This window comes from Cibotium barometz, chromosome 65 (genome assembly GCF_041138505.1).
Source record: "Cibotium barometz isolate CiBa-2024 chromosome 65, ASM4113850v1, whole genome shotgun sequence".
Taxonomy (NCBI): domain Eukaryota; kingdom Viridiplantae; phylum Streptophyta; class Polypodiopsida; order Cyatheales; family Cibotiaceae; genus Cibotium; species Cibotium barometz.
Window position 1 is genome coordinate 15114171 of NC_141110.1, and position 72089 is coordinate 15186259.

The 72089-nt window shown below is 44.1% G+C and overlaps 1 protein-coding gene across 3 annotated transcripts; it reads left to right on the forward strand.

Annotated features, from left to right (window-relative positions):
- Positions 1-4499: 4499 nt before the first annotated feature.
- LOC147602957 (DNA ligase-like protein) lies at positions 4500-54751 on the forward strand. Of its 3 annotated transcripts, none has more exons than XM_086797350.1 (7): positions 4500-4796; positions 5007-5110; positions 5218-5313; positions 5828-5925; positions 31516-31556; positions 53921-54004; positions 54102-54463. In XM_086797350.1, exons 2-7 carry the CDS (start codon positions 5040-5042, stop codon positions 54252-54254), a joined length of 543 nt encoding a protein of 180 aa, XP_086653476.1. In that variant the 5' UTR covers positions 4500-4796; positions 5007-5039; the 3' UTR covers positions 54255-54463. The 3 variants fall into 3 exon arrangements, with proteins under 3 accessions (XP_086653476.1, XP_086653474.1, XP_086653475.1); XM_086797348.1 differs by having other exon boundaries at positions 5022-5110; positions 54102-54460; XM_086797349.1 differs by lacking the exons at positions 4500-4796; positions 5007-5110; positions 5218-5313; positions 5828-5925; positions 31516-31556 and adding an exon at positions 51541-52212 and having other exon boundaries at positions 54102-54751.
- The last annotated feature ends 17338 nt before the right edge of the window (positions 54752-72089 follow it).

The following is a 72089-nucleotide window of genomic DNA, read 5'->3' on the forward strand; positions in this document are numbered from 1 at the left end:
ATTCTTCTATTTCCTCGAGGAGAGAATGGTTGGCATGTTGGAATTCCACTCGATGGTAGGAATAGAGAAGGTTCAAATGATGAGACAAAGACCGTAACTCAACAACAACATTATGCATATAGACTACATATAAGGGAAGATACAAATGCCTGCCTTCTACGTAGTGGTCGACTTTTATTACAACAGTACATTGTTGATGCATATAGTAGCATGGAAGAATCCAAATTAGTATGGATACACAATAACTAGAAAGCATTATGTGTTGAAGCATACCAAGGTCTTGCAGATATGGTAAATTTAAGTGATGGGGTCAATAGAGTCTCTAGAGGCATTGTTGGACACAGGGTAGTACTACCATCTACATATACTGGGGGGGCCTAGATATATGCATCAATTGTACTAGGATTCAATGGCAATTGTTAGGAAGATGGGTAAACCTGACTTGTTTATTACCTTTACTTGCAATCCTAAGTGGGATGAAATAACCAATGCTTTACTACCGAGTCAAGTTGCCCAAAATCGACCTGACTTGATTGCACGGGTCTTTTATGAGAAGCATAAGGACATGATGCACTTATCAGTGAAAAAATCAATGTTTGGAAGAGTATCGGGATTTTTTTCTATTTTTGAATTTCAAAAAAGAGGCTTGCCACATGCACATGTATTATTGATATTGGAAAGTGGATGTAAACCGATTGAGATTGCTTATTATGATATGTTAGTATGTTGAACTTCCTGATAAGGTGATGTTTCCTGAGTTGCACAACATAATTAGTCATTGTAATGTCCATGGGCCATGTGGGGAACTAAATATGCGCTCTCCTTGCATGGTTAACGGGAGTTGCAAACATCGATACCCTCGGAAGTTTTTCGAGACTACTAGCGTTGATGACAATGGGTATCCAGCTTGCATGTAGCGAGATGATAGTAGTTTCATCTAGGTAAAGGATCATAGGGTGGATAATCGATGGGTTGTTCCATATAACCCTTTTCTCTCTATGAGGTACAAAGCCCATATTAACATAGAAGTATGCTCTACCATTACAGTTGTAAAGTATTTGTATAAATATGTATACAAAGGACATGATAGAGCTACTATAGAGTTGCAAGACACACATGGGGTTATTGATGAGGTTAGTCAATATCTAGATGCATGGTACGTGTCTACGTGAGAGGCATGCTGATGCATATATCAATATGATTTGCACAATGAAAAACCTACACAGGTTACATGTTCATCTCCCAATGCACAATAATGTGCTATTCAAATGACCAGGATTATTTGCGTGATGTGATTAGTTATGACAGAAACCAAAGAACATCTCTCACCGAATAGTTCAGAGCTAGTCAATTATATGCGGATGCAAATAGTTTGCTATATGTTGATTTCCCTTGCAAGTGGGTGTGAAATTTGGCTCTTCGCTCATGGACTAAAAGGAAAAGGGAAAATATGATCGGACGTATGTATAATGTTAGCCCAAGTGCAGGTGAGCAATATTACTTACGCATGCTACTCACAGTGTGCAAAGGCTATAAATCTTTTAAGGATTTACGAACAGTGAATGGACATTTGTATCCCTATTTTAAGGCTACATGTGAAGCAAGATGAATGCTGGTGAGTGATGAGGAGTGGTATATGTATCTCCAAGAAGCTGCATTAAAAAAAAAGGATTCCAATCACATTAATTGTTTGTCACTCTAATGGTTTTTTGTGAGCCTATATACCCTGGACAACTTTGGAACAAATTCTCCACCGAACTTTCATATGATTTTTTCCATTCCTTGCAGCAGAGAAGGTGTGTTGATGTTGGTGTTTGTCATTCTATAGTAAAGAATCAAGCTCTATTGCACATGCAAGACCTCTTACAACAGTATGGAAAGCAGCTAGTTGATTTTGCAGGGTTGCCTATTCTTGATAGATCAAGTGTTGCCACTGTCAATAATGGTTTGCTGAAGAGATGATGTTTGATTATGTTCAACAGGTTGATTTGTCTGTTTCCATGAAAAGAAGTCTAAATAGTTTTGTCAATCAAGAGCATTTGATACTATCCTTGAAGCTATTTCTTTGAGCTAGGGTAGTGTATTTTTCCTTGATGAACTAGGTGAATCAGGCAAAACATTTCTTTATAATATCTTGCTATCTCAATTACGTGGAGAGAATCAAGTTGCTTTGGCATGTGCATCGTCTCGAATAGCTACATTGTTACTTTCAAATGGTCGTACAGCTCATGTTTCAAAATCCCATTGGTGCTCAATGCTTCTAGCACATGTGGTATTAAAGCTAATAGCTCATTGGCTGAGGTGTTGAAGCTTGCAAGGTTATCATTTGGGACGAGGCTCCAATGATGCATATATAAAGCATTGGATAGGACATTAAAAGACATTATGCAAAGTGAAACAGTGTTTGGTGGAAAAGTTATGCTCTTTGGTGGTGATTCAGGCAAATCTTATCGGTTGTGCCACAGGGATCACGTTATAATATTGTTGATGCAATGTTGTGTCGGTCACATATTTGGAGATATGTGAATGTTTTAAAGCTCACCCAAAACATGCGGGTTAGACAGAGTGTTTATAATTGTACAAAACAAGAATTTATCAAATGGACGCTACAAATTGGAGATGGCTCTATAGGCCATCTAAACAATCAAGGCAGAGTGGTAATTCCACCATGAATATTGATCCATGGTAACTCTGTTTTGAGCTTGGTAGAATGGGTATACATTGATCTTCAGAGAGTGGAGGATTATGCATGCTTCTTCTAAAAAGACCGTGCTATTCTTGCACCACGAAATCTGGAGGTTGATGAGATCAATGAACTAGCCTTGAGTGCATCGCGCGGTCTTCAACAAAAAGTGCAGATTTAGTTGTTTCTTCCAAGAATGACGTAATATTGTAAATTGAGTACTTGAACAGTTTGAACTTAGGTGGTGGTTACCCTTCTCACCGCTTTCTTCTGAAGATTAATGCTCCTATCATGTTGCTCTGCAATTTGGACATTCGAGACGGGGAATTTGTAATGGTACCTCATTGATATGCAAGCAATTTCACTCAAAGGTGATAGAAGTAGAAATCATTACATGTACAAACATTAGAGACATGGTCTTTATTCCCATGATAACATTCATACCTACTATGCTTTAAGAGAAGGAAACAATTTCCTGTAAGGTTAGCTTTTGGTATGTCAATAAATAAGTCCCAAGGACAAACATTGAGTGTATTGGGACTTTATTTGGCCACACAAGTATTCACACATGGACAATTGTACGTTGCTATGTTACGTGCTAAATCATTTAATACAGTGAAAGTGTGTGTAAAGCATACTGTGGAATACAAAAGTAGCATAGAAAGTTCAAATGAAGTCTTCACAACCAATGTTGTCTACAAGAAGGTTTTGCAAATGGCATGTAGAAGAATGTAAATGTAATCTATGCTCAAAAGGTAGAGAACGAGCTATTGATACAACAACTTATAAATGCTAGAGACTACATTTATAGATATCTCTGTATCCAATGAAGCTTATAAATGCTATAAATGCTAGAGACTAAATTTATAGATATCTCTGTATCCAATGAAGTAAACATTTGAAAGGAGAATGTTTGCAAAGATGTGACATGTGCAATCTATGTTGTCTTTCTATGCAATCTTTCACATTGATGCTACTCTTTTTGGTAATATCGAATCTATATGTATAAATCTACTTACATTGAGGTATAGTCACCATGTAGATCCACAAAAGGGAGTACCCCATCATTACTGGAGAGGTGGTTCAAATTGTTGAGATGGCTGAAGGGGCTTGATGAGTTCCTGTTTGTTTTATTTAACATTTGGATAAGCAAATGTTTACTTCTGACTTGCTTTTATATACAATGGCTATAATATATGTATTATTATTTTTCATGATCTATTTAATATTCATGGCTCAATTGTAGACCCTCCATTTTGGGAAGAACAAGCAACATAATCTCTAATTATCGAACTATTAGAGAGCACCGGTGTTTTATTGTATATATAGAAACTTATTTTTTATGTAGCTTTTTGGTACTTTATTTGATACATTTATATTGTTATTGATACATTCTTTTTGCAATAGGGAATATCTTTATTTTTAAGAACCCAAATTATTGCTAGGTTTGTATGGTCGAGACACTTACACAACGAGAGCTTTGGGCTCCTTAGAATTTACAGTCTAAGATTGCGAATCAACTTCATGTACATGTAATGTTTGTAGACTATGAAAAGCCTGATAAGTTAGATTTTCGGTGCATAGGCATTGGACAATACATAAATTTTTGATTTGCTGTCTACAAGTATGTTCAAACGCCATTTGCCTCAAATATTGATTCACCAAATGAGTTTTGTAAGGTTTTATCCTTCTCCTTCTTTTTTTCTTCGAAAATTATATCTTCAATAGCTAATGTTTTTATCTTAAATATATTTTGCTAGATGGAGGTGAGGAGTATAGGCTTCCAAGGAGAGATAATCCATTTGTCCGAACTTCAAGGCCTCCAAATTTTCTTAAGAGTAGCGCGTTGCAAATGTAGCCAAGGTAGTCTCTAGTTGAAGGTTTAGGCGGAGTTTATGTACTAGCGGATGGATTTATGAAAGACGATTCTGGCGTTGGATTTGCGCTGTTAATAACCAGACTGTGTGAAGTGCGAGAGTTTCCATTGAGGGCCATGGCGGGAGTGTGTTTAGGCAATGTACACTGGAAGAATTCCAATCCATCCCTGGCTCAGCTTCTGGAGTCCATGCTGGAGTCTTCTGGATATCGCCTCAAGTTCCTCTCCATCGCTCCGGTAAGGATCACATGGCATGTTCCTTTTCAGCCTTTCTTGTTCCAAAAAAACTCAGGATTAGATTCAGGGTTAGGGCTAGAAATAGAAGCCTTAGTTAAGGCTTATGGTTCCTGGCTAGGGCTAGGGAATGCAATCAAAACTGCTGCATGCACAAAGAATGCTACGACTAGCTTGGCAATAAGAAAGCGCAATGACCTTACACATCTGCAGGTGTGATCTTTCCAGGACTTCATATTCAACAGCATGGGAGTATCTGTCGCCTTTGTTTTGATGACGGAATGGAGCAGTGACACCATAGCCACGACTCTCGACAGGTACACATTTTAACATTTAGTGCATAAACGCACAGCTTAACAGTAAGACATGCGGTACGCTGTTTATGTTATGTCAAGGCTTTCTAAAGACGACTTCTTGGCTCCAGGGCTGGAAAGATTAAAAAAACATTCAGAAACTGCTATATCATCTTCACAGTCACGTCCGATGAAGCCAACCAGTGTTTTCTGGATGCGTACTTCAGGTGCTTGATTAATGCTAACATAATCAAAGCGAGGTTTTCAAATAATGGAGTAAAGTTCCTTTTATTCTTAATGTAGCAGAGTTTATTTGGCGAGGTAGTGGTTATCTCTCAGGCAAAAAATCAGTCATGCTCTCTCTTCCTCTGTCATGGTTTTTTGAAAAGATGATCTTATGTTTAAGACCTTGATGCTGCACAATCTCAGTCCTTCATGTGCAATCTTGATCTTTGAGCATAGTCTCCCCTACTTCATATATGAAGCTTTATTATAAATAGATGCGAAGAACCAGGGGGATCATCCGGCACTGGCAAAAGCCACACTTGTGGCTCACTTTCTCCACAAAAGTAGGCCTAAGCTAATTTGCAAAAAATTCACATTTGCAGAACAGAACGGACTCTCTCACTGACATCTAAAGGTCTTTCTGTTATCTAATCTTACAAACACTTACTGATTGTATACTGTACTAAAAATCTGCCAAAGTCTATGATTTACTGCATCATAGTTACTTCCTTGCAGGACCAATTCAGTTGCCATTGCAAGGCCACCTTTCATCCCTGTTACTGATGGTCCTATGGCTCTGGAAAGAATGCTGAATCTTGCTTATGTACATGCAGGTAGAGAAATCAAATCCTGGAAACCAAAGGACTGGTGTTTTTTGTTAAAGCTTGTTTGCTTTGCAAGGTTTGGATTGCACCTAAGGTGACACCACAAGATTTAGAAAGTTAGATTATGTGAGCTCTGTTTTTGGACACGTGTCAAGGTATTTTATTTTGTTCAAGGAGTGGTGCTTGCAGTATGTTGAAACTGAAACACCGGAGCTGACCCAGGTAAGGTGGCACCCTTGAAAAAGCAGCTTTCAGTAGTTCTTCCATCAAAGACATGGCCTCATGATATAGATTATGACATTATATCATTTTCATGTAGTTCTTCCATCAGAGACATGGCCTCATGATATAGATTATGACAGCATATCATTTTCATGTAGTTCTTCCATCAGAGACATGGCCTCATGATATATATTATGACAGCATATCATTTTCATGTAGTTCTTCCATCAGAGACATGGCCTCATGATATAGATTATGACAGCATATCATTTTCATGTAACCTAGCCAAATCTCAGAGGAAAAAAGCTATGTATGCTGGTTTAATGAAAGAGTTTGGTACAGTTATGTATGACATTATAAGGGGAAGTTCTTGAGGTTGGTGCTCTTGGTTATATGTCAATGTTCATGCGGCTGAGTTCCAAGTCCATTTTATAATGAATTAATTGAAGTATGCAAGGGGAGGTGTAAGCATGCTGTGTCCTATACATCTATCTAGCACCATAAATTATATGGTTGAATTTTGGAACACCACCAACCAACCTCCTGGGAACTTCTTCCATGTCTTGTGTTCCTTTCCTTGGACTGTGCACCTTCATCTGGGACTGAATCAATGTTTAGCCTTGGTGAGCCTTATGCTGAGACAATATTGCCTGGTCCCCACACTGCCAAAAGATCAAGACAAGGGCGATGGTTTCATCCATGCGCAATGCAGTAAGGGTGGGTGGAACATAGGCAGCAACAATATCTCAAAACCAGCTTGATAGAGGTAAGTCATCTATTCCAACCTTAATATCTGGACCATCAAAAATCTATTCCTTGAAAGAAAAAGATTGCTTGATCAAGTAACTAGCTTAAAATTTTCTCTCTGAGCTGTTAACATTGCTCTAAAAATTCATAGATGTATTCTTGTAGGGCTATAGAGACCTCAAGGATTGTGATCCACAATATGTGGCACCAAATCCAACTTATCCTCAATGCAAGACCAGTTCAACCGTTGTGCTAACTAATGAACTAGAGCTCACAATTGCAAGTGACTTCAAAACACCAGTCATTGGAAGTGATCGGCTAGTGTAATGGTATCCACGAAAAACTGCAAACGTAAGTTATCAAGCACTGCACCCAAAATGCCTGGGCCATCAAAAAACATTCCTTGAAAACTCTTGATCAAGCAACCAGCTATTAAGATGACTTCGCTCATGGATGTAGGCACCAGGTGTAATCAAGCCACCCTACCACAAGAAGATCAAGAGAAGACAACCATCGTGTCATGAAACTCCCCCCAAGGGGAATGGCAGTCCTGTGAGTTTGGTGCCACCTGGGACACACCATGAAAGGCTTTCAGGCAGTGGTTCTAGAGGAGGATGATCCTCCGAGGGGTGGAGTGAGAGTACCAGGCTCAATACTCAGGAAAATAAGACTAGAGAAAGTGTTCAGGGACAGGGCATGAAGGGATAGGGGGACAGGATGGAAGAGATGCATAGATCTTCATTAGATTTGGAGATCAGGTAGGATTTTAGTGAAAAAGGTTGCCATGAGGGAAGGATGATAGGTTTGGGATTTCAGGAAGAGACAAAGTGGGATGATGATAGTCATCCAAAAACAGAATTTGGAATCCCATCATCAAGTTTATAGCAAAGGGGGATGTGAGGTGCATGCCATGTAGACATGACTCTCCCAGGGCTATGGCAGCAAATTTAGGGCAAGATCAACACGTAGAGCTAGTCGGCCAGTAGATCTAGAGTATATAGTTCAAGTTGGCAACAATTTATGTTAGCACAACATTTTATGCTAGTTGTGGATATAGTGCTGTGCCTCTATTTCGCTTGGTGCTTTGTGCTCCACGTTCTTTCATGTTTCATGAGTTTCAAAAATATTTTCAAAAATCTTTCAAGAACATTTTCAGAAACATTACAAAAATGTTAAACGTTTCAAAAATATTTTATACCTTAACAAACCGCTTCAAAAACATTCATAATTTTAATTGGATAAAAGTGATTGAAAAATTCTAGAAACATCGTGAAATTCTATGAACGTATAGAACATTCAAAATTTGTTTATCTTTGTGATTTTTTGTTATGAAAATCAAACATCTTGCATCGTGAAACCTAATTCTTGAATTTTGATTCTTGTTGATTGTATTGACTTCCTCAAATCTGTAGAGCACTTAAATGCCCCACAAGCAAATAAGTCATAGAATTCATACACATGCAAATGGTGTAAATAGCAACGCAATGGAAGCACACTACGCACACTAGGGACTAGAACCATTGGACTGATCCTCCAAATCCTTAGAAATTAGGCTATTTTCTAGGTTCATTTTTCAACGTGTGAAATCACCCCTTCAAACACACACACAAGAATAACATGTGGCTAGGTTGTTGACGGCCCAACTTCCAACCATAGCTCTCACGGAGCACCGTTGAGCCATGAGGCTATGCCAACATCAAGACCATGATCTACGCCAAGACTACGGCATCCCATACCATTGCAGCCCACCCTTGAGGTGTTGGCTAGAACCATGGTCTAGGCCTTGCCTAGGTTGTCATCCCCAAACGCCATGGAAGCACACTACGCACACTAGGGACTAGAACCATTGGATTGATCCTCCAGATCCTTAGAAGGTAGGTTATTTTCTAGGTTCATTTTTCAACGTGTGAAATCACCCTCCTGCAAGCAAACACACACAAGAATAATATGTGGCTAGGTTGTCGACGGCTCAGCTTCCGACCATAGCTCTCACTTAGCACTGTTGAGCCATGAGGCTATGCCAACATCGAGACCATGCTCTACGCCAAGACTACGTCATCCCATACCATTGCAGCCCACCCTTGAAGTGTTTGCTAGAACCATGGTCTAGGCCTTGCCTAGGTTGTGATCCCCAAACGAGGGATAATCACTTATGAGACCTTAAGTCACTTATATACGCTTGGGGCCCCCATAATAGAGTAAAAGCTCAATTATTAATAGCTATAGGCTTTCACAAACAAATTTTCACGCTCATGAGTGTCCATAAGTCACTTGTAACCTATGTGTACCCCCACTAGGGCCGTTCTAGGCATAAACCTAGTCTCAAATATACACGCCACTCATTATGAGACCGTGGGCCTTGGAGGCCATAACATTGGCCCACCTCTAAGCTAGACCTCCCTCTGATCTTCAGAAGCTGCCAAACATGAAGTATAGGAATTGTTTCCTAAGAGACTTGACAATCTCCCATGAGTGTTGTCTTTAGTATGATTTTTCCACTTGATCAACATCTAAGGAGTACTCTTATTGTTGAGGGAGCTAGCTCTCATGGTAGTAAAGGATTGATTTTGGTTCATGTGGAAGGCAGCGAGGAAAAGTTTCCAATCGAATGAGCTCTTCACTCGAGACAAGACTATTTCTAGTCCCGAGCATAGAGCATTGCTATCCTGAGCGGAATAGAGACTCTCCTTAGCATAGTTCAATATCTCTTGTTGCCTTTGCAAAAAGTCCAAATTTGTATGCACCTTGACATTTTGTATCCTTTTTTCCATGGGGCTCTAGGTTGATATCCATACATAAACATGAATGGACTCAACTTAGTAGTAGTTTACTTTGCATTGCTATATGATGTAAACTCTGCATGTGAAGGAACTTGGCATGTGCACGCTCGTGCCATGGCTAATCTCCAGCATGAACATCATAAATCCTTGATTTAATCCATCAATTAGGACAATATTTAGGTCATCAACAGTATCAGCAGAACCATTAGCAGTAGCTGTTAGTAGTCATCTCTTGTCCCTACATATTACTCAGTAGGGAGTGAGGGCCATTGTTGTGGGTGTGCTCACTTGTGTGTGTGGGCTTTCTCCATATTTTCCCATTGTCCATATTTTTTCCTAGTTTTGCTAGTCGTGGGGGGGGCTGTATGAGCTGGCCGATTGGTGTATTTGTTGGCTGATTGGTTATTTTCCAGTCGTGTGCTTCTCTTGCTACTGTTGGCCTGTTTTGCAGTGGCCGACTGTAACCACTCCCTATAGGAGGCCTACAAATCGGAAGACAAAATACACATTTTTAGATCACTTAACTAATACCAACAATGGACATTATTAGCAACATCAAAATTGAAAATGACCAAGAACACTTGACACCATCACTGGGGACGGAAAGGGCCGGCCCTCCCCTCAATACAGTTTGTATTTCTTGGAGTATTTATATGTACAAGTGTTCACGGGCCTCATGGCTAGATTACTCCATAACATGGAGGGAGAACAACTGAAATACAATAAGATTTTGTCGATGAAGAATAAGCTGTCGGAGTAGACCAAATCACATGCAGTTTCCCACCTTCACTGGGTGAACACCTGCCCTTGTTGGACTTTCGGGACCGTGCACCACCAAGCACGCTCGTACTAACGCTTGGCAAGGTGAAGCACCGTGGAGGGAGAAATACTTGGTGCTCCCAGATCAGCTTTTCTCCTAGTTTTTCCTCATACCCACATGACCTTCATTGGCTCCTCTAAAAGTGAGGGCATGGTCAGGGCAATCATGGGAAAAATCACTATCCCGGTGGTCTTCCATGGTGAAGGCAACTGGGGGTAATGCTTGCCTACACAAAGCTTGTAAAAACAACATTTGACTTTAATTTCATCTGAATTTGAAAGAAAATATAGAAACAAGTACCTGGCAAAGATTTTAATTCAAATCTCAGCAGAGAAGATCATTCCCTTTTTGTTGTACTCCTAATTGGTGCAAACAGGGCAGCCAACCGGTACAAAGGTGACAATTAACAGGTACAGTTGTGGTAATTGCAGATAATAATAATCATGTATTGTAGGGCTGTAAACAAGTAATCAGCAGGCCGGTACAAGTGCTGGCAGCCGGGTACAGGTTCTGGGAGCCGGGTACAGGTGCTGGCAGGCGGGTTACAGATGTTGCAGCCAGGTACAATGCTGGCAGGCGGGTACATTGCTGGCAGGCAGGTACAATGCTGGCAGGCGGGTACAGATGCTGTAGCCAGGTACAATGCTGGCAGGCGGGTACTGATGTTGGTAGTCGGGTACAGGTACTAGCAGTCGGGCACTGATGTTGGCAGTCGGGTACAGGTGTTGGCAGCTGAGTACTGATGCTGCAGCCAAGTACAAGGACAGCAGGTGGGTGCAAAAACAGCAGCCAAATCAACTTCCCTCTCTCAATACTGTTATCACCTCCCTTTCACACGCCACAACTCCTCGTCAGCAGACAACACACCCATGGTACACTGGGGGCGTCCCCGTCCAGTGTATTGGCATGTCATAGCAGGCAAACACACGAAAACAAGTTTATGCATACAAACATAAATGCATGTCCACATGTAATGGATGAAATCTCCCTTTCATGAAACTTGTACAAGGATTTCTTGTTGGGCATAAAACTGGCGTGACAGAAATGTGAATTCCTGGTTTTCCTAAGGAGTGATAGTCCCATAGGCAAAACACGCAACCTGGCACGGCCCTTCCTATGGAGTGACAATCCCATAGACAAGGTCGGCATATATATCAGTCCTCCCATGAAGTGACAATCCCATGGATAAGACGCAATCCTAGTCATACACGGGTGGCAGCAAACAGGCTCCCGTCCATATGGCACAATACTGGTTACACACGGGTGGCACAAAACTGGTTTCCGTCCATGTGACACAAGATAATTGACCCTTTCACATGGGGCACTGGCCTAGCCACATGTGAACATGGTACAAATCTGGCCGCTCTATGGAGTGACAATCCCATAGAAGTGGCTCCAAAAATGGAGATGGACCAAATGGTGACATCGACCAACAGCCGAGGTGGTATATATACCACACCTTCCCCCCACACTAGTCTTGTCCGGATTCAGGTGTATATAGCAGAGTTTATACAGCCTTATCCACTCTTGCATTTCTGTACTTTCTGCTCTCAGTACTTTGTCTCATTTCCGCTGTCCATTTTGACATGGTATTAGAGTCCTAGGTGGCTTGAAGCTTTGGAGACGGTGAGAGTATTCGGGATTGCTACGTTTGGTGCTGATTGGAGTATTGTTGGGCTGTTCGGGACGTGGAGAAGAAGGTAGAAGACAGCATCACTGTTGGACAACCACCTTGCATTTATATGCAGCCACTTCCTCATATTTTTTTTCCCACCCACCCTCCCTTCTTAAGACCAGGTAAACCCCCGAGATGGCAAGATGGCAGAGAAACATGTGAAGTTTCCCACCCTCCCGACGTTCTTGGTGGACCGACAGTTGGACGGGAACAACTATGTCGTCTGGAAGGTAATGATGGAGTCTTTCTTGGAGTCATATGGTTTGGCTGATTTCATTGTGGTTGGAGTTCCAAGGCTAGAGTTAGAGGAGGAGGAGCTTCAACTATCCACCAAGAAAGAGCGGGAGGCTCAGGCATAGTTGTGGGATCGTGTCAATGCTCGTGTGCGTTCTTTCATCTTTCTTAATTGCACACCCCAAGTGATTAACCACATCAAACACATGACGCTGGCTCTAGGAATTTGGCAGCACTTGGCTTCTTTGTACAATAGGGTATCGCCCATGAAGAGAATTTCCTTGGAAGTGTAGATGCGAGTGATGAATCCTGCAAAGTCTTTGACGATGCGAGAGCACATCAACAAACTCTAGGCTCTTCAATAGGAGGTTCTTCAAGCTGGGAAGGAGATATCATCAGAGGATATGGCCATCACCTTGCTGTCTCATCTATCCCCTCACCTTGCTTGCTAGATGTTGGCAGTAGCCACGGACATTGCACTTCTTGAATTCATGATAAAAGTCAATTAGAGGAGATTTTATAAGTGAACTATGCATTGGCCTACTTGAGTTAAGGAAGCTCTTTTCCAGGAGACTTGGAGGAAAGCCATGCAAGTGGAACTTGAAGCCATAGAGAAGAATACAACTTGGGAGTTGGTTCTGAGGCCGTCAAAACGGTCAGTCATTTGTCAAGTGGGTCCACAAGATCAAGTATACGTCCAATTGGTCCGTGGACAAGCACAAGGCCAGACTTGTGGCTAAGGGCTATGCTCAGTGGCCTGGCATCGACTATAAGGACACTTTTGCACCGACAGCTAGGATGACCACGATTTGGACAGTTCTTATCCTTGCCTCTTCTCAGTAGTGGCCAGTGTATCAGATGGATGTGAAATCTGCGTTCCTGAATGGTGACTTGTAGGAGGAGTTATATGTTGAGCAAGCTCTAGGCTTTGAGGTTCTGGGATCAAAAGGTATGGTTTACAGGCTACAAAAGGCCTTGTATGGTCTTAAATAGGCTCCCAGGGCTTAGAACCAGAAGATTGATTCTTTCTTTCTTAAATAGGGTTTCCAGAGATCAGTTATAGATCCAAACTTGTATCTCTTTCGGGAACGCGGTATAGTCACCTTGATTATCCTCTATGTAAATGATCTTATTCTCACTGGCGGTCATGTGGAGCACATAGCTGTGACGAAGACTGCCTTGTCAGAGGAGTTTGAGATGACAGATTTAGGCTTCTTCATTTCTTTTTGGGGGAGATCTTGCAAACCTAGAGGGGGTTGTTTGTTTCTCAGTAGCGGTATGTTCATGTCACATGAGTTACTAGAGGCTTTTGGGATGGAGAACTGCAAGCCTATTTCATCTCCGATGGACCCGAATACCAAACTTACAGTACATCATCCTCGTGAGCCTCCTTGTATCGGAAGCTTGTTGGTTCATTGATTTGGTTGCTAAACACCAGATTGGACTTGAGATTTCCAGTGGGGTTGTTGAGCTTATTTATGCAGATACCTTTGAAGACTCATTGGGACGTAGGATTGCGGATGTTGCAGTATCTGTAGGGTACAAAGGATCTTGGACTCTTTTATAACATTGGAGGGGGAACGAAGGACCGAGTCAGTCTCCGAGGTTGGAGTGACTCTGATTGGGGAGGAGATCCAGACATTAGGACATGATACAGCTTTACCCTTGGCTCAAGAGCTATTTCTTAGAGCAGCAAGAGGCATCCAACTATTGCCTTGTCTTCTACTGAGGTAGAGTACCGTGTTGCTTGCGAGGTGGTGTGGTTGCGGAGGTTACTTGGCGAGATTGGGTTTCCACATAAGGAACCCACGGTCATCCAGTGCGACAACTAGAGCTGTATAGCTATTGCTCGAAACCTGGTCTTCCATGTCCGGACCAAGCACATAGAGATACATATCACTTTGTTCGTGAAAAGATTTTGGATGGTGATATCTTGCTTATCTTCTGTTCGACGGAGGACAATGCGGTGGATCTCTTCACGAAGCCTCTACCTCAGCAGATGCTCCTTTAGCACTCCAGCTCACTAGGGTCGGTTCCACATCCAGGAGTTGAGAGGGGGTGTTAGCAGTCATCTCCTGTCCCTACATATTACTTAGTAGTAAGTAGGGAGGGAGGGCCATTGTTGTGGGTGTGCTCGCCCGCGTGTGAGCTTTCTCCAATTTTTCCTATTGTCCATATTTTTTCCCAGTTTTGCTAGTCGTGGGGGTTGCCATCCCGAGTGGTGCAGGCTCCAGTGACGAGGGTGCTACGATACCTGAGAGGTGAAGAGGAGAGAGGGCTTGTGTCCCGAGTGGTGTCGAATGAAGATAAGCAGAGAGGGCTGCTGTCCCAACGATGTTGAATGAAGATGAGCAGAGAGGGCTGTTGTCCCCAGTTATGGAGGATCAAGAGCAGATAGTGGGCTGTTGTCCCTAGGTGAGCTGCAAGAAAAAAACGCTGATGTGATGGCTGTGCTGCAGTAGGAAAAACTCAGATATGGTGAATGCAGAGAGGGCTGCTGTCCCAAGATGTGATCTATCATCTGCTGCAGGAGAAAAACACTGGAGCTGATAACGATGATGATATTCTGATGTAGAGCAGGCGCCAGCAGTAGCAGCAGCAGCAGATGGTGTTATTGTTTATGATGTGGTGAAGTGCTGAATGATGAAGCGATGCATATATATATGGGGTTGGGCTGCTGGTCGGCCCAGTACAGGGGCTGTCGGCCAGCAACCAAGACCCGAAATCCTCAAATGAAACCAAAAAAACCTCTTTCAGGGCTGGGAAAAGTGCCATTTTCACACAATATAAGCATAAAGTCCTCATTTCAGTCCCACATCAAGTCGTTCAGCAGTCAAGCAGTTCATTCATCAGCAGAGCATGTAGAAAGGGGGCAAAGGTCACCCTTTGGGACTGACCAAGGGCCTGCATCATGTACATACGTTCAGCAATCTTTTTGTACCATATAAAAATTAAGAAAAACCCTAACACCAATCTCTCTCTTCTTCTCTCTCCTTTGTCTTAATCGTGTTAATTAGCATCTTGTTCTTAATCAGGCTTAGGGCTGTGGATTAGTACAGCAAGGCTTTCGCGTATGCAACAGAACTCCTCCCAATCAGAGTGCCTCTTTGAGATATGCATGAAGCATATCCTCGAGTCTCATTTACCCGCCTTGTTTGATTATTGATCTTAGAATGATCTATTGAACTTATGTTCAACTTCGTATTCAATTTCTTGAATACCTTTTGTGAAAAATGACTTGTGAACTTTGTAACACGATCATTAACAATGCTTTTTGACATTCCATACAAACTAAACAGCTTTTCCATAAACAATCGAGCTAGTTGTGGAGCTGTTATCAATATGCTCTTAGAAATAGGCCTTGCTAATTTGGTTAGAACTTAGGCGATCCACTATCACCCAAATGGCATCATGCCCTCTATTGGTCTTGGGTAATCCCACAATCAAGGATTTCCAAAGGATGCAACAAGCCATCCTGTCTTAGGCGTTCAGCCTTATTGACTTGGCATTGTTGACAACTGCGCACATGTTGCTCTAGAAACGTTCACATCTTTGGCCAATATAAATCTCCCCTAACCAAGTCCAACATACGTTGGACACATGATGTCCAGCATACGTTGGACACTTGATGTCAAACACAAGGGCTATCATGGCATTCAAAGAGTACTTTCTTTGTCATGTCTTGACATAAACCTATCCTCTTTGGAAGAGAAATCTATTTGGAATGAAATACTAGTCTCTCTTTTTCCCAGCCAAAAGTGAGTAATATAACTTATTTAAGGTTGCCCCTTGGATTGGAAGACAAATTTCTTCAAAAGATCAATCATCTTTATAAAGGCCTTGGAGGGAATTAAAGAGTTCAGATTGGATCTTGGCGAAACACATCAAGTTCACAAAGCCTATTTGGCGATAGGCATTAGTCACTATATTAGTAGACCCCTTCCTGTATTGTACCTCAAAGTCAAAGTCTTGCATCAACTCTAAGTTCTAACCAACATGCTTTTTGACCTCTTAAGTCAAACGTGTTATAAAAATTCCTAAGAGAAGTGTTGCCTACAAACATCACAAAATTTGCTCCATAAAGGTTGTCACCACATCTTCAATGCATGACTACAACATAAAGCTGTTAGTAGTCATCTCCTGTCCAGTTTTATACACCAGGGCCTTTGTTGTGGGTGTGCCCGCCCTTATGAGGTGTTTTCCCATTTTTCCCCACTCTCCGCATTTTTCCCCTATTTTTTCCTATTTTTTCGTAGTGTGGATGGATGCCAGATGGTTGGCAGGAGCCCATGTGGCTGGCCGACTACACCCCATGGCTGGCCGACCTGTTTTACACAGTCGTGTAGGTGCTGGTGGCTGGCCGACTTGGTCCTTCAGTCATGGAGGCTACTACTGCTGGCCGACTGCATTATTCAGTCGTGGAGAGTCTCTAGCACAGGCCGACTGCATCTATGGGGCATATAAATATGCCCCATGCTCCCCACTACTTCATGTATCATATTCGGGATCTTCTTGTGTATATCAGAGCAGAGTTACACGCCTACATCTCTCTTTCTCTTGTGCTGTTTTTCTGCCTGCGTTTTTTGCTCTTGTGTTCCCAGATTTGGTCATCATCTCCGCTGCGTATTTTGACATGGTATCAGAGCCCTAGGCTCTAGATAGGTCTTGGGATTTGTGTGAGCAAGAGGGGGACTGTTTTGTGGCTGATTGGTGGACTGTTTTGGGTTGATCGGGAAGAGGAGAAGCAAGAGGAAGGCGGGCTGATTTGCTGGACAGCCACTTGCAAGTTTTAGTTCTTCTTTGTTCCCACCCACCCACCCTTTTCAGAGTACATCCCCGCAATGGCAGATCTGTTTGAGATGGCTGAGAGACATGTGAAGATCCCGACGCTCCCCACGTTCCCAGTGGACCGTCAGTTGGACGGGAGCAACTACGGCATATGGAAGGTTATGATGAAATCTGTTCTGGAGTCTTACGACCTCGCTGATTTCGTCATTGTTGGGGTTCCACGACCGGAAGTTGAGGAAGGGGAGTTACCGTCGATCCGAAAGGACCGGGAGGCCCAGACACACGTGGGATCGTGTCAACGCCAGGGTCCGTTCGTTTATTTTCCTCAACTGCACACCACAAGTAATCAATCATGTAAAGCACATGACGCTGGCCAAAGGTATATGGCAGCATTTGGCCTCACTTTACAACAGGGTATTGCCCATGAAGAGGATTTCCTTGGAAGTACAAATGCGGGTTATGAGCCCTTGCAAAGTCGTCGACGATGCGGGAGCATATTAACAAGCTGCAGGCTCTTCAGCAGGAAGTTCTTCAGGCTGGGAAGGAGATATCGTCAGAGGACATGGCCATCACGTTGCTGTCACACTTGCCCTCTTCGTACTCAGCATTTTACTCCTCTTTGATTACCAGTGGCAGGCTCAGCACCATCACGTGGGAGGAGCTTGTGCCCATGGTCCCGGACCAGGAGGAACGATTTACGAACCCTCCTCAGGGTGGAGGTTCGGAGGCCTTAACTGGCCAACGGTCGAAAGGCCGTAACTCGGGCAAAGGGAAGGCTTCATCGGAGAAGTCTTCTGAGAAGAAGTCCAACGCTGACCGCGAGAAACTGAAGGCAGAGAGGACCTGTAATGATTGTGACGAGAAAGGCCACTATTGGAGGCAGTGTCCCAAGCGGAAGACCGAGAAGGGTGAAGACTCCTCAGCAGCAATCATGAAGACTCCGGCTTTTGTGCACCTGGAGGTGATGGACACCGATGTTTCATTTTCTTCAGGCAGGGAGGAGATTGGAGGACTCTTCGCAACGGATACTCGGGAGTGGATTCTCGATAGTGGTGCTTCAAGGCACATGACTCCTTCCCGTTCCGGTTTACAGGATCTCTGCAGGCTTTCTAGGGGAAGCATTCCTCCCAGGTGTTGTATGTTTCGGCACTTGGTTTTCATCTGTTGTCAGTGCATCAGGTTTGCAAGACTGGCGTACGGGTGGAGTTTGATGAGCATTTTGTTGCTCTCCGGGACAAAGCAACAGGCCAAGTGGTTTGGGAAGGCGGAGTGGAGAATGGAGTTTACAGGCTTTCAGCACTCTCTCCCCCAGGTCCTCAGGTTTGTGATGAGTGGCAGTATGGTAATGGCCACTCAAGTGTGGATACGCTGCAGGTGCGGGCTTTCCGGGACCAGATGGTGGATAGCTTGCCAGTAGATGGCAGCAGTTGGCAGGAACTTTCCAGTACTGATGGTGGTAGTTCTTGTGTTCGTGAGTTAGAGGAAGCTGAACAGGTCACTTATGCTCTGATGTCTCGTAGTGTTCGGGACAAAGAACTTCCAGTAGTTGAGGATGTTCTTTCCACGGGGACCTTTCGGAAAGCCAGGCAGGTGACAGGTGCTTACTTGGAGAAGGAGGTGGTTTCTCCAGGCTTTGTGGTTCCGGATTCAGAGGGGGTGGTTGACAGGTTTCATCAGGTTTCCAGGACTTGTTTGTGCACCGTAACAGGTGTTGATCCTTGTGAGCAGTGTGATGTCTCTATGACTCAGAAGCTGTATGGTTCATTGATCTGGTTGATGGACACCAGATTGGACGGGAGCTTCCTGATGAGGCGGTTGAGCTCATGGTTGCAGATGTCTCTTTGGGAGGCAGGATTGCGTTTCCTGTGGTTTCTGCGGCATGCGAAGGATCATGGACTCTTGTACACAGGAGGGGGATTGTTGGATGGAGTCCGACTCCATGGTTGGAGTGACTCAGTTTGGGGAGGAGATCCGGACACGAGGAGATCTACTTATGGCCCAGGAGCAGTTTTACGGAGCAGCAGGAGGTTACATTGCAGGTTTGGGCTTCCACTGGAGGAACCCATGGTCATCCAGAGGCACTTTGTTTGTGAACAGATCGTTGCTGATGACATCTTGCCAGAGTTCTGTTCGACGTCACGAAGTCGCTCTCTCAGGCCTTGCTCGGGCGGCACCCCAGCTCCCTGTGGTTGGTTTCACAGCCAGGAGCTGCGAGGGGGTGTTAGAAGTCATCTCCTGTCCAGTTTTATACACCAGGGCCTTTGTTGTGGGTGTGCCCGCCCTTATGAGGTGTTTTCCCATTTTTCCCCACTCTCCGCATTTTTCCCCTATTTTTTCCCATTTTTCCGTAGTGTGGATGGATGCCAGATGGTTGGCAGGAGCCCATGGGGCTGGCTGACTGCACCCCATGGCTGGCCGACCTGTTTTACACAGTCGTGTAGGTGCTGGTGGCTGGCCCACTTGGTCCTTCAGTCGTGGAGGCTACTACTGCTGGCCGATTGCATTATTCAGTTGTGGAGAGTCTCTAGCACAGGCCGACTGCATCTATGGGGCATATAAATATGCCCCATGCTCCCCACTACTTCATGTATCATATTCGGGATCTTCTTGTGTATATCAGAGCAGAGTTACACGCCTACATCTCTCTTTCTCTTGTGCTGTTTTTCTGCCTACGTTTTTTGCTCTTGTGTTCCCAGATTTGGTCACATCTCCGCTGTGTATTCTGACAAAAGCTTCTTCTTATATATATTGGATATTAAACTTGTGTACTAGCTAGCTTTTGACTCACAAAAGCTACAGATTGTTGCTCTTGAAACCAGGCCACTCCTATGTCATAGGTTCTAGCATCCGTTTTAGCAACAAATGGTTTACTTGAATCTACCATAGCAACCGTGGTGACATGGTACTTCAAATTATTGAAGCACTTATCCAATTTCTTTGTCCTAATCACATGTTTGTTTTTGATTGACTTATACAAGGTCCCCTTTCATATCCCCTTCATAAGATTGGATAGAGGTAATACCAACACGTAGCCCTGTAGGGGCAGCAGACAAGGTGGCACCTTACTGCACAAAAGGGAATCCTGATTTGTTCTTGAACCTTATGTTGGTGATCCTTATCAAGTTCATAGTCAAATTTGAGCACCATATCCTTTGAGGTATGTCCAAGAAAGTGGGAAACAAATCCCTGGAGTCGTGAAGGAACTCAAGCGTCTTCCCCCAAAAAGGTCTTAGGCATAAAAGGAGGATAAGATCGTTGCATAGCCGCCATGGGATTTTGTTGGAAAGCTAGTTGTTGTTGAAGTAGCTGATTTATTTGCACAACCAAAATCGAGATTTGGTTCATATAGCATACGATATGCTCAAGAGAAGGCAAGGCTTGATTTGCTGTTGCACCCATAACTCCTTGATGTTTTCCCTTAGGTTGTGCAAAACCAGATATAGGATGTGTAGAAGATGCCCCCATACCCACTTGGGTTTGAGATTCCACATGCTCTTGAGCCTCACAACTACTTGTTCTTGCACGTTGTCCTCTTTCGAAGCTTGAGGTCAAAGTAACTTTCCTTAGCTTGCAAGCCACAAAGCTTCCACATATCCCCACAAGCGTTTATGCTCAAGTGACGAAGAGAAAGAGGGAACTTGCTTCAATTTAATGTGAGGAGAAGTGGAGAGGAGTCATGTATTTATGGGGATGAAGAAAAGTGCCTAAAGCCTAAATCCCAAAGCCTAGTTTTTGTTAAGAAAAAACAAGCTTTAGCTTTTCTCCCCCTCTCCAAAAAAGCACCAGAACCCTCTTTTAATTTAATCGCTGTTTTGCTTTGCTTTAAAACAAAGTAAAAAATTGCAAGTCCTCACCTGGGCAAACAATGAACATCAAGTGGGCAATTACTGTGTGGGCGGCATGGACGGTCGTGCTGTTGGTGGACAACATTGCGAAGGTGCAAGTCGGCCATGGTGGCTTCTAGCATGGGAAGCCAAGCCATGGGCACCTCTCCCATGTAGCACCCTACCAAATGACAAGCTCGTAGGGGTGATGTATTGGCATATAGAGCCTAGGTGAGCAGCCCGCCCTTGTGTGGGCAGTAAGGCATCACACGAAGCTCCATAACCTGCCACCCATGACAAGGTCCACAAATTTTTTTTTTTCTGAGAAAAGATCCTTTCATTAGTTATATAAAAATGCCCGTTGGGCTACAAAAGATCCTCTCCTGCTCATAAGGAACAGAGCAGAGATCAAAGCAAGGCAGCCAGGGAGACTCTCCCTAGGTGCTGAGAAATACAAGTATCAGTACAAAGAACTGAGGGGCTATATCATACAATAGGAGGGGGGTAAAGCCAAACAGGTGGCCTGTAGTGCCAGCGGGGGGACCCCGCGTGTAGGGTATAGAAGGGGCCGCTGCGCCAAGTGGTGTGAAAGGCCTGGCGCCGCAAGATCGCCTCATCCGAGTCGCCCCGGATGCGGTCATACTGTCCTCGCAGGGTGTGGATCAACTCCTGCCAAATCCCCCGAACAGTCTCTGCTGGTGGCTCCAATCTCCCCTCAGAACCAGATGGTGAGGCTGCTGAGGAGCTCCCATCGTAGATCCCTCTCCTGTGTCCAGCCGGCGGACGAAAAATCCGGTGAAGGAACAAGGCGAGGCTGGCCCCTAATGAATATGATGGCCTGGCTGTCCTGCTCTGTCTCATAGCCCATAGCAGGCCCTGACGAAGTCGACCAAGCAGCGGCACCCCACGTATACATACCCTCTGGAGAGAGGGGGGCCAGAATGCGTAGCATCCGCAGCCAAATCTGCTGCGCCTGAGGGTAGTCCCATAGGCAATGTCTCTGTGTCTCCCTAGGGTGGCCGCATCGGACGCAGGCCGCCGGAAGACCGCTGTAGACAAGCCAAGTGCCAACTGCAGAGCCCCTGTGGGCGACTAGCCACTGGAAAGTCGAGATCCTGCGTGCCTGTCGACTAGCCCAGAGCCTGGTCCAAAAATCCTCCAGGAACTCCTGTGAGAGTCCCTGTAGCCGCCAGTGCCCCGATGCAGCTGAAGAGACCATCCTCCTCGCCATCAAAATATGTCGCCCCAACCGAACAGTATACTGGAAAAAGGTGACCTCTCTGGCCTTAAGGGATGCATAAGGATCATGCCACTCGTACTCGCCAGGGTCCCACTGGAGCCGGGCCAAGGGCGCGCTGCATATGCCCATATGCGCCAATCACAGTCCACATCTGCAGGGTCTGGGTCAATATGCCACTTCCGAGAAGCGGCGGCCACTACCCGTATCCTCTGGAAGATGCACTCTGCAACCAAAGGGGACTCCACCTCCACTCTTTGAAGTCTGCCCTCATCCTGGATCTCATAGTAGAGGCATCTGCCATCCTCAGTGCAAGCTCTGACAGCAATCAGGATCTCCAACTGTGTAAAGGCTCCCATCCACCGTGGGGCCACTGGCTCGAGAGGCGTGAACCACTCCTCTGTGAGTTCCTTCTGAATGTCATCCCTCATAATCAGCCCCCCTCTAAAGTGACTCAACCTCTCCACCTGGATCTCCTCTGGGAGACTGCAGAAGGCCTACCAGTCTCCAAAACTACGTGCTGGGCCTGCCGCCAATGGTCCCTAGGCTAGACGAGGTCGAGAACCCAGCATATGACCCTGCTCTGTGCGAACTGCTGGGCTCCAGATGAGCGGCTGTCTGGCCCGCTCCTCATCACAAGAAGGAGGTCTCTGAGAGAGTCTCGGTCTCAGCAACTCCCAAGCTCTCAGGATGCTCAAGGCGAATCTGTCCTCCCATCCTCTACTGAGGCCTGTCCTCCTCATCTCTATGAAGATCCATCATATCTCTGGTGCCCAAGTGCCCCCTGCTGGGGGAGCACGAGCCTGCAGCCGCTGAAAAAGAAGCACTTTCCAAGGCTCAGCGCCTAGAAGCAGCCCCCGAACAATAAGCTTCCCCAATAGGGCTCTACTCTGATCAACTAGATCTATAATGCCCAAGCCTCCCTGGGCCAACGGAAGTGTAATAACTGCCCAAGCAACCTTAGCCCGGGCTGGCTGACCATCCCGCCCAGACCAAAGAAAGTTCCTGATCAGCCTCTGTTCCTGGCTGATGCAAGAGCTCGAAAAGATCCAGCAAGACGTGATGTACCACATGGTCGCTAAAAGCACCTGATTTGCCACCACCACCCTCCCAGCCAAGGATAGCCGAGCTGTACTCCAATACAAAAGCTTCTTCCGAATGCTCAGAAGAAGCAGGGCAATCTGCTGCTCAGGTGACAAATCTAGTCCAATCTGGCATCCCAAATACCGCACTGCTGTGCCAGGAGGAATCCATCTAAAACCCGGGTCTGGGCTCCATGCCGGAGTGGGAGCGCTACTGATCCAAAAGGCCACTGTCTTGCGCCAATTGATCAATGCTCCCGAAGCTGCACTAAAAACCTGGAGCGACTGCTCTGCCCCTGCTGAAGATTGGCCTCCTGGCCATGCAAAAATAAACCCGTGTCATCAGCAAACTCAGCATCGAGCAGGTCCTCCCCCCCGGACTGGGAGCTAGAGTCCTCTCAAACCAACCTCCTCTGCCGTCAGATACATGCTCATAGCCTTAGCAAAGAAGAGAAAAAGAAACGGGGCGAGAGGACACCCCTGACGGACTGATCTGGTCAACTCAAAACTCGGCCCCCGTCCTCCTGCAATCAGCACCTGGCTTCGAGCTGTGGAATATAGAACCGCCACTCCTCGAATCCAAACTGGCTCAAAGCCCAGGCGAAGCATAGTGCCCTCTAAGAAACCCCAATCGACTCTATCGTATGCCTTCTCAAAATCGAGAAGCATCACGACCAAGTCCTCACCGAGAAATCTAGCTCGGGCTGTTGCCTCCCAGAAGGTGAAAATGTTGTCAAGGATACTACGCTCCTTGACGAATCCTGTCTGGGTAGCATGAATCAACTCCCCAGAAAGGGCTGGATCCTCAAACTCAAGGCCTTTGCTAAGACCTTGTAGACAGTATTGAGGATCGTAATAGGTCTCCAATGCCGAGTATCATCTGATACTCCCTCCCCCTTGGGGATAAGAAAGATCAAGCCCTCTGAAAAGCTATGTGGCATCACCCCAGTGTCCAAAACATACTGAAAGCCCCTGCGGAGGCCTGGCCCCAAAAGGTCCCAATAGCGCATAAAAAAGGCAGGCGTCAATCCGTCCTCTCCCCAGGGCAAATATGGCGCGGAAGGGCCCTCGAGGCCTCAGCAAGCTCAATCTCTGAAAGAGGCTCACCCAGAACTGTACGCATATGATCTGTGACCCTCCTCTGCACATGGGCCCACACAATCTGTCTGCAAGCATCCTGAGCCTCAGTGTCTGGCTCCGCTGAAAGCAGGTCTCTATAGAACTCAGTGGCAATGGCTCTGATCTCCCCGGGCTCAGTGGCTACCGATCCGTCCAGCCTCCCAAGCTGGCGGACTCCTGCGCGAGCATGGCGGGGTCCAGTAATCTCAAAAAACTCCCCAGTCACTCTATCACCAAGCTGCGTCCACTGAGAGGCCTGGCGGCGATAGTAAAACTCATGTCTCTGCTCCTCTGCCTCTCTTACCTCCTGGCGTGCCTGGCTCAGCTGGGACGCCACCCGATCACATGTAGGTTGCTGCTCCTGAAGGCGCTGAAGCGAAGCAAGGCTACGTCTCAACCGACGCTCCCGCTCGTGAGTCTCTCCCAGTCGTGTCAAGGCTGCAGCGTGCAAAAAAGAGCTGAGCTCGATGAGTCCCTGGGCACACTGGCCTGCTGCATCCTGGTCAGAGCTCTGACTATCATGCCATATCCTCTCAATGTCCTCAGCGAGACTAGGATCTGCAAGTACCCTCTCTGGGATCCTCAACTGCGAGCTGGTCTCCCGTGTCCTCTCCTCAAGTGTCAAAATAACTGGCGCATGGTCTGAAAAAGAGGTGCCAGCGAGAATGCCAACGGAGCCCCCTCGCTCCCCTAACCAGTCGCCCACATAGAAGCGATCAATCCGTGATAGATTAGTCCCTCCCTGCCGGCGATCCGACCGAGGGAAACTAAGACTGTCCTGAGAGCGGGAGAAGGCCCCATGCTGTCATGCATTAGTGATCCTCAATGTCATGCAAAATCGCTCCCAAGCTGCAAGCTCCGTGCCGTGCACTGTAACATGATTGCCTCCCCCCCCGACACACCAATGTGCGGCCTCTGGCAATGCATCCGTAACCTGGGTCCAGAACTCTGCTCTGGCACTAGCATGGTTGGGCGCATAGACATTGAGCACGCCAAAGAGCTCATCATGCGTCCTCAGAATGACATACTGTGCTCTACCAGGCACAATGATCCCGCGATCCACAATGGCCTGTCGCCATACATCCGCAATGACCATACATACTCCTCCCTGCCCACCCAAGGGGCCAAACCCTGCAGACCAAAAGGTGTCCCATCTACCAGGCATCACCGAACTGTATCTCCGGATCCTGCTCTCACCCAAATGGTGCTCCTGCATCATCAAAATGTCAATACTGCCCCCAACCAGGCATCTCTGCAGCTCCTGCCTCAAGCAGCCACGATAACGTATATAATGTGCGCTGCCAAGGCCCTGTACATTCCATGAGATGATCCTCATGGATGACCTGCTGAGGTGGATGCTGTCTCAGCCGTACGGCGGGCCTTCGCAAGCGGCTTGGATGGAGAATAGTCCCCATCCGAGCGGCTACGAATCTGCCCACCCGGTGTGCTGCAAAAATCACGGATCAGGCGCCAGTGGGGCTGTGTCCCATGGCGACTACCTCCCGCTCAGACAAAGCAACCTCGTGAATGCATACATATCTAGGGTCGCGTGCTAAGTCTGCCACTATGCGCACGACCAAATGTCGAATCCCTGAGGCATCCACACTCCCGGGATCAAAGAAAAAATGAGCCAACTCCCATAGTCGGCCTATCACATCTGTCACCTCCAGATCGCTCACATGGTGAGAAAACTCAACTGCTTGAGTCTTCAAAGTGCTAAGAGCGAGATCCAGGGTCCACTCCCGATCGCGAGGGCCACAGAGAGGGAATGAGAAGGCCACCGCTGAATCAAGTGCCTCCTCCCCGCGGGCCGGAGGTATCACTACATGAACTCTGATGGGTGCTGGCTCATGGGGGCCCTCTGCTCCAAAAAGCCGTGTGAAGGAGTAGTCAAAAGCCTTCGAGCGCTGTCGAGTGTCGAGACGACTCAGCAAATCTCTCACTCTGAGTAAGCTGCATAAAAGTATCCATAACACTAGCCAAGCGATCTTTGAACCGAGCATCATCATCCTCTTTACCATGCACATCTTCTGGCTGTGTTACATCCTCATAAGGCTCAACATCTGTAGCCTGTTCTCCTGCAAAAATATCCTCAGATACATCTCTTTCAGGAGAAGTCTCTTGCTCTTCTTCTTCATGATAGAAGTACTCTTCCTCTGTATCAGACATGGTTGCTGAATTTTCAGCGATGGCTTTCTCCAAAGCAACCACGAGCTCACCCCCTTCAGAAAGTTGATGATTGGTCCCGGGGACGGAACCTTGAAACCGGCCTCTGATAGAAAACCAGAGTGCGGTAGGAGCAATCACCCGTCCACTTGTAGTCTAGATGAAAAACAAAACACAGATTGGAGCTAGAGTGCCCAAATCTGAAAACACAGCGACACCTGTTGGCCCCAAAGCTTGGCGCCCCTTGCGGTATTTCTTTATTCCATTAAAATAATATGTATGGCTGAGTACAACACAAAAACCAGCCAAGAGTTTACACCTGTAAGTCCAATCTGACTGCCCACAAATCCTTCTCAGCACAGAGGATCTATGCACACAGATCTGTGTCCTCAAGCAACACACTGTGTCTCCCTCTGATCAGCCAAGATCACAAAGCAGGCCAGCCATGGGCATACATCTGGCATAACTCAAGAGCTTGATACATTTTCTTAGCTCAACATACATGTGCTGTTCAATCTCTGTCTTAATCCCTTGTCAATCTGCTATACTCCTCCTCTCACAAGGAGCCAGATAACACATACCTGTAGCAGACATCAAGCAATAGAAAGAGAGATAGATGAACAGAGTCAAGGCTTACCAAGTTCAGCTCGTGAAACAACACTGGAGGAAGCAACAGCACTAATCTGTGCCTGCAGGCACTTGAATCCACAATCCTGCTTCACACGTGTGCTTGCACTTGCCTGTATCTTCCTCCTGATGCTCACTCTTATGCTGTCCTTGAAAAATACAGATCTGAAAATCAGCACAGTACCCGTCTGTACCGCCTCGGAATACGTGCCAGGCGTTGTACTAGCATAAACAGCCTGCTGTCCACTTCTGTACCTGCCTGAATCAGCATACACAGGTCTGTCCAGCACCCAGAAAAGCGCCGCATGCACCTGTATTTGCTGTACCTGACTGCCCGTACACTGTACGGCAGTCGTACAGTAGGGTTTGGGCTGGAAAACAGGCTGTACAGCCTGTTCAGAGCTTCTGCGCAGCCACCAGCAGCTGTCCTGTGCGCCGCCAGCAACAGAGGAGAAAGAGAGAGAGAGAGAGAGAGTGCCCTGTTCTGGCCGTACAGTGCTGTACGGCTGGTTCCTCTCAGAAAAACAGCTACAGCCACAGCAAAACAGCCGCCTTCTCCTTTCTCTTGAGCTTTTCCACGATTGTTCACAAGCGCATGAAGGGAGCTCCACTTTTGCTACACGACTCCCCAAAAAGGGAAGAGAGAGAGTGAAGAGAGAGAAAACTCCTTTCCAATTTAATCCCTAGGGCCCCAACTTAATAAGTTCCTAGGGCCACTAAGGCCTAGGGGCAAACTTCAATAAACATTCAAACTTAATGTTTTAATGTTCCCCCTTCACACCTAGGGATGTCCACACATCTTAAACACTGTCCGGGCACCCCCCATGTGAATCATAAAATATTCTGACTCTGCAACCACCATGCCCACACTTGTCCTGCTCCATTTTCACAGGGCCATGACACAGCCGACTACGGATAGGGGATATCCGTGAAGCCCGAATCGGCATGGTAAGTCTCCTCTGTGGTGCTCGAGCAAGGTCGGTGTTCAGTGTCCGTTGGACTGCAGGTGAGCGCCAGGGGACTGCCAGGGCCTCCCGGGGAGCTGAGGCGAGCGGGGGAGGAGGAGGGGGTGTAGAAGGAGCCGCTGCCGAAAACGGAGCGGGGGCGGGAGGAGGCGAAGGTGGAAGCGAGGCGGGAGGGGGGGACGAGGGAGGGGGGGGTGGGGGCGAAGGAGGGGGTGCTGGCATCTCCTGGTCCTTAGTCGGCGCTGGGGTCTCCTCCTGGAGGGGAGCAAAGCTGTTCCTCACGGGAACCCAGTGATGCTGAGACTGTGGCTGCTGTTGCATCGGTCTCTGGGTGTGCTGTTGTGGCTGTCTCCCTCGACGGCGCCCCTGTCCAGGCTGCTACTCCGAGGTCTCTGTGGGCTGAGCAGGTGTCCCGGAGGCTGCCTGCTGCCGAGCCGCATCTGTGGGCAGGCCATCAGGGCCTGCTACTGCGGTGGAGGTCGGGGTCTCCTGCGAGGGCAAGCCTTGGCCAGGTGGCCGACTTGCCTGCAGATAAAGCACTGGTTCGGGAGCCCCGAGAACTCCACTCTCTGATCAATCCATCCCCCCCCCCCCCCCCCTATCCTAGGTAGCTGAATGACCTTAGGAAGGGAGGAGATGTCAGGAACCAAAATCGTGACCGAAGGTAGCCCAGCTGCTCTAGCCACCACTGAAGTTGCTGTGGGGCTAGTCTCAAGCACCGAGCCCACCAATGCTCCTAATCTCGAGAGGAGCGGAAGGTACTGGCGGCGGAGTCTAGGGAAGCAAACTGTAACATGGAAAAGGCGCTCTCCCTGCTCGGCCGCTGCTGGGTCAAAGCCATGTTGCCAGGGTCTGAAGAATGCCCGAGCGCCCCTGATGTCAAGGGGACTCATGGCTAGGACCTGGGCCACGCTCTGGGCTGTCTCGAACTCGATCTGGTAGTGACCACGGCCCAGTAGCTGAACGTCCAGGATCTTGCCCACATCTGCAAGAAGGCGGGCCTGAAGAAGACCCCGGATCTCCCCTCTGTTGAGGCGAGTGCCGACTATACGGCAGATGGTGGAATGTGCTTGGAGGCGTTCAACCTCTGCGGCGGCGAGGCTCGCTTCCTCTTCTGGCGAAAGAGAGCGCCTGATGGGGGTGTCCTCAGGGGCGGGCGAGGGGGCTGCGGAAGAGTCCCTCTGAGGTGGGGCGGGAGGAACCTCCATCAGAGTCTGAAGCTATGTCGAAGGCGGAGCGAATACGGAAAGACCTGCAAGAACCGAGCTGCACACAAAGGAGGGGAAGGCGGAAGGTAAAAACAACCCCGGGGGCGGAAAAAACTAGAAAGAAGGGGAGGGGGTAAGGCGGTGGAGAAAGAACCCGGGGGGGGGGGGGGGGGGGTGCGGAAGCAGCGCGAAAGGGGGGGTGGGGGGAAAGCGAGGGCTGGCGCCGGGGGGGGGGGGGGGGGGGCGCTGAAGAGGGGAGGGGGGCGCGATGGCGAAGAGCAGGGGGCTGCGGGAGGGGGGCGCGATGGTGAAGAGCAGGGGCTGCGGGTCGGGGCGCTGAAGAGGGGAGGGGGAGGGGGCGCGATGGCGAAGAGCAGGGGGGTGCGGGAGGGGGGCGTGATGGCGAAGAGCAGGGGCTGCGGGCGCTTCAGCGCAGGAAAGCCAGGTGAAGGGGGGGCGGTGCAAACGCGAGGGCAGGCGGAGGGGGGAAGGTGCGTGGGCGGGAAGAAGGAAGGGTGTGCAGGCAGTAGCGCGAGCAGGGGGGGAGAGCGGGAGCTTCAGCGAGCAAATTGTGGTGAGGCCCAGAAGTTAGAATCCCGTCATCAAGTTTAGCAGAAGGGGACCACAAGGTCCACACTACATAGCCCATGTCATGAAAAAGGCACATTACACAACTTCTCATAACTCGCATATAACATGGCTTCTCCTCCTCAGGACACATACGGACAGCTCAAAAGAATAGAATAAAGCAATATCAACATACAAACTAGATATCTGAGATGATGTATGCACGCATGATGATGCCCGAGTGGCTCTGATACCAACTGAAACTGCCCCTTGAGCTCTGAAAAATCTCCCGCATACAAACACACAGAAGAACAACACAAAGGATGGGTTGCTGGCGGCTCACTATTGGTCCTTGGTGGGATGAGCAAGAGCATGATTGAGAGGAGAGAGCAACTGAAATTGAATGGCCAGCAAGATAAGCAGCACATTTGTTGGAATGGATTCTTGCCCTCCGCTCTCATGTTGCCATGTGGCATTCTATTATCCCACGTAGTGGGTTGGGGTCAAATTAAACCCTCTATATAGGGCAAAGTGCCCTTGGTCTCCCCTTATCCCTCACCTTTATTGGTGGTCTCATGGGATGTTTGGGTGGGGGGGACCCGGCCAGTTGATGGCCGTCTTCCCTGTGTTGCGCTTCCGTTTACTTGGTGCTCCTGTCTTCCGCGTGCTGTGTCTCTACGCTCCACGTTCTTTCATGGTATTAGAGCCTCATTGGCTCTTGCTCAGCTTCGGGCTTCATTTCCAGGGGGGGTGTTGGAATGGATTCTTGCCCTCCGCTCTCACGCTGCCATGTGCCAGTCTATTATCCCACATAGTGGGTTGGGGTCAAATTAAACCCTCTATATAGGGCAAAATGCCCTTATCCGCCACCTTTATTAGTGGTCTCATGGGATGTTCAGGTTGGGGGGGACCTGGCCGGTCGATGGCCATCTTCCGTGTGCTGTGCCTTCGTTCGCTTGGTGCTCCCGTCTTCTGTGTGCTGTGCCTCCGTTTGCTAGGTGCTCTGCGCTCCGCGTTCTTTCAACATTAAGTTTGGTCAGAAGTCATAATTGCACAATCTTGCGTCACCCCTTTGTATATTGACTAAGCTTTAGATCCATTTTTATTTTTGCGCTTTTTCCATGCCTTTTACTTCTGCCTTACTTTTTCTACTAGGCAGTCTGCTAGTCTCTCTTCTGTTGACTCTTGTCAAAGCTTCATAAAAGGGAAGATAAGGGATGATGCTGAAGACCAAGTTCATGACATGAACGACTCCTCTGGAGAGGCTTGCTAACATTCAACAGCAAATCTTTTGCTCTTGAGCAGCAGCATCTTCGATAAGTTGTGATTTAATGCTAACATCCAAAACACCCATCTTTCTTGTGATATAAGGCTCTCCCCTTTCCTTATCTTGTGAAGCTGTGAAAGAGGCACTGTTTACTGATTTATCATGCTGTCACCTACATGCACATTACCATCTATTCACAAAATTGTTGCACTTTTTTAAACAGTAAAAACACAGCATATTCTTTGTAATGAAAATCCAATGTTCTTTGCAGAATGTAAACGCCAAGGAACAGTTACACAGATTGATCAAGAGGTATATTGAGCTTATCTATCACCTTTCTATTATTATGCTGTTTTCTTGAACCCACAACGTTTGCTCTTGGCTTTTTCTTGAAAAAAGGCCATATCTTGTTTTTAAAATAATTAGGATGATGGAAAAGTTTGTGATTAAAAGTTCAAGATTAAGCCTCTGACCTTTGATGGGTGGACCTTTTGTCTGGAAAATTTGGGCTATCATAGATGCATCAAAGCTGAGAAGGTGGGTTGGGTTTTCCATTACCATCCTAGTATATTATAAGATAGATAGTTACAGGAAAGTGAACCATGTCATTGCCACATTCTTAGAGGCACATCTTAGGCAAGTACAGACCCTCGTGATCACATCTCGATTTGCACAGTTACATGCTCAAAGCACTCTTGGGACACATGCTAGGCAGACAACTGGTTGTTTTCCTACTGTGCAGCCAGCAAAAAGCGTGAAAGAGAAGTTGGTGTGCTATCAGTAATTTGTGTACCATGATACTCAGCTCTCATGCAATTTGTGTCCCAGAAATGTTTTTTTATTATAAAGGAACGTTATACAAAGAAGGTTTGAGTGTGGAAGCTATATTTAGTGTGTTGGAGGCCATTTTGCTTGAAATGCATACCACCACTTATAGTGAGGCATGGGGACATTGGCCAAAATAAAAAGAGAAGTTTCTGAAACATGTTTTTATCTCTTTACCTGAGAGCATGGAGATATTCCACGGTAGCTAGGCTTATATTGAGATACCGTAGTGATTTTGACAAAAAGAGGAATAGTCAGTTGTAGGGGGCAAAGATGGACCACTGACCCCGGCACCCTCCTCTCTTAAGAGTTTCTACTTAACTTGGGGAGCATTGCCTTCGATCTTGTGCTGTGTCTCCCGTGTAGATTGTGTGGTCCATGTACCACCCTTACGTTCTTGGCTTTTATGATTTTTGGGACACCATGAGCTTCTCCATAGGCAAAAGGACAAGAATAGAATGGCATGATGTTGCTAACGAGAACTTGTTCCTCTTTTGAGCTGATCAGACCACCATAAAGATACTATTAAGTGGAACTTGAGGAGATACTATTAAGTGGAACTTGAGGAGATTGCCATCAAGAGAATTCAAAGTGGAATATGAGAGGATTGCCCTTTAGATTTTCAAGAATACCAGAGAAGACAATTATCTGCTAGAGTGTTAAGATACTAAAATGGCCCACGCCTTTGTGAGTATGGCCAAGAGGAAGGTAAGTGCTCAGGGGGGAATGCATTTCAAAAACATTTCATACCTCTACAAAATGCTATAGGGGGCGAAGAGATGTTCAAGTCCCTTAAATTGGTCTAGCACAATGTTGCTAGGCGTTTCTGAAATGGTAGGTATGAAATGGGTTTCGTATGTTATTCTCTGAATTTTAATTAACAAATTTCAGAATTACACAAATGAGAAAACATGAGGGCACCTGGTACAATGAGTATACTCATCTCAAGGTAACTCTTTGTCTTTCATTTTTGTTTCATTTCTAGTCTGCTCTGGCTTTCATATTTTCTACATGGTATCAGAGCCATGGTTTTAGGGTTTCCCTGTTTTTTTTTCTATGAGCTTTCGCCATTCTCTCCAAGCTGTCCCACTCAATTCAGTGCAGCCCATGTGTTGCCCGCCATATCTTCAGGCCGCTGCCTAGCTGCATCTGGTGCCCTCGCCAGATTCACAGCATTGGGACATAACGTGTGTACCTATCCAATACCTGCTGCTGTAGCAACCCGCCGGCCTGAACTTGCTCCGCCCTGTTGAATACTTGAGAGCTTTAACTGGTGGTTACCGGCGCCCACTGTTTTTCATTGCACCCGTTGCTCTAGAAGTCTCAAGATGGCCCTTTTTGTATTTTTCGCCATGACCCTGCTCCCCCTCTTCTTTGCACCTGCTCACTCTGCAGACAGTAGCGCCGACTTGCAATGCATTTGCGCCCTAAAGAGCACCTCTTCGTCTCTCTACACCGCTGTCCTCAGCCTATCCACAGTCTGCTGCAGCCATAGCTGCGTTTTTTTCTGCTCGCCATGCCAACAACTGCCCGTCTTCTTCTTCTTGCTGCTGTGGGGGTTCATCATGGTGCTGCCGCCTCTCTACCTGAGCTTACCGGCCTGTCCTCTAGTACTGCACATACAGCAGCTACCCCCGGGGGCATCCATAGTATCGTCTCAAGTAGCGGGGTGGTCCCACTCTAGGCGCGTGAGAAGTCGGCACCATAGTAACATGAAATTTTTCATCCATTTCGTCGTTTCGAAGGTTTTGTTTTGTTTTGTTTTGTCTATTTTGGACGAAACGCAAAGGTTTCGAAATGACACTTGTTATATACACATACCAAATTTATAACATAGCGAACAGAAAGATGAAGATACATTTTTTGGGACTAGTGGGTATGAAATTCATGATTTTGGGAGTAGGTTTTTTGGTATTTTCAAAATTTGGGCAAGAAAAGGAGAGGAAGAGAGGAGGAAAGAAACAAGTTGGAAGGGAAGAGGGAGGTGAGAAGAAAAAAGGAGGAGGTGAGAAACAAGTTGGAAGGGAAGAGGGAGGTGACAAGAAAAAAGGAGGAGGTGAGAAGAAAAGGAGAGAAAGTTGGAAGACAAGAAAAGGAGAGAAAGTTGGAAGACAAGAAAAGGAGAGAAAGAGGAGGAAAGAGGAGGAGGGAAGAGGGGGGATGGACCATGGAGGAGAAGAGAAAAAGAGGAAAAGGGAATTGGAAGAGGAGGCGTGGAGGAGAAGAAGTGAAGGAGCGAAAAGGAGGAGTGGATGAGGAGAAGAGGTGGAGCAATAGGTTGCAGCCGAGAAGAAGCGTCGGATGCGTGAAGTGGCAAATGGACAACAAACAAGGACGGAAATGACAGCAAAAATCGCATTTGCAAAAAAAAATCTTGTGTCCTTTTTTTTGACCTCACTTTACATTTGGGCGAAACACCGTTTCGATGGGCAGGTTTCATTTTATTTCGAAACGTTTCGTGCCGTTTCGAGAGGGCGTTCGAGGGGCAAAACGGTTTTTTTGTTACTATGGTTGGCACTCGCATATCCATAGCCACCAAAATCTCTCTCTAGCCACCTTGGCCGGCGGTGGATCTATGTGCCACTCCCTTGCCTGAAAACTAATTGCCCTTACCCTCTTCAAGGTGTAGCCACTGAAATCCTCTAAGGGAAGCTCAGATCTCTCTAATCTGTCATGGGATCCGATAGAAAAAGTGAGTAGACCATTGCCCTCATCTGCTCCGTGGACTGCCACGAGAATATCATGTCTGATAAACACACCTAGCTACACTGGGGGAGTCGGGTCTGGGATAGGAGTCAGCCACTCCTGAGGGATAGCTAAGTCGATGTCGATGCTGAGCCTGTCTCTGCGTTGGACGCCTGTCAGGCCTCTCTCGTGCACCTCCGGGGATAACTGCCTTTGTGCGATCCAATCTTCGAGGGACCTGGCTGGTCCTATGCTCAAGGTTCCCCATGATACATGAGGTCAGGCCCCCAACATGTGGCCACTGGGTAAATGGATCAGGGGGTTCCAGACCAAAGGCTGCCAAAGCCGCTCCTCTGAGGTTGCCGGAACTATTTGCCTAAGGGCCGGCCTAAGGTGATCCCAAGCTCAAAGTAAGCTGGCTGTCCTCAAAAGCTGGACTAAAATCGCGGGCCCACATCTCTGTGAAAATCCATCTGTACTCTGCGGCCAAGGGCCCCCAAGATTCCGGATGAGGGCTGAAATCTGGGCCAAGAGGAAGTTCTAGGGCTCACCACCGGGAAGGAGTCCTCTAACGATCAGCTTGCCCAATAGAGAATAGCAGGGTCAATGAGGCCTAGCTCCCCCTCTACGACGTGGCTGAATGATCACTCTCCATGCCACCTTGGCCTTGGCTGGCCTCCCGTCTCACTGTCGGCCCATAAGTAGTTCCGGATCAAACACTGTACCTGGCCAATACATGCTGAAGAGACCACTTATAAGTTATGTCCTATGACAGCATGGAATAGATGTCTCTCTCTCTTGAGGATGTCGGGAATCTCCTTGCACTCCGTCATGTCAATCTTATCAGAATTCACTTGGCGAGGCTCAATGTGATGACCCTTTTGCTCTAGCAATCGGAGATTGCAATGGCAAAAGGCAAGCCTCTCCAATTGTGTTGTGGAGAGAAGTCTTGGCCCTTGTAAAAACGCTCCAAATTCACCCACCCTATATTGCCCATGGCAAGTAGCCTTAGGTCTCAACAGAGCAAGGGGAGGAAGATATGCAAGAAATATTGAGCACAGAGTAAAAAATGTGCTTCTATGTGAGCTCTTCTCAACAGAGCAAGGGGAGGAAGATATGCAAGAAATATTGAGCACAGAGTAAAAAATGTGCTTCTATGTGAGCTCTGCAGAGAAAACGTACATAAAGCAAAAAACTTTCCAACTCTCCATCACAAAACTCAAACATTCTGCATTCTGAACTTGAAACCTGATTTGTGAGTTGCATTGGTGAATTGAAGATAAGTATAAACACAGAGTTTAAAGCCCCAACTTCATTACACAGTGCACACAATCTTAAGGTGGGTTTTCACATGGAGGACATCTCACTTGCAGGCACTTGCAGAGGGTGGCACGTGAGCAAAATGGGGAGAGTACATTTTTGGTAGGGGGCAGGTTGCTATCTGATAATGGCCTCAGTAAAAGAATGCAGCTGAAGAAAATGGGTATGAAACAGGTATGAAACACAGAAAACGTTTCATACCTTTCACAAGGTTTGAAATATGTACATTGCAACTGTGCACTTGGGATTTAGGACTCGCAGAAGTACAACCCATTAGCAACATTCAATGAAGGGGCACATTGTTCACAAGATTCAAAAAACCAAGATTCCAACTGAAGCAAGCTACTAAAGACCACAAATAGCAAGCTTGACCTCGGGGTTAAACTCATCAACATCGATATTTTGAAAGATACTCTTATTGCTTGCCATTTAAGTATTGCAAACAGTCTTCAGAGGCAAGTTTGTTTCAGTTGGCTTTGTCATTGTCACATTAAGTCTTCTTCTTTGCATCTCTCAGATTCTTTTGATTTTCTTTATGGGAGAAAAAATTCCATATACCACTTTGCTTGACTAGGAAGAAATCAGAAAGAAGAGTATCACACAGTGGGAGGGAAAAGGTACTTGCTGTCAATTCAAAGGGGCACCTTCCTCTTCTTATTTAAGGACTCTCTTTTTAAATTTATCAATTATAAAAGGGAAATTGCCAGTTAAGTTACGTTGAGTAAGAGTGCAGGAAAAGTAATAGGATGAAAAACAAAAAGAAGGATTGCAACTTTGATCTTGAAGATCAAGGCAACTCTTTGAATAAGTACTTGCTGCACAAGTTGGGAAAGATGTATATGGTATAGCCTCAAACCATCCTCAAAGGGAGTGGAGTGGTAGTACTACGAAGAGAGAAAGTATGGACCACTTGAGATAGGTGATAGCAAAGCTTGTCAAGCTATAGGAGAAGGCCATAGCTCCACTATTACGTATTCCAAAAATTAAGCAAAATGGCCAATACATGGTGTGCACTAGGCACATTGCTCATGCCGAAAGGACCAATGTGTATGGAAGAAGATTGCATTGCTCATGCCTCATAAGATGTTTTATCCCACGTGAGGTGTAGTTGCTTGGTTTATGGAGGTTGGGTCTCAGGTTTTTAACGAACCTCGTAACCAATCATGCCATATATGAATTATTCCCTTGAACTTGGTTCCTCAATTTACTTAGTGGTAGACATTGTTTGGGGAATCTTTGGAATCCTGATTGCATGGTAGGTTTGGACATCGTGCTATACCAAAGCATTAATCCTTTTGATTACTTTGATCAAATATTGCTTGTACCCTTGTATTCATGTGAATAGAAATCAAACTAATAAAGACCACAAATAGCAAGCTTGACCTCGGGGTTAAACTCGTCTACATCAATATTTTGAAAGATAACTTTTATTGCTTGCCATTTAAGTATTGCAAACAGTCTTCAGAGGCAAGTTTGTTTCAGTTGGCTTTGTCACTGTCACATTAAGTCTTCTTCTTTGCATCTCTCAGATTCTTTTGATTTTCTTTATGGGAGAAAAAATTTCCATATACCATTTTGCTTGCCTAGGAAGAAATCAGAAAGAAGAGTATCACACATTGGGAGGGGGAAGGTACTTGCTGTCAATTCAAAGGGGCACCTTCCTTTGGCTATTTATGACTGGGTGGTTGCAATAGTCACTATATAAGTGACTTATGGGTTATTGTGGTCATATACTGTTATACTTGACATTTGATTTGTGCCTGTATGAGAGTAGTCTTACTCTTGCCATGGACACGGCGGTTCTTGGAGAGGGTCCCTTAGGACAAGCTTTGGTGGTATGGGGTGCCAAGGCTCTTTGGCTTGGCATGTAGGGAGTGGAACCTTAGCCCTTGACTCGGGGGTGATTCTGGATGGAATCTACGGTTGGGAGATGAGTTTGCTTGCACATTATGTACTCTATTCTTGTGTGTTTAGCTTGTGTATTCGGTGATCCTTAGGGAGGGGTCTTATAGTTGGTATCGGAGCTTGCTTGATTACAGAGGCGAGAAAACTACGAGGCTTGCGTGTCTTGCATGTGTTGTCAGGGTCGCCCGTTCCAGGTATCTTTTCTCTTTGAATCTGGGGTTTTGATCTTGCAAAGAAGTAGGTGCTTTTCTTGGTTTGTTGGCAAGATTGAATGCATGTGGATTGTGTATGTGTGTGTGTGAGAGAGAGAGAGAGAGAGAGAGAGAGAGAGAGAGACAGAGAGAAGTATATATGTGTGCGCAAGAGGGTATGCTGTCCCGGTGTTGCCCTAAAACACAGAAACCCTAATATGGTGCATGTCTTCTTCTTCGTAGGTGCAATCTGTTGCTTAGGTTTTTTTCATGACTGCAATGCATTTTTATGCCTAGCATGTGGCTCTGGGTCATGTGCATAAGGGTTTTCCTAAGGAAACCCTTATGCACATGACTGCAATGCATTTTTATGCCTAGCATGTGGCTGTGGGTCATGTGCATAAGGGTTTTCCTAAGGAAACCCATGCACGGGATGCGTATAGTGAATAGTGCAAACACAATGGCTGTGGGTGTTAAAACAGTGGTGACTTGCAACTATGGTGGCTTGAAGGTGAAGGCAACCGTGGCTATGGAGCAGACAGATATAGAGAGAGTTTAGAGAGAGAAGACAATGCCAGCAGAGGTTGCCCCAACACCCTGGGGGTTGCCTAGTGACTTGGGAAGGAGAGCCCGCACCGGAGAGGCAGTGATGTCGGGCCCGTTGTAGGCTTTGGAGGGTCAGCGATTCTCTCGGGAAACTCAAAACCTAGAGGGGGATCCCGACGAGGCAATGGTCTCCGTAAAGGGGAGAGGGGTTTCTCGAAGGAACTGAGGGGGGTTGCTGAGATAAATGCTCAAAACGGTTCTCCGACACAACCATATTCTCTTGGATCCTGTCAGCTTGGCGCGCTTGTTGGTGCCACTTTGCTCTCGAAGTCGGCCAGCGGTTCCGTCTTGGGCCAACGGTTGTCCACTCTCATGCGTTGGTCTCAGCAGAGGTCGGGGTCGGGGGCCCGTGTGCCGCCCACCCCCCATGGGAAGGGTTTGAGCTGGGAGTGGAGGGGGGGACAATTGGAGGCGGCTCCTGGACTGCGGGGGTAGAGAAAACTTACTTCGAGGAGCAGATGGCAAAAGTCTCAGCTGATTTACAGGCTATTATTCAACAGTTCTGGGATCAGGTGTTACTTCTCCAGAGGGCAATGTTTGGTTTAGCCACTATTGCAGGCACGGTTGGAGTTGCTCCTTCGTTCACGCCAGACACTTTTGCGGGTGAGAAGAAGGAGAGGACACAGGAGGTGGTAGACTCTTTGTCACAAAACCCCTCATTGTGTCTGTTTTTCTACTGTACATGTGTGGCATATGGAGCTTGACATGATAGCACATGTATGGCATATGGAGCATGACATGGTGTGTTTTCCCAGGACTAAGCTATCCTGGTGTTCACTTGTATAATGTATTTATGTTTTGGGAAGAGTTGCACTCATGTGCGTGCATGTCCTTAATTTTATTTTTGGATGACTTGTTTTGTTTGCCTGGACAATGCTTGAGTTTACTGCCTGTGTTGTCCATGGGGCCAGGGACGCTTGGGCACCTTGTGGATGTGTGTGTGCACACTTGTTTTGGTCTGATAGGTGGTCTACATGTGTTTTACAGGTCATGCTAATAATTATTGATGTAGATCCACACTCACTTATAAGTGACCGGACAAGATTATAAGTTGTACACATTGGACATGACTATTTTAATACACATGGTGGCCCAAGTATCGAGCATTGGACATCATATGGGTCTATGGCTTGTAGGCTCCCCCTTCTAGACCTAAAAGAGCACACGAGCGGATATTTTTAGTGGAAAAGCTCTATTACAAGGGGGAGAGGTTGGAGAGTTGGATGCTTTCCAGGTGCTTGGTGGAGCTGGCCGACCTGTTCTGGAGTCCATATCTGCTGGTCGACTGGTTCCAGGCGTGGGGATCTGCTGGTCGACTCATCCTAACTATGCCAGAAAGCTGGTCGTTTTTGCCTGTTTGTGCTAGAGGGCTGGTTGACATGTGGAACACTTATCTACCTGCTGGCTGACTTCTCCAGGCATGCAAAATCTGCTGGTCAACTCCTTCTGGGGGCAATTGAGGGCTGGTCGATGGCTGGTACATCCCTCCTGAAGCTGGTCGACTTCCTCTTTGGGAGTGGCAGGGTTGGAAACAACCATACAGGGCTGATGTGGGAATGTTGTGGGCTGTCCATAGCTGTCCTACATGTTCTTAAAGCCAGAAAAGTTATCTTGTTCCGTTGAGGAACTTTGAATTCAGCATATGTTTTGTTTTTGTTTTCATGTTGTACTGGAAGATTCAGGTGCATACCAGCGGAGAATCCTTGGGCACTCCTTGGGCACCCGCAAGATTGTATCTGAAGCAGACTCCTTTTTGGTAATCTAATCATAAAGGGGGGAAGAGTGGGGGGGGGGGGTGGGGTTCAGCCCATTTTTTGGCTCCTAGTGTGGTGTACTGGGCAAAGCTGTCTTTCTCGGGCATGTTTATGTGTTTTTTAAGGTTTCATGATAGTTAAGATTTCTGTGCTACAACTGTCCTTCTGTTACATTGGTATCAGAGCCCGATTTTCTACATAGCTTATGCCTTACATGATGCTAGATATGGCTGTAAGGAGTCATTATCCGTGAAAGAAGGTAGGGATTCTATGATGGCCCTCATCTTACTGTCGTACTCTGAAAGGAGTTACCTTTGTTTAAGCAACAGTGAGCGTGTGGAAAGACTTCGTGGCCCTCCTGTCTGTGTAGGGGCACTGTTGCACCCTTGCAGTCTATTCAGTATCATTTTTGGAAAGCTGGTAGGGAGCGGTTGCGGGGAAATATTGTTACTTTTGATGCTCTCGTTCAACAGATGGGGGTCGAGAAACCTCGGGAATCGGCTGTTGCATATTTGAAAAGTCGTGGTGATGTTGTCTCTGATGATGAGGGCAAGTGGGTTTGCACACGGCAACCCCGCAAGCAATTCTGTGAAGGGACTTTTGGCGATGATGTGAGAGGGCATGCAGCCCGAGCAAGTGATGTGAGTGCCGACCAAATGTTATGAGAAGGCATGTAGCCCAGGCAGTTGATTTGAGAGGGCATGCAGCCCGAGTAGATAAAGAAGGGTTTTCAGCCCACATGGAAGACCTAAATGCATTGTAAGTGACATCTCTGCCATCTAGATATGTTCCAGCTCCAAGAGTTCCATCTCGAGTGGAGGGCTATGGTCAGGAAAACAGCCCCAGATCTGGGCATCGTCGTCATCGTAGATATATCGAAAGAGACGATGAACAGGTGCGACGGGATGCTCGGCATAACAAGAAGGCCAAAGAATTCAAGTCGGGGGACAAGGACATAAAGTTTGAGAGCTATAATGGAAAGTTGAACACCACTAAGGCACTTGCATTCATAATGCAATTTGAAATAGCCTTCTGCATGGAGGATTTCACAGAGAAGTCCATGCTCAAGCATGTGGGAATGCATCTGAAAGAGACTGTGAGTGATTGGTGGATGTCAAAGCTCATAGACAAAACATCTGCTCTTTCTTGGAGTACCTTCAAGGAGAAATTTTAGGATCAGTTTCTTCCTCTCCACTTTGAAAAAGATGTACGGAAGCAATGGGATTGGTTGACACAGGATGAAGGTGAATCCGTTTCTTCTTATGTTTCAAAATTCTGCCGGATTCTTCTCATGGGCACACCCTTCATGACTACCAACGAGGATGAGAAAAAAAGGGAATTTGAGTCGAGATTGCAACGAATCATCGAGAAGAGCTTGGCAGTCTATCCTCACAACACTTTACAAGAGCCGATATATTGAGCCACTATTTCGGAGGAACGGCATGGCAAGGGTGCATCAAAAAGGCAAGAATTCAGCTCTTACAAAAAAAAATTCAGAGTTGGAAATGAGTAGAAAAAAGGGTGGAAAGCCACCTAAATTTGTGCCTTTTGAATCAAAGGATGATAACAAGCTATCCATACAACATATTTATGAATGTATGAAAGAGGAAAAATGTTTCTTATGTGGTAGTAAGGATCATATGAAGTCTTAGTGCTCTCAAAATGTCAAAAAGTCTAATGTGCAAGATGCAAAACCAAGTGCAAATGTCATATCCGATGTACAGGGAAATATTGCACATGAACCTAAGAGTATAATTTTATGCAAGGCTTGGGGTAAATTGAATGATCAAACCGCTTTGTTTCTTTTTGATAATGCCTCTACTGATAATTTCATATCTATTCAGATGGCTATTGCTCTTGGGTTAAAGCCCGAGGAGTTGGGTATGGATTTGCATGCAAATGCCGCCTTTGAGGGAAAAGAGGTTAAAGTCACTCCCATCATAGGGAAGCTTCGTATACAGATTCAGGGCTATTTGAATCGTGAAGACTTCTTGGTAGCACCGCTTACTGGATGTGATGTGATACTTACCGTTTGGATCCCAAGATTCTGCAGAAGGAGAAGAAAGTGAATTTTACTCATAGGGGTAGGGAAATTTTTGGGATTTGTAGCTTCCCGTGAGAAACGTCTCTTATGATGTGGCATTCTTATCTCATCTTCTGATGTGGCACTCTCCCCATCACACTCTTGGTATGTTGATGTGTCACTTTACCCATCACATCCCTTGTACTCTCACACCTATATAGAGGTGTACTCTCTTCATTGTACACACTCATCCATTCTTGTGATTATGTTTGTTAGTTTATTGACTCTCTCTCTCTCTCTCTCTCTCTCACACACACACACACACACACACACACAAGCTCCACCATGCTTTCCATCATGGTATCAGAGCCATGATTCTCCTACATCTTATGAGCGCTTAAGGCGCATCTTAATTTTTGTTTTCACCATTATTAGCCCTTAGGAATTATTAATTTATTTTATGTTCATTTTTTTTATCATTATTGCATAATCAAATCTTGCACAAATTTCTTTGAAGATGTAACTCGCCTGGGAAGCGTGGGAGTGGGTGTGCATCGCTTTGACCATGAGCACAATTAAACATTTTGGCATTTAATCACAGCCATTAAACAATCCACAAAGCTGAAAATAAAAGTTGCACAATTGACACCACATAGAGGCCGGAGTGGGCCGACCTCCCCCCCTCGGAGTATTTCATTATCCAAGGAGAAATATAACATGTACAAGCTTTGAGGGCCTTACTCTCCCCATGGGTGATGTTGGATTATCCATATACAATCATAAACCTGTCCTATGTTCTTCCATAGGGGCACAAACATGTATAACAGCCCACATGGCTCTTCCATACGCGCATAAACTTGTATGACAGCCCATATGGCTCTTCCACGACCACATAAACCTGTAAACCAACCCATGTGGCTCATCCATGAACTCATAAACTTGTAAACCAGCCCATGTGGCTCATTCATGAGCTCATAAACCTGTATGTCGCATCCATGAGCACCAAAACCTATAAACCAGCCCATGTGGCTCATCCATGAGTGTATAAACTAGTATAACAGTCTGTCTATCGCATAAAACCAAAAATGTCAGCAAGGTTTAGGACTATTTTGCTAAAAAACAGCCATCCGGGGTGTGCAAGATGGTGTAGAGTAGTGAAAATCATCTTCCCCAAGTTGGATATGGCTATGGTGGGCTTACAAATGACGAGAAATGAAGAAAAATCAGAGTTTTCAGCCTTCAAAAACTTGCTTGAAGCTTAAACTCGCCCAAGAGATAACTCTCTCATGTTCAAATAAGCAAGAAAATGCTACAATGCCATGTGTAGAGCTGAATTGACAAGTGTGAGGACACTTGTCTCCTTTTATCCTCTTATCTGCTACATGTCCCAAATCCAATGACCAAAAATTCGACAATCTTCAGCTCTAAAAATATCCCAACTGGTAGCCCATTTGTCATAGGTACTTTGGCAACTCTTGGTATTTGCCTACGCGAACAGAATTTCCATCGAGTCGGGCCAAAAATAGCAACTTTCTCTAAAATTTAGGAGATGATCTCTTTGTGTTCCACCACATGAGAAATACATGTAAGCACCATGTAGAAACCTGTTTCATTGCTCGATCTCCCCCAAATCCTCAAGAGTTCACCATACATACTTTCCACTTGACACTTGAGCTCCAAAACCCATTTTTGTGTCCAAGAAACCGTCTCGAGTGCTACGAACACTTGGTGCTCTGTACTGGATAATCCCTTGTTCCCAAAGCTTGTACATTCTTGATTTTTTGGGCATTCAAAGCCCTTGCACACATGAATTCTAGAGATGCCCAAAATGGTGATAGAAGAAGGTGCTTCTACAATGGGCGTGTGAAGGTAAGGTTTAAGGCACATAGCTGGTCAATATTTTGCACAATTGCAGACTGTATCAGGCATCATACAACTTGCATTAGCACCATCCAACCATAAGCTTGAGAAAGAGCCATAAAAGTGAAGAAGTCCTACAGTAGAGAAGAGCGGCAGGCAGCAAAGGAGCATGCATTTAAACACCAAGCAGGTGTCATACAGCTCGCCATTAATATCTGCAGCAATCGAAGGTCGCGTGCAGATCTGTGTGTGGGGGAAAAACGCTTGCCTAGGCATCATGTGAAGAAAGAAAGGGGGCCACATGCCATTTTTCTCTTGAAGCAAAGGAGATATTACCTTACCTTTTGCTCCTTTTACACGTGGTTCTCTACAAGCAATAGATTCCTGCTACCCTCTTCTCTCCATTGAAAAATTCACTGGCACTGATTCTCCAGGATGGTAAAAACTCACGTGTCTTGCTCTAATGCGAGAGAAACTTTGGAAAATTGGCAAAAGCACTGACATCAAATCGAAGGGCATTCTCGAATCTCTTATCGTGGTCGCCTTGGCGGACAAAGCAGATCAAGCACTTGCCACCTTAGTTGCACCCGGTTCGCGCACCGCCCCCCAAGTTCGATACGGTCGGTTCGGTTCGGTACGTGTGCTGCAGTTCGATCCGGATCTCAGGCGGTTGTTTTTTTTTGCCCGTTTTTTGGGCCATTTTTTGACCGTTTTGTTTGTTGTTTTTTTTTGGTCGTTTTTGACCGTTTGGAGAGCCATTTGTTGGGCATTTTTTGGGGCTGTTCATTGCTTAGCTTTTGCTTGCTTTCCTTGAGGCTTGGCCCTTTGGTTGCCATTGGCCAACTTGCCTTTGCTTGAGCCTTGAGCCTCTCCCTATTATCTATATAATAGGCCCTCCCCCAACCCCATCCTTGCAAGTGCTCATTGCTCAACCCTCCCCTCTCTCTTGAGTACCCTCTAGGCTCTCTCCCTCTTCCTCAACTTTCAAGGCTCTCCCTCTTGAGTCTTCCTCAAGCCTCCCCCTCTTTCTCAAGCCTCCACCGTATTTTTTAAGTATTTCTTAATGGACCGTACCTCCACCGTATTTTTATTTTCAAAATTTAGCGGCGCGTTCCTAGACCGTATTTGAACGTACCATACTGAATCGAACTTTTCGTACCTGACAACTATGCTTGCCACCATCAGGCTCCGCATCGACAAAACTCTCATGCATCACATCGACCTCGACAAAACACCGAAGGAGGTATGGGACCATGTGGAAACTACCTTTGGCGCTAAAATCACAAATTCCAAGCTGTTTCTTAGGCAAAAATTTTATGGTATGGAATTTCATTCTGAAAGTCTTAGAGCACTTAGAAGTAGTCAATCTTCTTGTCCAACGACTCATTGAACTCAAAGTTCCGCTTGACGATGATGATAAGAAAGCCGTGCTGCTTAATAGCCTAGAGAAACAAGAAAAATACACAAAAATCTACTCTAGTTTCAAAGTTGGCAGGGAAATGACGTTTGAAGAGATGGTTGCTATCCTCACGGACGATGATCGCCATCGCAACACTTTCGACCTTGTCACTACGAAGGCATTCTACATGGCATCAAGGGACAAAGACAAGCATGGCCAACCCGTCAAGTGTACCTACTTCTCCTACCTTGTCATTGTTGATGCTTATTCCGAATATGACATCGATACCACACCATTGTCTTCTACTTCCCACCAAGCCATGACCGTTTGCGACAACCTTCTCGTGTCGGACAATGATGACTATGCTTTCTAGTTTTCCTACTTCTATGTGTGTTGTAATAACGGGTTCTCTACCTGGAGTAGTACTCTGAAAATTGACTATCTATTGTTCTATGTGTGTTTTTCCTAATAACCAAGCTAACACCTACTTTGATTTAGGGGGGTCTCCTACTTTGGCTGACGTATGCCTAGGATTCTTGGGGTGCCTACTTCATTGGCCAGGCAATGATCTTTTGCATCATGTCTGTTCTGTTGTTATGTTTTTTTGCATCATGCGGTGTCATGAACTTTAACCTCTTTTCCTATTGAAGGTCTTCTTTGGAGCTTCTCACCTTTGCTCCAAGGGGGGTTTGTTGGGATTTGTAGCTTCCCATGAGAAACATCTCTTATGAATCATGATGTGTCATTCTTATCTCATCTTCTGATGTGGCACTCTCCCCATCACACTCTTGGTCTGTTGATGTGTCACTTTACCCATCACATCCCTTCTACTCTCACACCTATATAGAGGTGCACTCTCTTCATTGTACACACCCATCCATTCTAGTAATTATGTTTGTTAGTTTATTGAGTCTCTCTCTCTCTCTCTCTCTCTCACACACACACACACACACACACACACACACACACACACACACACAAGCTCCACCATGCTTTCCATCAGAAATTTGCATAGATGTAGGTACCATTGGGAGTACCATACTAGTTGTAAGCCATATTTTCATTTTTAAAGCAATAAATAAATCAGCTTGTTCTTACTTGGTTTTGTACGCGATAATGTTGAACATGATTTTGTGACTCCCATAGATCAGGACAAGATTATCTTCGTAAGTGAGTATGCTGATTGCTTTGCTGACATCCTACCTGGACAGTCACCTCTAGAGAGACCAGAGGATCATTGTATTGACATAATCTCTAGTAGCTCCCCTTCTAACCGGCCTCCCTACAGAGTAAGTGCCGCCCAACATGTGGAAATTATGACTCAGGTGAATGACCTTCTTGACAAAGGGCTGATTCGATTGAGTTCCTTGCCTTATTGTTCTCAATTGTTCAGAAAAAGGATGGTTCGTATAGGATGTGTGTAGATTATAGAGATCTAAACAAGATAACTATCAGGAACAGGTTTTCGATTCCTTGAATTGATGACATTCTTTACAAGCTTGAGGGAGCTGCGTGCTTTAGCCGGATTGATCTTAAGAGTGGTTGACATCATACGTGTACCTAGGGGTTACCTTCTCTGTAGTAGCCACACGCTTCACCATGGGTTTAGCAGCCAGAGCTAGATTGACACGGGGATATGTAGCATTGGCTATGCTAGAGAGACAGTGCCACCAGGCGCATTTTCAGGAGCCCCGGACGAAGGGGTGGCTATTTGACACATTAGTCACACCGGCATTGATGTATGGAGCAGCGGTATGGGCGTCAGGCCTTCCTACCCATTGGTGGACATAGATAGAGAGACCAGAGGCCCTCATGATGGCACGCATGATACGCAGCAAACCGTCAGTACCTCATGACATTATCCGAGAAGAGTTTGTTGTGTCTCCTATGATGGTAGAGGCCATATTTCAGACTATATGCCTGCTAGACAGATACAAAGAGATGCCACAGGACAGATTGTCATACAGAGCTTTTGAGGCATCTAAACAGCTGGCTGAGGCAGGAGACAGAGGATCATGGTATGCACAGGTCACACATTGGTTCTCACAACATGGCCTAGACATGGATCATCTACCACCATTCCAGTATGACAGGGATGCACCACATATCCGTCTCTCTCATAGTGAGAGGAACATAGTATTGAGACAGGACCTATGGCAGCTCTATACACGAGAGACATGGATATCGCCTACACAGCCTCTTCCACCGAAGATGCTATACTACAGAGATCACTTCACGAGTATCACTGATGATGATTTATAGAGAGGCCGAGATACATGGAGGGCTTTTTACCACACGGCTCCCGAGTGGCTATTGGTCAGCTTAGAGTTTCATCACATCGATTGGAGATTGAGACTGGCAGAGCAGCACGGATCCCCCGAGAGGAGAGGGTATGCAGATTGTGCAGAGAGGAGGTGGAGAGTGAGGAGCATTATGTATGCAGATGCAGAGCATATGCAGCCATCAGAGAGAGATATCCCATTTTATTCAGAGAGCCACATTCCCTACGCCAGATCTTTGAGGCAGCAGACCAGCGCATATTGGGGAGATTGATTCTAGACATACAGCGTCACAGAGAGACATCATTACAGGCTTAGACAGCTCCAAAGGGGGGACGACAGACATTGATTACTACATTTTTTCAGAGATCCATCCCACTCCCAACCCCTACACGGCAAGGAATTACTCTCCAGAGAGCAGAGACACTCAGAGCCCGCAGGAGACAGAGGACACCTGGCTTTCGGACACCACGCCTATACCAGAGAGAGATGAGAGATCAGATCTCAGTTTCACAGAGAGGGTGCGGAGCGACTGGCTCGCTTCAGAGCACACCCAGGCATGTTCTTCAGGGAGCTGTGGACACCCCCTTCATTGATGTATATGAAAGGGGAGTTGGCCCGTTTCGGCCCTAGTGCTGTGTAGTGGCTATTTATTTCCTTGTGTTCAATGTTGGCTCCTTTGTGGATCTAAATCTATGTTTGGAGTTTTGCCGGATTGGTTACAGTGGTATCGAAGCTAGCTTTTCTTGGAAGAGCATATTGTTCTTGGGAAAAGGAAGATGGCTAGGGGAGCACAAACTCAGTCAGAAAAGGACACTTTGAACGGATCTGCTTTATTGGGACACGAGTTGAAAGAGCTGTTCAAGAAGTTGACATCTGAAGGAAACCTTGACCAAGCATTAGCAAAGTCTAGAAAACCAAAAGCATTACTTCTCCAACGAAATGGAAAAACTTATGACCATGGTGTTAGAAAGAGAAGTGCTACTAAGATATTACCGAGATGATCCCCATCTAAGGAAGTTGGTGCAAGGTAAGAGACGGGACATAGTGACATCTTTGGGGACTCGGCATAGATGTATGCTGAGAAGCTGACAGATTTAGCCTTCAAATATCTCTGGGAGAATTGTGAAATCAAGGTTCAGCCCAATGGCCACTTTCTCATTCCAAATCCTCTTGAGCAATACAGGAACCGTTCACCAAAGGACTTGGATGAGCACTCTTGTTTCATGAAGAAGAGGCTCTGCTTCTCCTTTGTGAAACCACCCGAGGAGCATCTGAAGACCGACGAAGATCCTCACACAACTCCCTCTCTTCCTCCCAGGTTTGAGGGAAGAGCCGCTCTTATTAGGGAGCCCCACTCCAGAGTGAAACATAATGTTGATTTTGCACTGCATAACGTATCTCCTTGCACTTCTTTGTGGCAGCTAAGTGCACAGACTGCAGCATGACGATTTTTTGCCCTCATTGGATGACTACACATCATTTTGATATGGAGGCTTCGCCCGAGTTAAAGAATCTTTGACGACAATTTTCAGCCTCTTGGAAGGCATATGTTTTTGTAAAAAAGATGCTATTTTGAATACACCTCGGTTGTGTAGTTTTGCCAGTATCCATCGATCTCGTAAAGATCAGGTAAGTATTTGTGCTTACGTATATGCAATCTTTTAAAATAAATATATATTCAGTCTTTTTGTTGGTTGAATATATGTTTTCACCCTTGCATGTATGTGCAAGGAGAAGCCTCTGGTTGTTTGTGTTTATTGTAGGAAAGATACTCTGAGCAATCTAGCTATTTATCTTTCTTTCTTGGCCGCAAAGCCATTAAACTATTTTATGATTTCGGTATTTATGGGATACAGAATTATAGAAATTTGGAATCTATGTATCTTCAATGAAGATTTAATGGATTTTTACGAGGCTTCTGTCATAATGGTTGTACAAACACATGACATTATATTGGTATCAGCTCTTGATTCAAGCTCTTGCTTTATGGAGTATGACTTTGGCTCCCTTTATTTGGGATGCATTGGATTTCTGGAATTCATGGACATCTCATGGATCGAGGATTTTTCTATGGATTTCTATTGGCGGCTGAAATGCCTATAAAACTATTTGGAGCACAAGGGTCTCTATATTGTGATTCATTCTTATCTTATGTTTCACACTTGAGCCCACCCCTCTTTCCAAGTCTGTAATCAGAATACCACCACGGAGTGCACGTTGTAGAGTGAACTTGGGCCCACCACTCCTCCAAGGTGTGTGGTCAGAGTACCAACATGGACTGTATGTGGTAGAGTGAACTTGAGTCCAACTCTCCTCCAAAGTGTATGTCTTGAATACTTACATGAAGAGCATGTTGTAAAGTGGACATGACGCCTTGTTGGCAGGGGACTTATGTCTACGCCAAGGGCCATGTGGACTAACATCTCATTGGTAGGGGACTGTGTTTACACCAACTGTGCATGTTATGGTGGATTCACTCATGGAAGGGTGGTAACCCTAGTGAGTGACTCTGTGAACTCATGGAAGGGTGGTAGCCTTGGTGAGTGACTCTATGAACTCATGGAAGGGCTACCTGGTGAGTGAAGTCTTGTGGAAGGGAAAACCCTGGTGAGCATGTTTGGCTTCATGGAAGGGTAGTTGCCTTGATGAAGTAGTTGTACTCTTGTACAGGGCGGAGGTACCTGTGACGAGATGGACATGTGGAGCATGTTAGGCTTGGGCATGCATATGGATCATAGGGGTGGTGCCCTTGTGGACTCCAATGGCATGGCAAGATATTTTGTGGCTATGTATTATGCTTATTTTCTTTTTGTAGGTACTTGTAACTACTTATGGCTTTATGAATATTTGCGACACAGTTGGCTCTTGCGCCTGTGTCTGACTCTTGATGTAGCCGATGGAACTAGCCAAAGTTTGTTTCTCGATACCGTTGGCTCTCATGCCCGTATCTGACTTCGGATCCCGGATCTGGACTTATGATATCTTCTTGAACACGGACTATGAATATATTGGATTTTGGACTTGAGCTCAGCTCTTCCTTTGCAGTAAGCGATGGATATCCAATTGGGATTGTAATTGGTATAGTCACCCACTTCGAGGAAGTTGGGCCATGATTATTGATTTATGGAGACTCATCTACTCTTACCCGTTTATTTCAGGACAGCCTTACTCATCTAAGGGCAGTTTTACTCAGTTGCAGTCAACTGCTTATAAGAAGGGGGGAATGTCACCATTTGGTCCTCTCTTCTGCTTAAAACCGATGTCTGGTGGGCACCGGACATCAAAGTGGAGAGATGAGAATGGGGGGTTTCCAAGAATCACAGGGTGACAGACACCCGTATACAGCCAGGATTTGATAAAGGATTGTCAAGGCACTACTTAGAAAGAGAGTTTTTGTGTGAGATTTGGACACCAGATGTGTGTTTTGCAAGACTTTCCCTTATGAACGGTTTATAAGGTTATCTGTTCACACTGATTTAAGTCGGTTGATATTCTATAGGCTTTGTTAAGAGCATACACAATGGGTGGACCTGACTTTTAGCCTTTGTACACACAAAAAATAGGCGCCCAAATCTCTCGGTCGATTTATGCTTATTATATATGTTGATGGCAGCTGTCCTTTCTCTCCATGTTTGGGGAGTCGTGAGCCTTAAATATGGTGCTTTTTGATATTTATGGCGCTACCCTATGCTATACATAGGGAGTCGGCGTCTTACGGGGGGCCTCATGTACAGGCGAAGGACATCTCTCCCTCTCTCTCTCATATCCACACAAATACAGGAGGCCGCCAATTGCTGTGCAGTTCTTTTTCTGCTGGCTGCCTCCAAGCTGGTTATACAGCTTGCCGTATAGCACCTATTCTCTCTCTCTTCTCCTGTATTGGAGCTGGCCGCCTGCAGTTTATGTTATGGCTTTCACTGGTTGCCTACAAGCAACAACCCAGCAAACAGGCCATACAGAAACAGCCGAACAGTAGCTGTACTTTCATACGTGGGTTCTGCAGGGAGACAACAGGCCGACAGCTGTGTACCTCTCTTGTTCGTCAGGCTGCAGCAGCAGCAGCAGCAGCTGGCATCTTTTTCTACCTCTTACCTCTTGCTCGACTGGTTGCTGCTGAGGTACATGCAATGCAGCAGGCTGGTTATCAGCTAGTTCTCGACCAAAAACAGAGACCCTACAGTGCTTGGTTGTAAATGGAAGTCTCTGGCTTCAGGCTTGTGGAAATCTTGGAAATCTGGTTTTGAGAAAACACCCTTATATCTCATATTTGTAACACTCTGTAATAGAAACATTATTCCGAAAGGGGGTCAGGCCGTTTCGACCTTAGTGCTCTGTAGTGTCTATTTATTTCCTTCTGTTTAGTGTTTGTGCCTTTGTGGATCTAAATCCGTGTTTGGAGTTTTTCTGGATCGGTTTGCCTAACTCCACTTTTGTAAATTGCCAAAACAATTCTTAGATGTCAACCGTGGTCTTCCAGAGTCTCACTATAGACCAAGATGTTGTCTAAAAAGTCTACCATAAACTCTCATGTATATGGAGGAATTATATCATTCATCATTTGTTGGAAAGTTGGTGGTGCACTAGTGAGTTAAAAAGAGTAATACCAAGAACTCAGAATGCTTATATGTAGTCTTAAATGCAGTCCTATAGACATCATGCTCAAATAGTATCCTGTTCTTAGATCAATCTTTAAAAAGATTTTGCTTATTAAGACAATTGTAATCCACACATTCTTTTAGTTTGATCTTTCTTGTTCATGAAGAGAGCTGGTGCTCCCCATGGTGATTTGCTAGGTCTAACATGACCTATCCCGAGGTACTTCTGAAGCTGTCTAGCAACTTCATCTTCCTCATATTGACTTCCTAAACACTGGCTGTTCCCCAAGTATAAGTCAGTCTTTTGGTTTGCACAATCCTTTTTGGAGGTAAACCATATGGCATTCAATCAACGAGATCATCCATCCTTGACAATGGATATTTATTCTTAATGATAAATTATTAAGACCCTTGTAGTTTACGCACACTCTGTTAGTCTTACCTTTCTTGTACACCAAGAAATCTGGCGATTTGATAGGCCTTGCATGTTGTCCCATCTGGGTTCTCCTAAAAGTCCTCTAGCAACTTCATCCTCCTTAGATTGACTCAATCCGTCAGGTTACTAAACACCTATGGTTCACACCCCTCTTCGGAGATAAATCAATAGGGAAGTCAATCAACAAGGTCATCTATCCTCGGCAATTGTCTTTTTCTTTATTGGAAAACTTATTAAGACCTTTGTTATTCACACATTCTTTGAGTCTTATCTTTCTTGTCCACGAAGATAACTGGTGCTTCCCAAGGCGATTTGCTAGGCCTAACATGCCCCCATCCAGAGGTACTCATGAAGCTTTGTAGAAACTTCATCCTCCTCAGACTGACTCAACTTGAAAGGCTGTCTAAACATTGGCTATTCCCCCAGGTATAAGTTCAATGTTGTGGTCTTCACTCCGTGTTGGAGGTAAACGTTAATGATGCCATTAATACTTAACACATCTCTATATTTTAGGTGCAGAATACTTCAGTTTTTTGTAAAATTGAACACTTCTTTGTGGTGCGTTATTAGACTACGTTACTTCAGGCAAGGTACAGGGGATGTGAGGACTAAAGAATTGCTTGGCATTGCCAATTCCATCACTTGTACCTCTGGTGGTCCCCTCCCTTACGTAGATTGTCTGTGCAGATGTTGGTGCTACTTGTCAAGTGTTGCTTTGAAATCGAGATGTATATGACAGTCTGTGGCTTCATTATGTTACATTTTTGTTGAGCTTCAAATCATGTTGTGTTTCAGAGAGAAGAACTGGTGTGCTCTTCAGAGGCCTTTGTTGCAGCGATGTCGTCGATACGTGGCCTTAGTCCCCATGATGCAAATACAGTACGAAATTTTCAAAAAACCATCCTTTATGTAATGTTCTCTCTTTTGTGGACCCATTTTATAGCCTGGGTTGAATGCGTTTTTACTATTTTAACAGCTGCTGCAAGGTATTGGGTCCATAAAAGATATTTCTGGAGCCAGCAAAGAAGAAATATTGGATTGTACAGATTTGTCTGCTGAGAAGGCTGATGCGATTGTAAGATTCTTCAATGATCCTGAGTATTACATGACCCCAGTCCCTAACCATTGATATGTCTGTAGATACTAGCAAGCTTGTCATCCAGCACAGCCCATCCTTTTATGTGAATTCTGAGCAAGCAAATCTAGTAAACGTTCAATAAAAGACATACCCACTGAAACCTTCCTAGCATCTGCATTATGATGTTGTATAGAAGATTCTCTCTCTCTGTCTCTCTGTCTCTCTCTCTCTCTATACATATATATATATACATATATATATATATATGTATATGTATATGTGACCAGCTTGTAGAATCCAGGATAGACACCACATGACACCTCCCCCCCTCTTGTATGGGCGATCTCCCTCAATTTTTTTTTTTTGCAGAACAGAGTCATCGTTACATTAGCTAGTCGTAAAAGAAGATTTTGTTGATCCCACAAGAGCCTAATAAATAATATAGAACTGACGTTTAATGAAAGGGAAAAAGGTTAAGGAAACAATGTACTTATGACATACCACTAATGGATTTGTTCAAAGTTCTTGAGACTGTCATTATATGTGGAGTGCCACCACATGTTGATTGGAATGTTAACGCACTTTTTTAAGGATCATGGTAATGGCCCTTGCTCATGTGGCATATTGTGGTTGGCAAGAAATTAAAGGTGGAAAAATTACAATGCATCTTATCTTCTTATCTCAAATTAAATAGAAAGGAAAGAACTGGGGTGAGGCATTTCGAGACAGACACGTCATAAAATGCTCGACTTTCCATTTATCAGGTTCAAAATAACACAAGTTGAACTTATTTTGAACTCCATAATTCTCTTGTGGGCAAGTTCCCAGTCCCACTGTGGTGGGGAGTACATGGAAAGTCTGGTAGATTGTAATTCTTTAACACTATTAGTATCCCATTTTTTTGGCTGGCAGTGAGCTCCTTGCTAACTGCCCAAGCGTCATTCCCATTTAGGTCATGCACGAGTAAAACTATCAACCACGCAAATGCTAATTTTTGCTAAAAGGGAATCCTTTTTCCCCTGCATAATTTAGTGATAATTTGCTGTATGTGTCAATGATCCACCCATAACATTTTAAAGGCTTCACACCATCCATGGAGTTATCACTGCCAACTTCATGCGCCTTGCCCATCTCAATACCCTTGCTTTGGATCAAGAAAGGGTTCCAATCCAAGACAATGATTGCATAGAAGTGTTTCACGCAGGATAGCACAATTCTTTCAGAATAATCTGACTTGGCTGAATACCTGTAACTGTTGTGTCTACTACATCACCATTCATGTGTAAGATTGTAACTATTTTAGTTATGATTGAAGCTTGATAAACATTAATTATTTCTCAAAGCATATGAAACATATTAATGTCTAGGTAGATAGTTTCGAACCTTAAAACATGGCACTAAGTGCAAAGATTTAACTTTCGTTAGCTACATACATTGTAACTAAGTTCATGGTTATTTTGATGAAAGGTCCACCTCATATATGGATACTTAAAGAAGAAAATCATGTTTACTCATCTTTTCAATTGATGTATAATAGAGGGATGCTACAATTGTAATGTGTAAAGCGACTCGGCTTAACAAACTATTAAAAGAATCCAACATTATTTTTGTAATTTAGTAAAAAACAAGCATGGTTGTTGAGGAAGAATATAGAGCTAGCATAAACACAACTTTAAAATCTATGTAGCTTAGAAGCAGACATCCACCCACCACTGATAGAAAAGAAGTGGAATCATCGGATGATGAAGAAGAGAAGCCCACATCACTATAGAAGGGGCCAAATACTAAATGGTTTAAGCAACACTTAGATGGAAAAGCTTCACCAGCAATTACATAAAGAACCAAAAGTAGTGGAGCAGAAGAGGTCTAAGGGTCTCAGCTCACATTGTAAATATGGCCTTCATGGCTAAGATAATGAAAGTACGTGAACAATCCACTTTGGAGGTGTTACAGATAGTAAATGAAATGAAAAGTGAGGACCTTACACAATAAAGTGAGAGAGAGAGAGAGAGAGAGAGAGAGAGAGAGAATGAACGAGAGAGCTTTTACATAACACTTCAATGCATTAGATTTCAACCCACCACAATATAAGTGCCCTCAACCTCTTCTTATGCTTGAGATTGTGGCTCCAAGCTTACAATGCTCTACCACACCTTTCTTGGTGATGTGGATGCACAAGCATCCACACACTCTTATGTGGCTCCAAGCTTACGAAGCTCTACCACACCTTTCTTGGTGATGTGGATGCACAAGCATCCACACTCTTAGGTGTAGTTCCCACGTAAACACACACACACACCTTATAGGCTTCTACTTCGTGTACTCTCTAACACCCCCCTCAATGCCTACGTGGCACTAAGTATAATGAAGGCATTGGAGTTTCACCCTACTCACACTAGGGATTGCCTTTATAATATAGGCATGTACAAGGTTTTGGCTTGTGTGTTTCTAGAGATGAAATTCTACTAGTGTTATATAAGTTTATCACTAGTAGAAGAGGTAGAAGCATAGTTTGCTTCATCTTTGGTTACACCACTATTGCATTCGCGGCTAAAGTGGCCTACTTGCCCACATTTATGACATGTCTATTTAGAAGGATCCTTTTTGAAGCCTTTTGTTTCAGTGTGACCCTTTTTCTTGCAAAAACTACACTTCAATTTAGATGTGGGAAAAAATGCTTGCTCGGAAGTCGAATGTCGATGGGGTAGCGCAATGTCTAGCTCCGTTACAAAAAACCAATCAAGACTCAAAAAAATTACACCAAATTTTATAAAGCTTTGCCCTATTTGCCGGGCTCAAGGCTCAAATAAGAAATATGCAGTTTTTGCCGGGCTCAAGGCTCAAATAAGAAATATGCAGTTTTTTTTCTTTTTTATGAGAAGAAGATAAGTATAAGAAATGGCTTAAACTGTGGGTCGTTAGTTAGGAGCTGTGTGGGAACTGTAGCTTGTACATGTGGCTCTAGCTTGTATGTGGCTCTGTGTGAATGTATGCTTATACACTTACATACACAGTCACGCGGTGACGTTTTATGGCAGCCCTCTTCAAATGGCCTTCTTGTAGTAGCAGGTGGCATAGTTTTAAGCACTCCTATGATTCTCCTTCGTGCCTTGGACTGCACACGGCAGCCACACAATAGCACATGGCAGCCATGTCATTATTATTTTCAATGACATGTTCAGGTACCTTGATAGTGATGAGAAGTCCAGCCAGCAGCCAGTTTCCCATGTGGTTAATGGTGCCCCCGAGCCTCAGGATTCCCCTGTTAACACAGTTTCAGATCAAGGTAATCTACATGGAACTGCCTCACTGACATGTTTCCATACTTCAAATCCTTCTAACTTTCCTTTAGAATTTTCAGACAAAAACTTTAGAATTCAGGCTATCAAATTCTCTTTTCCCTTCTATACTCGAGGCTTAAGTTGTTCAAATAGCCTCTTTTGCATTCCTACTCCTCAATGCATTCGATTTCCACCCACTACAATATGAGTGCCCTCAACCTCTTCTTATGCTTGAGGTTGTGGCTCCAAGTTTACAAATCTCTACCACATCTTTCTTAGTGATGTGGATTCACAAGCATCCACACACTCTTATGTGACTCCAAGCTTACAAAGCTATACCCCAAACCTTTCTTGGTGATGTGGATGCACAAGCATCCACACACTCTTAGGTGTAGTTCCCATGTACACACACACACACCTTATAGGCTTGTACTCTATTAGGAGGAAGCATTAGCAGATCCATATTGGACAGGGGCATGTAGTCAGAGTATGACTCAATTATGAGAAACTATACTTAGGTATAACTCAATTATGAGAAATCACCCTTGGGATTTTGTAGATAGTCCTACAAAATGAAAGGATATCGGCACCACCAAGTGAGTTTAGAAGACTACGTATAAGTTTGATGGTAAATTGGATGGGTACAAGGCAAGGCCAATTATGAAGGGTTTTACACAAGTCAAAGGTTTTGAATTTCAGGAGACATTCACCCCTACAACTAGATTAACCACTATTATTACAATACTAGTCTTGGTGGTTGCTCATGTTATTTGGTGGTAATGCAGATTGATGCAAAGGTAGCAGTTATGTATTTCCATCTCAAGGAGGAGATTTAGGTGACCCAACCCCCTGGGTTTGAGATATCTAGTTCAGAAAACAAAGTGTGCAGACTCTAGAAGACATTGTAAGGACTAAGAAATAGGCCCCTTGAGCATGGTACCAAGGTGGATAGATACTTTGGTACCATGAAAGTAAATTTGTACATTTTTCCTGAGAAAGGCATATATATTATCATTTTCTTATATGTGGATAGTCTCATGATGGGAAAAGGGAAGAAAGGATCCAACAAACATAGGAGATGTTGAATTCGGAGTTTAAAATGACATACCTTGGGGATATGCATTTCTGTTTGGGGATTGATCCTTGGGAGAGTCAGTCGAAAGATTCATTTCCAACAAAAGTGTGTAGGAGAAATTTTGAAGGCATTTGCCATGGATGCGTGCAAAAGTCAATGGTTATACCCATCGATGTTGATGACAAGCTACCTATGTGAGATGTTTCTCTACTTGTGGAAAGGAGTACATAAAGTTGGTGGGGAGATTGATCTTTTTATGTAACATGGCATGGCATAAGTTTGATAGTTGATTTCCTTAGCAGGTTCTCAAATTATCCCCAGAAGAACCATTGTAAGAAGATAGGGATGTGGGTGTTAAAGTGTGCATGAGAAATTATGAAGGCATTTGGCAACGACTGAGCCCATTAAGGTTGATGAAAAGCTATATATGGAAGATGCTTACCACTTGTGGATGTAAAGTACAGGAAATTAGTGGGGAGTTTGGTCTTTACGTGTATTACACTACTTGACATCAGGTTTGTAGTTGGTGTCCTTTAACAGGTTCTCAAATTCAGCCCCGAGAGAACATTGTTGGAAGGCTAGGATGCGGGTGTTAAAGTATATCAAAGGTGCCATTAGGTATGGCATCACTTACATATCGGGAAATGCCTGAAATGGATTTATGAATCAAATCGGGTGATACCTTGAGTGGATTTATGACTCAAAATGAGCAAGAGTTTATGATAGCAAAAAAGGTGCTTGATTGGGTCTGGAAATACATCCTGGTGTATCAGCACAAGAAGCAACCTCCTATAGAGGCATTTTCTTTTATAGAGGCCGAGTACAAGAAGATAGCATACGTTGCTTCATGCAAAGCAATTTTCTTAAGAAGGAGTTTCAGAGATGTGTTTTTCTCAAAAGGGAGCGATAATGTTACTATGCGACAATCAGAGTTATATGGTGATTGCTAAGAATCCGGCATTTCATGCTAACATGTGAAACACAATGAGAGACAATATTATTATATATGTGACCTTATCAAGTATGGAGAGTTGGAGCTTACTGACAACACCAAATTTATGTAGATCTTTCATAAAGGCTCTTGGTAGAGATTTACTCAAGCACCATCTTCATCAACTCGACATTCAATCAAAGATGCAGTCCACCTACAAGTGGAAATTAAGGGGATGTATTGGAAAAGCTCAATCCCCCCTTGTCACTTCAAGTGATGAACATGTGCCATCTCGTAAGCCCTCCTATATGAGGAATAGCCAATGGGAGAACCTAGGCATCTGGTAGTGCCAAGTTTAGACATTGGATGATAGTAGCCAAATGCAATGCTCTTTTTAAAATATATTGAGAGCATTAGTTAAGCTGAATGGCATAATTAATGCCGAGTGACATTGGATGATAGTTGAATGCAGTGCTCTTTTTTGAAATGTGTTGAGAGCACCGAGCACCTGATAGTGCCAAGTTTAGAGGTTGGATGGTAGTCAAAGACAATGCTCTTTTTTTGAAATGTGTTGAGAGCATTAGTTAGGCTGAATAGCATAACTAAGCCAAGTTTAGACATTGGATGGTAGCCAAATGCAGTGCTTTGTTTTGAAATGTTTTGAGAGAATTAGTTAGGCTAAATGACATAACTCTAAATGAAAAGGTTCCTCTGGCCGAATGGCATAATTGTAAATGGGGATGGGCATGGTGGGCTCTTCGAGTGGGCTTTGGAGAGATATAGGAACAACTTGTTGAGGGAAGAGAGGGATTATGGTACATCTAATCAGCTCCAATCCATATCTTTATACTTTTAAGTTGGTCTAATTATAGCCTCTGCATGTCACTTCAATAAGGACCTCTTCTTTTTTTATTCCCTGCAAAAAGTAGTGATTAAAGGAACATCTCTCATTTTTTTGGTGCATGCAAAAAAGAGTGATTAAAAGAACACCTCTTTTTTTTGTGCTTTCAAACTAGGAGAGAGTGCGGGAGGGAGAGGGAGAGATAGATAGATAGATAGACATATATATATATATATATATATATATATATATATATATATATATATATATATATAGATAGATAGATAGATAGAGAGAGAGAGAGAGAGAGAGAGAGAGAGAGAGAGAGAGAGAGAGAGAGAGAGAGAGAGAGAGAGCATGATACTGCCCTATTTATGACCTAAACACTAATTATTTGAAAAAGAAAAAGTGAATTCTATTTTTATGGTTAATTTCATTAAAGTTAATTATCAGTACACTAATCACAAGGTCGTTTGAAAGACACACATTCCCCAATTGTTAGCTTTAGGGTAAAATCTTTCAAAATATTCATTTTTAAAAAGTTCGGAGAACACTTTATAAGTTCTAAACAATGTGCGAAGACACACAGGTCAAGAAATCCAAAACCTCTTAAAAACTTGACATAAACAAAAATACAACAGAACCATCCAATGGCTTTTGATCATGACACTGTAGGTCCTCCCATCATACCACTCTATGAAATTTCCAAAAAGATATAAACACAACACTCCCCTAGGCACATCATGGTTACATTGGCATTGATCTTTGGGCACTCAAAATCCTAGCTAGATCTTCCTTTATGAGATGTGGTCGGTGTATAAAGATGTTATTGTTTGCATCAATCCCAATTACACGTAGATAGACAAAATACATGTGCTTACATGCAACAAACGCATGTCGGCCACGTGTTCTCATATGAAATTCTAGGACATGTACAACACTGTAGCTTTGTAATTGTGATATTATGACTGTCACCTTGCATCCTTGAAGAATCAGTCTCTACTACAAACACCTCATGTTCCATTTTCTTCACGACCCTTTCTGTAATGATTAAAGATGACAAAGTGAGAGCATTGTCTATCCTCTTGGTTTCTATCTTAGATATTTTGGTCCTGTACCTTGGGGTTGTCCTTCTTGTTGTGTTCTCTTCTTGAGTACACTTCTCTCATAACTTTACGATGCTTGGACCAAAGGAATTTTTTATTATAAAAGTGTTATTCCCATTGAAATTAATTTTTATGCATAGAAAGATACATAATGGAATTGTTTTTTATTACAAAAGTGTTATTCTTAGTAAATCTGATTTTTATGCATAGAAAGATGCATAAAGGAATTTTTATTATTATAAAAGTGTTATTCCCATTGAAATTGATTTTTATGCATAGAAAGATGCATAAAGGAATTTGTTTTATTATAAAAGTGTTATTCCCATTGAAATTTATTTTTATGCATAAAAAGGTGCATAATGGAATTTTTTTAAATTACAAAAGTGTTATTCTTAATAAATTTGATTTTTATGCATAGAAAGATGCATAATGGATTTTTTAAATTACAAAAGTGTTATTCTTAGTAAATTTGATTTTCATGCATAAAGAAATTTTTTCAATTATAAAAATGTTATTCTCATTGAAATTGATTTCTATGCATAAAGAATTTTTTTTATTATAAAAGCGTTATTTTTATAAAAATTTATTTTAATGCATAAATAGATGCATAAAGAAATTCTTTTTATTTTAAAAGTGTTATTCCTATTAAAATTGATTTTATGCATAAATAGATGCATAAAAGGATTTTTTAAATAAAAGAGTTATTCCCACTGAAGTTGATTTTTATGCATAATTAGATACACAAAGAATTTTTATATCAAAATTAGAATTCTCTCAAATTCTATGTTTAAATTCTATGTTTAAATTCTATGAGTATTTGATAAATGAATAATTAAATACTCTAAGAGAGAAATTTCTATCTTTTATATTCACACGGATTGTAAAAAGAGAATTCAGGAAATCTATCGAGATTAAAATATTCAGATAAATGATTAATTTATTCCTCATTGGAATTCGTAACTAATTTAGAAATCAGTTAAGTGAATAATCAAATAAAACGGAAAGCTTCGAACTTCTCACGAGGAAGCGCTTTTGTGAAAAGATCGACGAGGTTGTCCTGTGTTGGCACATAGGCCAAGCTGATCTCTTCCTGCTGAGAGTCTCTTCCTGACATAGTGATAATGCACCTCAATGTGCTTTGTGCGAGCATGAAAAACTGGGTTTCTCACAACTGCCAATGCGCTCTGACTGTCAGTGTAGATAGAGGTGGTAGACTCCTGTCCAACACCCAAGTCAGCCACCATAAGCCGTCTGAGCCACACACACTCAACCGTAGCTGTGAGAGCTGCCCTGTACTCAGCTAGAAGTGGCCACAATAGGTTGTTTCTTGCTCAACCAAGATATGCATGAGCTACCGAGTATGAAACAAAAACCACTTGTGGACACTCTTGTGTCATAGCAACCAGCCCATCTAAGTCCGAAAAAGCATGTAAATCTGGCGGCAATGATCCCCCCTTGGGATAAAACAACCCAAGATGTATGGTGCCACTCAAGTAGCGAAAGATGCGTTTAAATGCCTTTCAATGGTCAGACCCTGGGCTATGCATAAACCTGCTCACTTGTGAGACTGCAAACTGAATGTCCGGCCTCGTAATGCATACATAAATGAGGCAACCAACAGCTGTCTGATAGAGTGTGACATCAAAGTGATCTCCAACATCATGAAGACTCAACTTCAAACCTGTCTCCATTGGAGTAGCAATAGGCTTGCAGTCTTCAAGGCTAAATCTCTGCAACAATGTCTCAATATACTTTGTCTGACACAAAGCAATACCTCCATCACACTGCTTAAATTGTATCCCCAAATAATGATGCAAATGCCCCAAATCTGACATCTCAAAAGAAGCATTCAAATTAGCCTTAAAATCAGCAATATGACTCTCATTTGGTCCTGTGAGCAACATGTCATTGACATAGAGAGTAATGATTAGATGTACATCATCCACACGTTTAACATACAAAGTGCTTTCTGTTGGACTATTCTGAAAACCATGTGCAGTCAAATATGCATGTATCTTTTCATACCAAGCTCGTGGAGCTTGCTTTAAACCATATAAAGCCTTTTTTAACCTGCACACTTTGTTTTCCTGCCCTCTGTGAACAAAACCACGAGGCTGCGATACATACACCTCCTCATGCAAATCTCCATTCAAGAACGCAGTCTTTATGTCCAACTGATGTACATTCCAACCATTATGAGCTGCCAATGCACAAATGCTACGAATGGTAGTCATACAACAAGTGGGAGCAAAGGTCTCATCAAAATCAATGCCCTTTTCTTGAGCATAACCCTTTGCAACAAGCCTAGCCTTATAGCGATTAACATTGCCATCTGGCTTTTGTTTCAACTTAAAAACCCACTTACATTTAATGGCCTTTGTACCAATAGGCAAATCACACAAAGACCATGTACCATTCTTCATTATAGCATCATATTCACTTTGCATTGCAGCCAACCAATTTTCTGATTTTTGTGCCTCATCAAATGAAAGAGGTTCTTCCTCTTCACACATATTAGACACAGCCAAAGCATAACAATCTGATGCATAAGAGGCATGCTGAAAACATGAATGAGTACGACTAGACATAGGTGCATCATTTTTACTATCACGCAAGGTTTGCACTAGCCATTTAGGTATACCTCTAGCCTACTCATTTTCAGCCCTATCCTCATAAATTACATCCTGTAAATCTGCATCAGAAATAGGCTGATCTATGATGTCGTTTGAAATCTGCATAGGCTGAATATTTGCCTCATTAGGACTTACATTTGAATTCCCACCTGTAAATAGAGACAACAATGTATCAAATACATCCCGTGAGCTCACACCTGTGTCTTTGGTACATGATAACAAAGGCTGCACAGCATCTTCCACAAAAACAACATCTCGACTAATCAAGATATGCTTTGACTGCGGATGATACAATCTGTAACCCTTGCTCTCAGCACTGTAGCCAACAAAAATGCATTTGACAGCCTTATCATCCAATTTTCTGCGTTGTTGCACAGGCACTAAAGCATAGGCCAAGCAACCAAAGACACGCAAGTGACCAATAGAAGGCTTCCTGCCATGCCAAGCTTCGTATGGAGTAATAGATTGCAAGGCCTTAGTGGGACACTTCATGCCATCTCCATAAGTGACCTGTTTTTCCTCTCAGCAACACCAACGGAGGGTGCCCACATTAGAATTGGATACATTTTCAACCATAAGCAAAAACTGTTTGAAGCACAAAAACACTTCGGACTTTGCCTTCAGTGGATATACCCATGCATGTCTTGAGTAATCATCAATGAAAGTCACGAAGTACAAGTGTTTACCAAATGACGGAGTTTGCATAGGCCCACATACATCACTATGTACAAGTTGCAATTTGCGATTGGCCTGCACAGAACCATCCTTTGGAAATGCAGAACGCTGTATTTTGCCCAAAATACAGCCTTCACAAACATGTTTCAATGGTGCCTCAAGAGGGGGCAATGAAGCAACCATATCAAATTTCTGCAAACGCAGCAAACTAGCAAAGTTCAGATGACCAAAACGAGCATGCCATAGTTTTGCATTTGAAACTGCCTTTTCATCAGAAACTCCATTTGCTGAATCTTCCACACACTTGTCATAAGAATTGAGCCTATATAGCCCACAAAACAAGGTGCCAGATACAATAATCGTATCACCAGAAGTCAAATCATGAACAGTACATCTATCATCCACAAATTTGACTACAAGCCCAAGTCTAGCAAGCGCAGAGACGACAGACAATAGATTCTTCTTTATCCCTGGCACATACAAAGCATCTGAAAGTGTAAAAGCGCTGCCATTTGCAGCAGTAAGCATAATTTTACCAATGCCCTTCACTGGGTGAGAAGCATTATTGGCACATGTGACAGTATTCCCATTAGGGACAGCCTCAAGAGAAGTGAACATATCACGATGCGAGGTAATGTGCTTTGTAGCACCACTGTCAAAATACCATACATGAGAGTCAATAGAAACTGCCAAACATGCATCATGTACAGATGGGTCATACTGGCAATACACGCTAAATGCCCATTCTGTATCCTGCACAACATTTGCAGAATCTGCATTTGTAGAAGCATCGGCTATTGTGGCTGCATTTGACTCTTTCTTTGCCTCTTTAGCCTTTAGCTTAGGGCAATTCTTAATGACATGATCAGTTGCCTTACAATAGTTGCACCTGGTCTTTTTCTTGCCTTTATCAAGAGCCTTCTTAGACTTATTGTTACTACCTGTGGAAGGAGAAGAAGTTGCAGACCTATTAACAGGAGAAGAAATAGTGGAAGGGGCTGCCTTACCACTTCTTCTCTGCTAGGCTGCAATAAATGCCTGATCAACTGCACGCTGCCTAGCCCTGTTTTGCCTGGACTGCGCTTCTTGCAAGAGCTTATTGACTAAAGTATCATACTTGACAACATCAGGTCTGTCCTCAGTAACAAGTCTCCAGGCGCTTCAATTGAAAATAATGGAGGCCATGAAGAACATGCTCCAGCCTAAAGCCAATAGCAAAAGTCTGATATGATTCAGGTAAAGTATCAAGAACAGTCTGCACAAGAGAATGATCAGGAATAATCTCACCTGCAAAAATCAACTGTTCCTTGAGATATTTAATCTCAGCAAGAAAAACATTCATGTCATCATCTTCCTGCATAATCTTCGATTCTAGCTCTTTACGTAGGTAAGAGATTTTTGCCTCGTTACGACCTGCATACAAACCTGCTAGAATATCCCAAGCCTGTTTTGCAATTTTAGCTGAACGAATATGTGGGGTGATGTTATGTTTGACAGAAAGTGCAATCAAGGCATGAGCCTGCGCATCTTTACCATCCCAAACGAGCTTGTTCAGCAGTGGGTAAAACAGCAGCAACAGTAGAGCTACTAGAACCTCCAACATCCAATAGATCCTACATCCACAGAACCTGGACGTACATCCATACCCTGCACAATGTTCCACACTCCTTTTACAACCAAAACATGCTGCATCATGTATGCCCAAAGTGGGTAGTTGATGTCTCCATCCAATTTGTCATCAGCAGATAACATGTGAAATACATCATTGCTGTTATCAGCCATGGCCACTGACTGAAACTGATGCAAAAGCTACCTGCAATGAAGCAAAGACTGAACAGAAAACAACTTGTGCTATGTAGCACGGTCCACAATAGAATACGTATGCCTATTTTGTAGAAAACTGCACTGTCAAAATTTCTGCACAAAATGACGAAAACACCTGTGCAGAACTTGAAATGCAAAAACGGAGCCCGAAACGACCTCAGATGCACTTTTTGAGAACGCCCAGCCCTATGGGCTAATTCGTAGAGTGTAGGGACCTGCACGCGCTCGTGAAAGCTCACCTCAATCGGAGAATGTGAGTCAGAGGGTGTTGGCAGCGTAGCCCTGGGAGCCGATGCCTGCTCTGATACCAATTGTTGGAATTAGGGTTGCAGGAAAGCACACAAAGCTTGGAGAAGAAGAAGCAAGAATGCGCACAACACACAATGTATTAGATTGTGTCAATGTACAAAATATAAGTTAGCCCTAGAATGATGGGCGTATGTACAAGCCGGGGGAAAAAATCTCCTAAAGAGGGAAAAAGTGCCCCGACGGTCCTAAGTGTGTTCACACACATCACTGCCTATATATATGGCAACAAAAAATAGATGTGAATGTGTATGTGAGAATGGATGTGAATGTGTATGTGAAGAATGGATATGGATGTGTATGTGAAGAATGGATGTGAATGAATATGTAAAAGAATGGATATAGATGTGTATGTGAAAGAATGTGATGTGATGTAAAGAGATGCGATGTGATATGATGATGTGGATAGAAGTGATGTGATATAACGTGGATAGAATGTATGTGATGGGATGGTTATGAGAATGAATGTGGTGAATATGAATGAATGAATGTGATGGTGAATATGAATGAATGTGATGTGATGGATGTAAATGAAATGAGATGTGACGTGAATAGATGTGATGTGATGTGAATCGGGATAGATGTGAATGAATGAGATGTGAGGTGAAATGGATGTGATGTGGGTTGGGGTAGATATGAATGGATGTGATGTGATGAGATAGGGATATGGGTAGATGCGAGTGGATGAGATCTGATGAGGATAAATGAGGAAAGAAGTGATGAGATGAAAATGATGTGATTGGATGAGAATGGGAATACATATGAAATGGATGTGGATTAAATAATGTGGATTGATGTGGAACAATGTGGAAAGACAAGAGTTTGTTATAGAAATTGTATTTATGACCTGTTTTTAAATGACTGTTTTATGTCAAGAATTCTGGGGAAGCATTTTGACCAGCTTGTGAATGAGGTCGTGGAGACCTATTTGATAAAGTTGCAACAGCTGACGGAGAGTCAACGGAGGACGTCTCGTGTAGCAAGGTCATCCGAGGTCTTGACCAGCCGCTGTTCGATTTAAATGGTGAGCTTTCGGTACGGTGGATGAGGGACTAAGGAAGCGGCCTATGAGTGAAGCACTAGGTGACCTGCGAAGGATCCTAGAGGGTGCTGACCATACGGTGCTTGGGCTCTAGGTCGCGAAGATACCCACACGTCCGTCGAGGAAGATATTTTGGATCAAGGAGTAAGAGTTGTTTTCTGAATTCGGGCATGGATCTGGTTGCTTGACCTTGCTGGTCCTCAACGGATGAGTCCATGGCTCTTTTATATGGATCTATTGGTTGATCTTGCTGAATCTTCAACGGAGATTCCATTTCGATTTTTAGAAGTGAATATATTGCCGGGTACTATGACCTAGGAACTATTGAAAAGGCCCCTGAGTGGATAGGTGGTGAGCGTTCTGGTTGCCAATGATGCCATAAGTACACCGATGAAGGAAAAATTAGAAATTAGGATTCAATCGGATTAATTTTGGAGGATTATGATTAGTGACACTATAGTTTCATTAAATGATTGTTTTAAAGATAGCTGAATCTGTGAAAAAGGCAATTTCATATTGGGTATGTAAGTGGTGTGACTAGTTTTAAGTTTGCATGAATATCCGACTAGGGGGCTTGGGAACTCTTTTCCGTGGTACCTGGGACAAAACCTAACCAAACTCTTAAATGGATCCCATCACTACAGTGGTTGGGCGGTTGGCTAATAGGCTGGATTGATGGATCCCTAAAATGAGACTTAATTCTGTTATGGTACGATAGATGAAGTAAATCCCGGATAAAAATTTATTCTATGGAAAAGAATCAACGGCTGTGCCTCTCAATGAGGAAAAAAGCGTTGGTCTCTATGATCCAAGTGCAAGTCTTTTCCTTGACCTGACTATGATACTTACGGGCTCGATCAGATCAGTTTAGTTAGTTAAGGCTCTTGACTACGTTAGAGTAAAAATATCCTGGAGGAATCACCCGTGCTTTCTGGGTAAGGGAAGTTTTTCCGGGTTTTTGGAAGAACCAAGGGATTAGTCTCTTGTCCGGATATACGTGGGCGAGGCCCTGAGTGAGAGACCCTGTGCCGCATAAGAAGTGCTACTTCCGCTCACCCCAGAATTCGTTGCGCTGAGGGGACAGGGATCTCAGGTTCACACATTATGGACCGAACCTTGTATGTTGTAGTAGTTGAGTACTAACCCATATAGTGTGTACTCTTATCTTTATGTTATGTTGGTTGAGTAGAGAAGAAGAAGATAGAAGAAAATTCAGCTATCCATCTCTCTCTTGTGTCTTGCTCTTTCTTGTGTGTGTGTTTGCTTGCTAGAGTTTGAATCTCTTTATGGTATCAGAGCCTGGTTCATGTGAGAGCTAAGGAGGCAAGAAAGAGGCAAGAACAAGCAAGGAAGGAAGCGGTACTACAAGGTTTATAGCACCATCATCTCTTTTCCCTTCTTGGTTTAGGTACAACACCCCCTTAGTGGCTCTGGGAGCTACACATCTCCGATTGAGGAGCTATCTTCGTGGGAGCGGAGTTACAGGACAAGTATACTATCCTATTCGCGTTTCAGGCACGTTACGAGCCTCGTTCTGTCATTGCAGGGCATTTTTGGCAGTTTTTTGGAAGTTTTGGTAGAGAATTGTTTCTGCTCAAAATCTGGTTATTGCACTGCAGCAGTGCATTTTGGAAGTGCAGACAGGGTTTGCACATGTATTGTTTTGATACTGGGTGTATGTACATGTACTCTGGTCAAATTTGGTGACACACAGGATGTGCTGAAGTACCGCTGCTCTGCAGCAATTATAGGAGATACTGCTGTATTACAGGTTGCATACATAAGTTATCTTTTTGCAGGATATTTGATTGTTGCAGGAAAACATGTCTGATAGAATTAATCAAATTGTTAGTGAGAAGTTGAATAAGAATAACTTCCATGCCTAGAAGTTCAAAATGACCAATTTCCTAATGGATAAAGGATTTTGGGATTATGTAGAAGGAGACAATGAGGAGCCTCCAGAGTTATCTGAGGAGAATGCCACTTCTGCAGATATAAAGGCATTCAAGGATTGGAATCAGGGTGCAAGAAAAGTCATGTACTGGCTTTCAATTAGTGTCATAGGCACTATGATAGGACACATATATGATGCAAACACTCTAGCAGTTGCATGACAGAATCTGGTATAGATGTTTCAGACTAACACAAAGGCAAGGAAGTTGCAGTTAAAGCAAGAGTTGCATACTGTGGGAAAAGAAAAGCATGACCATCAATGAATATGCCTTAAATATCAAGGGTATTTTTGAATCCCTTGGGTCTATCAATGTATCAGTGGAGGATGATGATTTGGTGGGTCTCTCTCTCTCTCTCTCTCTCTCTCTCTCTCTCCCCCCCCCCAAACGTGGCCATTAGAGGCAAGATTACAGGGTTGATTGTTGAGGACAACAGAGGTGCATTCCCAGTAGTGATGGAAGAAGGTACATTTTTGTATTATGATTGCAATGTTCATGGAAGAAGATGGTACATGCTACATTTTTGTATTGTTACCAAGTCACTTGACTGGATTGTAAAGCTCACTTTCACTAATTATAGGATTTCAAAGACATGAAGATTCAACCAATCATGCCCTTTGGGAGAAACAACTTGAATCACGTGCCATCGTCAGGGAGTACGAGGCAAAAAAGAAGAGAGAACAGCAGGAACGAAGGAAGCGCAAGAGCGAGACTAACCTAATATGGAGATTGATGAATCAATAAAGCAGCGAATCATCTTTGAGACAATAAAGTTCTTCAATGACAGGACCCAAAGGATGGAAAAGAAACTAAAGTGTGAAATCTTCAATCGAATTCTACAACACCCTGCAGTGCTAGGATTACGAGATCAATAATCTAGAGAGGAGCTGCAAGTGCAAGCATCTCTAGTAGCTAATGTGCATAACACATTGGTGATTTTTAAGTAGCCAACAAACAAAGAAGAGTTGTTCTTAAAGAAAAGTATTTTGACCATGCTGATGAACTCAACTGAAGACATGCCCATTGCTAAGGTGGTAAGGGTTTTGCAGGTTTCCAAGCCATCCTTCTACAAGGCAAGGTCTCGTGTCCAAGCCACTTCAGATGATGGTAATGGCTTATTCTCTTTGGTGGCATGTTGGAAGCATCAACGTGACAGTACCATAACTGAAGAATTGAAAGAAACTAGTTTACTCATTTTGGGAATCTGAGTCACGTGTTTCTTCCAATAAGAAGGATGTTTGTAGAAAAAGATTAGGAAAGAAAAGTTACATCAAACACCCAGTCCATCTACTCGAGCCACAGGTATATTATGTTTAATTGTTCTAGTTTCAAGTGTTAACCAACTTACTAATTCATTTTATGGGCACATTCTTTGCCTAATTAGCACATTCATCATCTCTTGTGATTAGCCTAAATGATGCTAACTAACTGGCATAAAAAGTTCATATATGCTAGGTAGCATATTTCTCATGCTAGGTAGCATGTCTATCATTTTAAGTAGTATATCTATCATGCTAAGTAATATATCTATCATTCTAAAATAGTATATCTTTCATGCTAAGTAACATATCTTTCATGTTAAGTAGCATATCTTTCAATTTAGTTAGTATTTATTTCATGCTAAGTAGCATATTGTACATGCTAATTAGCATATTTCTTACTATAATAACATATTTTTCATGCTATAAGTAGCATGAAAATCATGATGTTATCATATCTTGCATCCTAAGTAGCATATCTTTCATGCTAATTAGCATATGTTGCATGCTAGGTAGCATATATTTCTTGCTAAGTAGCACATCTATATGATCATGATACTTTCAAGTCATGCTAAGGAGCATATCTTTCATGTTAAGTAGCATATCTTGCATGTTAGTTTTTCATGTATTTCTTGCTAAGTATCACATCTATTTGATCGTGCTAGTTTCAATTCATGCTAAGTAGCATATCTTGCATGTTAGTTAGCATATATTTCCTGCTAGGTAGCACATCTATTTGATCTTGCTAGTTTCAAGTCATGCTAAGTAGCATATCTTTCATGATAAGTAGCATATCATACATGCTAGTTAGCATATTTTTCACTCTAACATATCTTTCAAGCTAATTAGCATATCTTGCATGGTAGTTAGCATATCTTTCCTGCTTCAGGTCATGCTAAGTAGCATATCATACATGATAATTAGCATATTTTTCACTCTAAGTAACATATCTTTCATGCTA

Coding starts and splice junctions, on each gene's coding strand:
- LOC147602957 (XM_086797348.1), top strand. CDS start 4,599: ATGAAAGACGATTCTGGCGTTGGATTTGCGCTGTTAATAACCAGACTG. Junction 5,314..5,827: donor TTTCTGGATGCGTACTTCAG/GTGCTTGATTAA, acceptor ACTTCCTTGCAG/GACCAATTCAGTTGCCATTG. Junction 5,926..31,515: donor TCTTGCTTATGTACATGCAG/GTAGAGAAATCA, acceptor TGTTCTTTGCAG/AATGTAAACGCCAAGGAACA.